Here is a 72,089-nt window from a genome sequence, read left to right as displayed (position 1 = left end):
ACTGGTTTATGGAAGGGAGAAGGCCCAAGACTGAGGGTCGCCCTGGAGTAGAGAAATAACGATCCCTACTCTCTGCTGTTCGGAACCAGAGGAGCGTGGTCTCAGGCTGAAGTATAACCTGCAACTCTCTTTGAAGTTGCGGAAAGCAGACCTGCTTCCCGAGAACCGGTTAGGCAAATTCAATTTTGGTTCTGCGTGACACCAGCGGAGGCTTGCTGAGGCTGCAGATTTCTGGAAGCCTCTTCTTGAACTGCCAAGCACTGGGAAAGGCCCTGTACTACTTGAGAAATTGCCTGGATCTGGTTAGCCAGGACCTGGGCTGGAGACAGATTCGAGTCGCTGTTGTCCATGGCAATATCACTCCAATCTTCACGGCCGGTTATAATGTTAGGAACCCCTCCAGCCGGTACAACAAAGCCCGGAGTCTGCTCTGAGGTCTGGTGTACACTGGTGCCCCTGGTGGTGGGGACAGACTTGGCTGCAGACACACAGAGGGTCGAGAGATGCATACCGGCTAAGGAGAACCCAGGAATAGAGCATGATGATAGAAAGCAGCGTGGGGTCCAGGCCAAAATCAGTGCTGGCAGCAGACAACGTAGCCGGAGAACAAACCAAGACCAGGGGTCGCAGGCACAGGTTCAGAAACCAGGGACAGGCGTAAGATCAGGGTTACTAGCAAAGGTTCAGATTCCAAGTTCAGGCAATAGATCAGGGTCAGAAGCACAGTTTCAGAGTCCAGGAACAGGCAAGGGTCATACACGGGTAATCAGTCTAAACTTGAAACACCAACACAGGAACAAAGCAGCAAGCAGCAGAACTGAAAACAGGCCGCTATAACCGGCAGTGAGGCTCAGATCTCACTGCCTTAAATAGTACTAAGAGCCAATCAGGACAGAGGAGGATAGGGCTGACAATCAGCCTCAGGAGGCAGCTAATTAATTAATAGCTAGAACTAGCATAGGTAATAACATAACCAAGAAGCATGTATAAAAATAAAAGCGAACCAGTTTAAATCATATGAGAGCTCCCCCTGGTGTTGGAGGATGTCCCTACACCCTCCTACATCTATGCCACAAGGATAATAACAGAGCACAGAAACTAAAACACACGTCCGGCTGCTAGTTCATGCCAGGATGCGGTGTACCGCCGTGGCTCGTGACATAAGCTTTACGGAAAGGCAGATGATACAAAACCTTTCGTAATACGCACCATAATCAAGGGATGGGCTAGGGCGGAGTTACTTAGGCCGGATACTCGAGAGCCAGTGACATACGAGAAATTGAAGAGGTTGGTGCAGGTGGCTCCATCGATATGTAGGGATGCGGGAGAGGCCACATTATTAAAGACGGCCTTTATTATGGTATTTAGTGGGGCCTTCAGAATTAGTGAGCTGGTGGCAGAGTCTAGGAAGTCTGTGGGTACGGGCCTGCTACGAAGGAATGTGGTGGTGGCGACTGAGTCAGTGTTATGTAGGATACACAGGTCGAAGACTGATCAGCTTGGTAGGGGAAGGTGGATTCAGCTCAGGAAAAATGCAGATGTTGTGGTGTGTCCTGTGGCGGCGGTTAAGTCCTTGTTGAAGATCAGGCCAGAGTGAGGTGAGGTTTTTCTGGTGCATAGTAATGCATCACCTTTAACAAAGTTCCAATTTGCAGCAGTATTTAAGAAGTGCGTGCGAGCTCTGGGATGGGACGAGAGCAGATTCAGTACGCACTCGTTTCGGATAGGGGCAGCTACATCAGCAGCCGCCGTAGGGAGTTCAGCTGAGGAGATAAAGCGGTTGGGAAGATGGAAATCAAATTGTTTCAAATCATACGTCAGAACATCAACAAATTAAGCATAATGGTTTTTGGGGATGGGGTGTTTTCTGGTGGTGGGGGGTATGTGTTTGCCATGGCCTTTGTTTTATTGTTGTTTTTCTCGCATTCTGATGTACAACCCTCTACTTCCCCCTACTGATTTTGCAGATAGCATCAGGAGAAGAGAAGTGTGGATCGTTGGCCACTCCTATATACATATATTGGGCAGGAAAGAGGGCGGCTGCTCGATCATATGGACAGCAACTGGGTTTTCCGCGCGAAACAGGGAAAGTTACATGGCTGAGCAGGAGAGGTATGAAGTGGGCGGAGTTGAGAGGGGCATTGTTGAAGGCGGAGGAGGTGACAGGGTCCCCTGACGTTATGTTGGTACATCTTGGGGGAAATGACTTGGGGAAGGTGAAGTCCCTGGATTTGATTAGGGAAATTCAGCAGGACCTGAAATGGATGTGGGACCGTTGGGGCCAGGTGGACATTGTGTGGTCAAGTATCATACCACAATTATCATGGCGGGGTGCAAGAGCAGGAAGGGCAATCGATAGGGCAAGAAAGAAAGTGAACTCGGCTGTTGCCAAATTCATTACCATCAATGGCGGCACCTGTATCCAACATAAGCAGATAGGGGTTACATGTGCAGGTTTTTATAGGGGAGATGGGGTGCACCTTTCAGATGTGGCGCTGGATTTGTTTAACAATACCATGTAAGAGGCTCTTGAGTGGTTGTTGTTATAGGAGGTTGTAGCGGTTGGGGGGGCTTCGGTCCCCATGGTCAAGGTCATGAGGACCTTGCGTGGCGGAGAAGCAGTGAGCAAGGCTTAAAAAATGGGGGAGCCAGTAGGGCCAGGTAGTATCACCCTGGGTAGATGGCCACACGCCTGGCTCCAGCTTCAATGGTTGGGCCAATATGGGTGGCGTGCCAGGTTTTCCGCTTGTCTCCGGAGGACGTTGTTGCGGTGCTTGCAGGGTAGGCAGAACACGCCCTATTTATTCTAGATGGAACTAGAATATTTGGTAAATTCTAATAGCCTTGCACGCCACTTGTCTGCCGGATACAGCAATGTTTAATAAAGCTGTGACCGGAATATATTTTGCCAAACAATTGTCTCTGAGTTTTTCTTTGAGCGCTATGAGTGGGACGCCGGTTGGTCAGCCTATACCCCTTACACAAGGCAACAAGCCTCTGACCAACATAGTTGCGTACATATTACATATTTACATATTTGCTAACAGGGACAGAACACCTCAGAACACCTCAATTAAATGTCTTACACCAACTGTATTAATAGTGGACATTGGACGCAGATCTAACACTAGCATAGGACCCAGGGCGTCTGTGATCCGCTTTGCGACTGGGTGACAGGTTTCATTCTTGCTTCCTCTTGCAAAGAATTGTTTAACTGCCAATTATTGGTTCAGGGGATATTGATTATGAAGGTGTTGGGGGGGAAGATTGCAGGTGTTGGGATGTAGATGATAGAAGGGAGGTAAATTATGCTGGACTGCTTGTTGTTATTTTTTTTAACCTAAGTTTATTTGCCAACAGTTTTCCAAGAACTCGCTGAAAAATGACGAAACATGGATGAGGATCCCAGATGGTTAAGGTCCCTACCTCTACTGAGTGTGGCTTTAAAAACGCTAAAAATGGATAGAGAACTCTTGCCAGGATTCGTGTAAAAATAATTCCACACTTAAGAGGTGGATTTTTGGTCTTATGCCCAGGCATGACAATGGCCTTTTTCTTATCACTGGCAAGAACTGCAGCAATTTTTCTTTTCAAGTGTATGAAAATCATATTGTGACATAGGAGGTGGTCAAAATTGAATAAAAAATGACTGAAAACTAGTGTTACTGAGGTTAATAATAATGTAGCTACAAAATAATACATAAATTATGTTATTTTAGCAGCAATAAATGAAATTTTTTTAACAAATTGCAAAACAAAACCAAACAAAACCAAAACCAAAACCAAAACACGCATGGGCAGTTTTGCAAAACCAAAACCAAAACACGACGGTAATCCAGATCCAAAACCGAATAAAAAACCAAAACACGGGGGTCAGTGACCATCTTTAGTTCTTATCCTGTATGTTGCACAGTATCACTTCTCTACGTCTGGATATTTGTCTGATTCTCAGTACTTATAATCTATATAGGATTCTGTGGTAGGAACAATGTGAGATCTGATACAATGATACATAAGTACAGCGATCTGTCACATTGGGGGGTGCAGTATTCTATGTGATATTCCTGCTATGCAAAACCTGACAGCTCTGGGTCTGTTACTTTGCAGATAAAGTGCCAGGTCTACTAATCTGTGCTACATAAACAGCCCATTCTATGTCTCTGTACTTGGAGTAAATGCTGCATTTATCCATTGTTATAATTTGTACATTGATTCATTCCACTCCATTGCTTTAGTGCTGGGGTAATACATATTCCTTCTCCGTGCGTCAGTGCAGGGGTAATACATATTCCTTCTCCGTGCGTCAGTGCTGGGGTAATACATATTCCTTCTCCGTGTGTCAGTGCTGGGGTAATACATATTCCTTCTCCGTGTGTCAGTGCTGGGGTAATACATATTCCTTCTCTGTGTGTCAGTGCTGGGGTAATACATATTCCTTCTCCGTGTGTCAGTGATGGGGTAATACATATTCCTTCTCCGAGTGTCAGTGCTGGGGTAATACATATTCCTTCTCCGTGTGTCAGTGCTGGGGTAATACATATTCCTTCTCCGTGTGTCAGTGCAGGGGTAATACATATTCCTTCTCCGTGTGTCAGTGCTGGGGTAATACATATTCCTTCTCCGTGTGTCAGTGCTGGGGTAATACATATTCCCTCTCCGTGTGTCAGTGCTGGGGTAATACATATTCCTTCTCCGTGTGTCAGTGCTGGGGTAATACATATTCCCTCTCCGTGTGTCAGTGCTGGGGTAATACATATTCCTTCTCCGTGTGTCAGTGCTCGGGTAATACATATTCCTTCTCAGTGTGTCAGTGCTGGGGTAATACATATTCCTTCTCCGTGTGTCAGTGCTGGGTTAATACATATTCCTTCTCCGTGTGTCAGTGCAGGGGTAATACATATTCCTTCTCCGTGTGTCAGTGCAGGGGTAATACATATTCCTTCTCCGTGTGTCAGTGCTGGGGTAATACATATTCCTTCTCCGTGTGTCAGTGCTGGGGTAATACCTATTCCTTCTCCGTGTGTCAGTGCTCGGGTAATACATATTCCTTCTCCGTGTGTCAGTGCTGGGGTAATACATATTCCTTCTCCGTGTGTCAGTGCAGGGGTAATACATATTCCTTCTCCGTGTGTCAGTGCTGGGGTAATACATATTCCTTCTCCGTGTGTCAGTGCTGGGGTAATACATATACCTTCTCCGTGTGTCAGTGCTGGGGTAATACATATTCCCTCTCCGTGTGTCAGTGCTGGGGTAATACATATTCCCTCTCCGTGTGTCAGTGCAGGGGTAATACATATTCCTTCTCCGTGTGTCAGTGCAGGGGTAATACATATTCCTTCTCCGTGTGTCAGTGCTGGGGTAATACATATTCCTTCTCCGTGTGTCAGTGCAGGGGTAATACATATTCCTTCTCCGTGTGTCAGTGCTGGGGTAATACATATTCCTTCTCCGTGTGTCAGTGCTGGGGTAATACATATTCCCTCTCCGTGTGTCAGTGCTGGGGTAATACATATTCCTTCTCCGTGTGTCAGTGCTGGGGTAATACATATTCCTTCTCAGTGTGTCAGTGCTGGGGTAATACATATTCCTTCTCCGTGTGTCAGTGCTGGGTTAATACATATTCCTTCTCCGGGTGTCAGTGCAGGGGTAATACATATTCCTTCTCCGTGTGTCAGTGCAGGGGTAATACATATTCCTTCTCCGTGTGTCAGTGCTGGGGTAATACATATTCCTTCTCCGTGTGTCAGTGCAGGGGTAATACATATTCCCTCTCCGTGTGTCAGTGCTGGGGTAATACATATTCCCTCTCCGTGTGTCAGTGCAGGGGTAATACATATTCCTTCTCCGTGTGTCAGTGCAGGGGTAATACATATTCCTTCTCCGTGTGTCAGTGCTGGGGTAATACATATTCCTTCTCCGTGTGTCAGTGCTGGGGTAATACATATTCCTTCTCCGTGTGTCAGTGCAGGGGTAATACATATTCCTTCTCCGTGTGTCAGTGCTGGGGTAATACAAATTCCTTCTCCGTGTGTCAGTGCAGGGGTAATACATATTCCTTCTCCGTGTGTCAGTGCAGGGGTAATACATATTCCTTCTCCGTGTGTCAGTGCAGGGGTAATACATATTCCTTCTCCGTGTGTCAGTGCTGGGGTAATACATATTCCTTCTCCGTGTGTCAGTGCTGGGGTAATACATATTCCTTCTCCGTGTGTCAGTGCAGGGGTAATACATATTCCTTCTCCGTGTGTCAGTGCTGGGGTAATACATATTCCTTCTCAGTGTGTCAGTGCTGGGGTAATACATATTCCTTCTCCGTGTGTCAGTGCTGGGGTAATACATATTCCCTCTCCGTGTGTCAGTGCTGGGGTAATACATATTCCTTCTCCGTGTGTCAGTGCTCGGGTAATACATATTCCTTCTCAGTGTGTCAGTGCTGGGGTAATACATATTCCTTCTCCGTGTGTCAGTGCTGGGGTAATACATATTCCTTCTCCGTGTGTCAGTGCTGGGGTAATACATATTCCTTCTCCGTGTGTCAGTGCTGGGGTAATACATATTCCTTCTCCGTGTGTCAGTGCAGGGGTAATACATATTCCTTCTCCGTGTGTCAGTGCTGGGGTAATACATATTCCTTCTCCGTGTGTCAGTGCTGGGGTAATACCTATTCCTTCTCCGTGTGTCAGTGCTCGGGTAATACATATTCCTTCTCCGTGTGTCAGTGCTGGGGTAATACATATTCCCTCTCCGTGTGTCAGTGCTGGGGTAATACATATTCCTTCTCCGTGTGTCAGTGCTGGGGTAATACATATTCCTTCTCAGTGTGTCAGTGCTGGGGTAATACATATTCCTTCTCCGTGTGTCAGTGCTGGGGTAATACATATTCCTTCTCCGTGTGTCAGTGCTGGGGTAATACATATTCCTTCTCCGTGTGTCAGTGCTGGGGTAATACATATTCCTTCTCCGTGTGTCAGTGCAGGGGTAATACATATTCCTTCTCCGTGTGTCAGTGCTGGGGTAATACATATTCCTTCTCCGTGTGTCAGTGCTGGGGTAATACCTATTCCTTCTCCGTGTGTCAGTGCTCGGGTAATACATATTCCTTCTCCGTGTGTCAGTGCTGGGGTAATACATATTCCTTCTCCGTGTGTCAGTGCAGGGGTAATACATATTCCTTCTCCGTGTGTCAGTGCTGGGGTAATACATATTCCTTCTCCGTGTGTCAGTGCAGGGGTAATACAAATTCCTTCTCCGTGTGTCAGTGCAGGGGTAATACATATTCCTTCTCCGTGTGTCAGTGCAGGGGTAATACATATTCCTTCTCCGTGTGTCAGTGCAGGGGTAATACATATTCCGTCTCCGTGTGTCAGTGCTGGGGTAATACATATTCCTTCTCCGTGTGTCAGTGCTGGGGTAATACATATTCCTTCTCCGTGTGTCAGTGCTGGGGTAATACATATTCCTTCTCCGTGTGTCAGTGCTGGGGTAATACATATTCCTTCTCCGTGTGTCAGTGCAGGGGTAATACATATTCCTTCTCCGTGTGTCAGTGCAGGGGTAATACATATTCCTTCTCCGTGTGTCAGTGCTGGGGTAATACATATTCCGTCTCCGTGTGTCAGTGCTGGGGTAATACATATTCCTTCTCCGTGTGTCAGTGCTGGTGTAATACATATTCCTTCTCCGTGTGTCAGTGCAGGGGTAATACATATTCCTTCTCCGTGTGTCAGTGCTGGGGTAATACATATTCCTTCTCCGTGTGTCAGTGCTGGGGTAATACATATTCCTTCTCCGTGTGTCAGTGCTGGGGTAATACATATTCCTTCTCCGTGTGTCAGTGCTGGGGTAATACATATTCCTTCTCCGTGTGTCAGTGCTGGGGTAATACATATTCCTTCTCCGTGTGTCAGTGCTGGGGTAATACATATTCCTTCTCCGTGTGTCAGTGCTGGGGTAATACATATTCCTTCTCCGTGTGTCAGTGCTGGGGTAATACATATTCCCTCTCCGTGTGTCAGTGCTGGGGTAATACATATTCCTTCTCCGTGTGTCAGTGCTCGGGTAATACATATTCCTTCTCAGTGTGTCAGTGCTCGGGTAATACATATTCCTTCTCAGTGTGTCAGTGCTGGGGTAATACATATTCCTTCTCAGTGTGTCAGTGCTGGGGTAATACATATTCCTTCTCCGTGTGTCAGTGCTGGGGTAATACATATTCCTTCTCCGTGTGTCAGTGCTGGGGTAATACATATTCCTTCTCCGTGTGTCAGTGCAGGGGTAATACATATTCCTTCTCCGTGTGTCAGTGCTGGGGTAATACATATTCCTTCTCCGTGTGTCAGTGCTGGGGTAATACATATTCCTTCTCCGTGTGTCAGTGCAGGGGTAATACATATTCCTTCTCCGTGTGTCAGTGCTCGGGTAATACATATTCCTTCTCCGTGTGTCAGTGCTGGGGTAATACATATTCCCTCTCCGTGTGTCAGTGCTGGGGTAATACATATTCCTTCTCCGTGTGTCAGTGCTCGGGTAATACATATTCCTTCTCAGTGTGTCAGTGCTGGGGTAATACATATTCCTTCTCCGTGTGTCAGTGCTGGGTTAATACATATTCCTTCTCCGTGTGTCAGTGCTGGGGTAATACATATTCCTTCTCGTGTGTCAGTGCTGGGGTAATACATATTCCTTCTCCGTGTGTCAGTGCAGGGGTAATACATATTCCTTCTACGTGTGTCAGTGCAGGGGTAATACATATTCCTTCTCCGTGTGTCAGTGCTGGGGTAATACCTATTCCTTCTCCGTGTGTCAGTGCTGGGGTAATACCTATTCCTTCTCCGTGTGTCAGTGCTGGGGTAATACATATTCCTTCTCCGTGTGTCAGTGCAGGGGTAATACATATTCCTTCTCCGTGTGTCAGTGCTGGGGTAATACATATTCCTTCTCCGTGTGTCAGTGCAGGGGTAATACAAATTCCTTCTCCGTGTGTCAGTGCAGGTGTAATACATATTCCTTCTCCGTGTGTCAGTGCAGGGGTAATACATATTCCGTCTCCGTGTGTCAGTGCTGGGGTAATACATATTCCTTCTCCGTGTGTCAGTGCTGGGATAATACATATTCCTTCTCCGTGTGTCAGTGCTGGGGTAATACATATTCCTTCTCCGTGTGTCAGTGCTGGGGTAATACATATTCCTTCTCCGTGTGTCAGTGCTGGGGTAATACATATTCCTTCTCCTTGTGTCAGTGCTGGGGTAATACATATTCCTTCTCCGTGTGTCAGTGCAGGGGTAATACAAATTCCTTCTCCGTGTGTCAGTGCAGGGGTAATACATATTCCTTCTCCGTGTGTCAGTGCAGGGGTAATACATATTCCTTCTCCGTGTGTCAGTGCAGGGGTAATACATATTCCGTCTCCGTGTGTCAGTGCTGGGGTAATACATATTCCTTCTCCGTGTGTCAGTGCTGGGGTAATACATATTCCTTCTCCGTGTGTCAGTGCTGGGGTAATACATATTCCTTCTCCGTGTGTCAGTGCTGGGGTAATACATATTCCTTCTCCGTGTGTCAGTGCTGGGGTAATACATATTCCTTCTCCGTGTGTCAGTGCTGGGGTAATACATATTCCGTCTCCGTGTGTCAGTGCTGGGGTAATACATATTCCTTCTCCGTGTGTCAGTGCTGGGGTAATACATATTCCTTCTCCGTGTGTCAGTGCTGGGGTAATACATATTCCTTCTCCGTGTGTCAGTGCTGGGGTAATACATATTCCTTCTCCGTGTGTCAGTGCAGGGGTAATACATATTCCTTCTCCGTGTGTCAGTGCAGGGGTAATACATATTCCTTCTCCGTGTGTCAGTGCTGGGGTAATACATATTCCGTCTCCGTGTGTCAGTGCTGGGGTAATACATATTCCTTCTCCGTGTGTCAGTGCTGGTGTAATACATATTCCTTCTCCGTGTGTCAGTGCAGGGGTAATACATATTCCTTCTCCGTGTGTCAGTGCTGGGGTAATACATATTCCTTCTCCGTGTGTCAGTGCTGGGGTAATACATATTCCTTCTCCGTGTGTCAGTGCTGGGGTAATACATATTCCTTCTCCGTGTGTCAGTGCTGGGGTAATACATATTCCTTCTCCGTGTGTCAGTGCTGGGGTAATACATATTCCTTCTCCGTGTGTCAGTGCTGGGGTAATACATATTCCTTCTCCGTGTGTCAGTGCTGGGGTAATACATATTCCTTCTCCGTGTGTCAGTGCTGGGGTAATACATATTCCCTCTCCGTGTGTCAGTGCTGGGGTAATACATATTCCTTCTCCGTGTGTCAGTGCTCGGGTAATACATATTCCTTCTCAGTGTGTCAGTGCTCGGGTAATACATATTCCTTCTCAGTGTGTCAGTGCTGGGGTAATACATATTCCTTCTCAGTGTGTCAGTGCTGGGGTAATACATATTCCTTCTCCGTGTGTCAGTGCTGGGGTAATACATATTCCTTCTCCGTGTGTCAGTGCTGGGGTAATACATATTCCTTCTCCGTGTGTCAGTGCTGGGGTAATACATATTCCTTCTCCGTGTGTCAGTGCAGGGGTAATACATATTCCTTCTCCGTGTGTCAGTGCTGGGGTAATACATATTCCTTCTCCGTGTGTCAGTGCTGGGGTAATACATATTCCCTCTCCGTGTGTCAGTGCTGGGGTAATACATATTCCTTCTCCGTGTGTCAGTGCTCGGGTAATACATATTCCTTCTCAGTGTGTCAGTGCTGGGGTAATACATATTCCTTCTCCGTGTGTCAGTGCTGGGGTAATACATATTCCTTCTCCGTGTGTCAGTGCTGGGGTAATACATATTCCTTCTCGTGTGTCAGTGCTGGGGTAATACATATTCCTTCTCCGTGTGTCAGTGCAGGGGTAATACATATTCCTTCTACGTGTGTCAGTGCAGGGGTAATACATATTCCTTCTCCGTGTGTCAGTGCTGGGGTAATACCTATTCCTTCTCCGTGTGTCAGTGCTGGGGTAATACCTATTCCTTCTCCGTGTGTCAGTGCTGGGGTAATACATATTCCTTCTCCGTGTGTCAGTGCAGGGGTAATACATATTCCTTCTCCGTGTGTCAGTGCTGGGGTAATACATATTCCTTCTCCGTGTGTCAGTGCAGGGGTAATACAAATTCCTTCTCCGTGTGTCAGTGCAGGTGTAATACATATTCCTTCTCCGTGTGTCAGTGCAGGGGTAATACATATTCCGTCTCCGTGTGTCAGTGCTGGGGTAATACATATTCCTTCTCCGTGTGTCAGTGCTGGGATAATACATATTCCTTCTCCGTGTGTCAGTGCTGGGGTAATACATATTCCTTCTCCGTGTGTCAGTGCTGGGGTAATACATATTCCTTCTCCGTGTGTCAGTGCTGGGGTAATACATATTCCTTCTCCTTGTGTCAGTGCTGGGGTAATACATATTCCTTCTCCGTGTGTCAGTGCAGGGGTAATACAAATTCCTTCTCCGTGTGTCAGTGCAGGGGTAATACATATTCCTTCTCCGTGTGTCAGTGCAGGGGTAATACATATTCCTTCTCCGTGTGTCAGTGCAGGGGTAATACATATTCCGTCTCCGTGTGTCAGTGCTGGGGTAATACATATTCCTTCTCCGTGTGTCAGTGCTGGGGTAATACATATTCCTTCTCCGTGTGTCAGTGCTGGGGTAATACATATTCCTTCTCCGTGTGTCAGTGCTGGGGTAATACATATTCCTTCTCCGTGTGTCAGTGCTGGGGTAATACATATTCCTTCTCCGTGTGTCAGTGCTGGGGTAATACATATTCCTTCTACGTGTGTCAGTGCTGGGGTAATACACACTCTAGGCTAGATTTACTAAGCTGCGGGTTTGAAAAAGTGGGGATGTTGCCTATAGCAACCAATCAGATTCAAGCTTTCATTTATTTAGTGCTTTCTACATAATGACAGCTAGAATCTGATTGGTTGCTATAGGCAACATCCCCACTTTTTCAAACCCGCAGCTTAGTAAATCTAGCCCTCTGTGTATAAGTGTTGGGGTAATGGGAAGTAGTTGAAAAGACGACAGTGATAGGGCCTGATTTATTAAGTAACATAATTGCCGGTTTTGTGTGTATAATTTGCGAGTTTAATCTGTACATGCCTAGAATATAGAAACATAGAATTTGATGACAAATATGAACATCTTGGCCCATCTAGTCTGCCCATTTTATAAAGCTATGGTAATCTCAGACCTATTTGATCCTTAGTTCTTTGTAAGGATATCCTTATGTCTATTCTGAGCATGTTTAAATTGCTCTACTGTATTAGCCTCTACCACCTCTGATGGGAGGCTATTCCACTTATCTACTTCCCTTTTTGTGAAGTAATTTTTTTCTCAAATTTCCTTTGAACCCACTTCCCTCCAGTTTCATTGCATGTCCTTGTGTTCTAATACTTCTCTTCCTCTCTTCATTTTTACATCCTTTACTTTGATAAACCCTTGATTTATTTGAAAGTTTTGATCATATCCCCCAATACCTATTTTCCTCCAAACTATACATATTAAGATATTTTAGTCTTTCCGGGTGAGTTTTGTGACGTGGACCATGTACCATTTTAGTTGCCCCTTTGTACAGACTGTAATATATTTATATCCGTATGGAAATATGGCCTCCAGAACAGACACCATATTCTAGATGAGGCCGTACCAATGACCTTACAGTGGCATTACTTCTTTCTTTATGCTACGGATTCCTCTCCCTATGCAACCAAGCATCTGACTTGCATTTCACATTGACTTGTTACATTGCTTACCTGCCTTTAGGTCACCTGAAATAGTGACTCCTATATCCCATTCCTCTTCAGAAGTTTCCAATATAGTGTGGTTAATACTATATACTTTTGAGACCCAAGTGCATGATTTTGCATTTTTTGCATTAAAATGTAGTTGCCACACTCTTGACCATTCATTTAGTCTACCTAGATCATCAATCACTTGTTTTGCCCCTCCTGGTGTTTCTACCCTGTTGCATATCTTTGTGTAATCTGCAAAATACATACTGTCCCTTCAATACCATTTGCAATGTCACCAATAAAGATATTAAAAAGCACTGGTCCAAGTACAGATCCTTGAGGAACAACACTGGTTACTTTTTCCTCCTGTGAATGCTCTCCATTTATTGCAAATCTCTGTTTTCTATCCTGCAGCAAAGATCTTATCCATTCAACCATCTTAGAATCCAATCCTAAACTTTTAAGTTTATTTAACAGTCTGTAATGTGGGATGAATGGTGTCAAAAGCCTTATAAGCTACATCTATGGCCCCCCGTGATCTATTGCTTTGTAACCCAGTCAAAAGTCAATAAGATTTCTTTGACATGATCTCCCCCCCCCCCCCCTTAGTAAATCCATGCTATTTGGGCTCTTGTAAGTTGCTGGATTTGAGATATTCTGCAGCTCTTTCTTTTAAGAGTGTTTCCATCAATTTCCCTACTACTGATGTAAGGCTCATTGGTCTGTGGTTGCTTGCCTCTTCCTTGCTTCCACTTTTGTGCAGTGGGACTACATTCACTCTTTTCCAGTCCTCTGGAATTACTCCTGTAGCTAGTGACTGGTTAAATAAGTCTGTTAATGGTGTTACCAGCACCCCTTAAAGCTCCTTTAGTATCCTTGGATGTATCCCCATCTGACCCCATTGATTTATCCACTTTCAGTTTGAGAGTTCTGTTAGTACCTTCTCCTCTGTAAATATAATTGTATCTACCTAATTTCTATGAATATACCTGCAAAATAACTGTGGCCCATTCCCCTCTCTTTCTGTAGTGAACACTGAGCAAAAATAATTAAGATGATCTGCAATTTCTTTCTCTCCTCCAACAAGACTCTCCTCTCTGTATTTAGTCCTATTATTCCTCCTTTTGTTTTTCTCCTTTCACTTATGTAACTAAAAAAAAGTATTGCTGCCCTGGGTCATTTTCTCTTCAGGGTGTGTCTTTGCACATCTGATTACCTTCTTAGTATCCTTCTGTCTAACAAGATATACCTCTTTGTCTTCATTTTTGCTGTGATCAATTGCCCTCCCTGGACCCCACCAACAATTTCTTGAACATTTCTGTGCCTGGCTCCACCATTTCTTATCCTCTGACATCCTCACGATCATTATGGTGATTTCAACATCCCCATTAATTATCCTCATTTTACTTGTGCTTCCAAACTTTCCTCTGTATCATCCTCTCTCAGCCTCTCCAAGTGGACTGATTCCTCTATTCATTGCTGCCTCACAGCACTGGGGTCATGAGCTCAATTCCTGACCATGGCCTTATCTGTGTGAAGTTTGTATGTTCTCCCTGTGTTTACGTGGGTTTCCTCTGGGTGCTCCAGATCCCTGCCACACTCCAAAAACTAATAGGTTTATTGGCTGCTATCAAATTGACCCTAGTGTGTGTGTGTGTGTGTGTGTGTGTGTGTGTGTGTTAAGGAATTTAGCTCCAATTGCCCAGGGACTGATGTGAGTGAGTTCACTGTACAGCGTTACGGCATTAGTGGTGCTATATAAATAGATAATGATGATGATGATTGAGATGGTCACTGCTTTGATCTTGTTTACTCTAGACTATGCTCAGTTTCAGATTTCCTTAATTCTCTTTTCTCCCTCTCAAATCATCACCTTATCAGCTACAAGCTCTCCCAGCACTTTTACCTCTCCGCTGTCAAACTGCACCAAGCCTCCTCATACCCGCAGAAATCTTTATTAATTTCAACAGTTTTCCGCCTCTCTCCACCACCTTCTCTTCTCAATGTCTACATTCTCCTCTCCTGATATGACATTCCACAGTTAACCGAAATATTGAGGATTGGTGTTATTTTTAACTAAGGAATCGCAGCAATTAGCACCGATATCTGCTACGGTCCCACTCTGTTCGTTCGCAAAAGCAGTCCCCTTAGTTTTCTATGGGGACTGCATTTATTCATTATTTTACAACTTTTCGGCAATAGCTAACGCCATTTGAATATGACGTTAGCCATTGAAGCCTATGGGGACAGCATTGCGGTAGAGGGATCATCAGATCCCTCAATGCAGCTTACCTGCTCTGCCCTTCGGTCACTATCACAGGTACATGTCTGCGGATGCGCAAAGCAATGTTGATATAGTGACTGGAGAGAATGGAAGTTTTAAGGTAAATAAAATCATTGCCGGGACAGCCTCATATCGGACGCGCTATTCCAGGATGATTTTTTAAAAAAACATTTTTATTAAATGGGGTTGAAAAATCATCTGTCATCACTGCAATGACGGTTGATAATTCATGGGGCAAAACCCCATTAATTAATAAATATGCCCTTCAATCCTTCAGAAACAGATCTAATAATAATCCCACCATCAAACAGAAGTTACCTAGCTGACATTTATATTTCTGTTGATAACATGACAATAAATCCTACCCCACAAGCTTGCTGCCTTGGTGTGATCCTTGATTCAGAAATATTCTTTATTCCCCACATCCAATCTATATTTTCAGTCTGTCACATACATCTAAAAAACATTTCCAGAATATGCACAGATCTCACACAAGAGACTGCAAACATTTTAATTCATGCACTCCTCATCTCCCGCATTGACTATTGCAATACCATCATCCCTGAATTAGACTCTCACCCCTATAATCTATTTTTCACAAAGAGGTTAGATTGATTTTCCTTGCAAATCACTCTTCCATTGCTGCTGCTCCACTTTCAATCCCTATGTGAAGAAGGGCCCTGCAGTTGCTGTGCCCGTGAAGAGGGCGAAGAAGGAAGACAGAAGCTACTCACCGTTCCAGCGGTGAGTATTCTTCCTCTTTTCTTGCAGGTCCCGGTGGCAGTGGGCAAGCGAGCCAATCAGGGCTCACTTCCCGCTGCTGGCCAATCCTGGCTCGCCTCCAGCCTTTTGAACTTTTGCCGCCTTCACGAGCCAATCAGGGCTCGTGGCAACGGCCAATGACGTTGGCGCGGCCGCAGCTTCATAAGCCTCCATCTTGATAGTTCATTCCGGCGGCGGAGCGAGGCGGAGCGAGGCGGAGCGAGGCGGAGCGAGGCGGAGCTGGAGCGGCGGGAGAAGCAGAGAAGACGCCGCAAGGGAAGCACGCCGGAGAGAACAGAGTAGACGCCTGGATCAAGACAAAGAAGAGCTCACAGGCGGGGAGCCCTTGTAAGGCCTACGAACGCCCCTGCCAAGAAGACAACTGGGACACGAGCGCCGAAGAGGAGAAGAGGCGCCGTCGGCTGGAGGGTCTGGAAGACCTGAAGACGGCGAGGCAAGCAGAGTTTCCTGTGCAGAGCAGGTCAGTATAAAAATACTCATTTAGGTCGGTCATAAGGCCTGTGCAACAGTTAGGGGTGGCCACTGTAGGTGTGATTGGGCACAAAGCCCCATGGCTAGGGGGGCACAAGGCCCCATAGCTAGGGAGAGCAGGGCACAAGGCCCTAGCAGTAGATTTTGGGCACAAGGTCCAATAGGCAGTAGTAGCAGGACGCCAGGCCCTTGAGGTTTAGCAGGGCGCCAGGCCCTTGAGTCATGCCCTTGAGGGTAGAGAGGCGCAAGCCTCTGAGTTAAGGGAGAGATAGGCTCCTGCCAGAGTAGCAGGGCAGGTGCACTGTAGTTGTAACAAGGACATTGGTTCCTTGCGGTTAGAGGGACAGAAGGTCCTGGTAGCTTGTAGGGCAGTAGGTCCTTATAGCTGGTAGTGGGCGTTCGGCCCAGGTCTAGCAGGACGCTAGGTCCCTGAGTAGCAAAAGGGGACACTTGGTGTGATCCTTGATTCAGAAATATCCTTTATTCCCCACATCCAATTTATATTTTCAGTCTGTCACATACATCTAAAAAACATTTCCAGAATGTGCATAGATCTCACACAAGAGACTGCAAACATTTTAATTCATGCACTCCTCATCTCCCGCATCGACTTGATAGTAAATGATAAAGTTCTGAGAGTGGCTTATAAAGCTCCTCCATTCATCAGGAAGGGCCCCTGAAGTCCTGAGCCCAGGGCAAAGCGGGCTTAACAGCCGGGGCTCGGGCCGCGGGCGGAGGCTTGCGTAGCGACAGCGTGCCAGTGGACCCGGACGACTGAGGACGGGGAGGGGAAGAATCCCGATCATGGAGGAGAAAGGTACGGTGCGTCCCATAACGGTCCCTCAGGATTGGGTGAGTACCTGGGGCGTTGGTGAAAGGTTTGTTCTGTTTGGCTTTGTCTCCCTTGTTTTTCAGGCATTGACTGTCAGACAAGGTCTTCAGAAGACCCCCGGCGAGTGAGCATCAGGAATAGAGGGAGGCGCAGTCATAGACTCGCGCCCGTGAGTATAGGCTGGTGAGGGCTGTTCACATGGTGCATTCACCTTATGGAGCTGCTCCTCCCATCTTTTCCGCTTTCCCTTACAGCAAAACGAGTGCCCCTGCAGACGAGAATAGGGGCCCTTTTCCCCTTGTTGGTGTTTCGGGCGTTCGGACATCCCCTCTCTTCCCCCAACGGACCTTACACCTACATTGGTTGCCTGTTTGTTTTTTACAGAATCCATTATAATTACTTCTACTAATATACAAGGCATTAATAAAAGTGCACCAACATACATCTATTCATTTGTCTCAAAATATCTCCCAACACTCCATCTCCGTTCTACACAAGATGTGCATATTTCATCCATGCTCATTGCCTGCTCCCATTCCCGGTTACAGTTTTTCTTGGGGGGGGGGTTTGTGCTGCACCCACTTTGTGGAATTCCCTCCCTTGCACAGCAAGACTTTCTTCAAGTCTTCAAACCTGTAAGCGTTCTTGGTGTGAACCCTTTATATAGTTTACACAAGGCAACAACCCTCTGACCAGCATTGTGTGAGTGTGTAGCTGGGTACACACTAGGTTAGTGTAGCTTAGGTTAGTGTAAACTCAGGTTAGTGTAGCTTAGTTGAGATCCCCCTGAACTAAGGTAAGATATCAACTATGCTACACTAATAGGTGAATCTATCGTGCTGCTTCATCTGAACTGGATTTGATCATCAATTTCTCCATTTCTCCCTGGCAGAATAAGATCTTCCGAGGTACTGTGATTTTACCAAGGAGCACTTGCATCCTTCTGGTTTTTTACTTTTCTCTGTAAGAAACTGTCTTTTTCAGATGAAATTATCTTTTTTACTGTTTAAAAAATATATATACATTTTAAAATGATATTATGCCAGATCCTTTTTTCTCTCATTCCTACAAATATGAGGAAATAAAAATCTGAGAAGAGGGGAATATTCTGAGGAGAAATAATAAATTCCCATTAAGGCTGATGAAATCAATAAAATGCACAGTGTGGAAGTTCTTAGTGTTTACCATAATACCTGAATAAACCAATAAAGACACGGACACCAGAATAACGTTGCAATAAAATATATTTATTAAATGGCTAATATGAAACTAAAGGGGCTGAAAGGCTGATGAGGCAGTCAGCAAACACAAAACCAATAACGGTGGAAAGGTCAGACCATTGTACCACCAACCCAGGACAATACCTTATCTATTGGCCGGTGCAAAATATCTGTCCAACGGCAAGACTACACCCCCCTTATAACCGCCAGTAAAATATTCAACAAACTGGCCCAGAGTCCCATTCACTGGACCCAACACACGTGATGACAACACAATCCAAAAGGGGGAGTAGTGACTTATGACGAGATAACCCAAGCACCATATGCAAACTTACCGACTGCACTGCTCTCCCACCCACGCTGCAGAGAGCTATAAATGCGGCCCGCCAACCAAAGCCCTAAACACAACTCTGAGCTTCCATAATAACTGGTCAATAAAAATTATAATACCAACATCGGACAAATGAACCCCATCCGATCTAAATAAATGTTCAAATTTGGCTTTAAGCAATGGATGAGGAATGGAGAAACCCCCGGATTCTCTAAAAAACTTACTGGCCACCTGGTTAACTTTTCTAACCACCGATGCTATGGCCATAGGGGGCAAATCAGACCTCCAACTCCTGCAGGGAACAATGTAAGACCAACATAATTTTATGGATGGCGAACGAATAAAAACTGCAGAAATATCATCACGGATTTTTATAATGAGGTCCAAGGATTTAATTTGACCGACATCATTGCCACCCAAGTGTATAACGAGAATATCAGGAACACCACGCTCCGTAATTTCCCTAGAAAGCACCGACATAAACTCCATCCATCTCATGCCCCGACGGCCTATCCATAAAACTTCCGCATTCACCGGAAACCATGGACACCTCCGGGAAAAAGCGTGTCTGCCAGCCCAGAAGACAAAGGAGTGTCCCAAAAACCAAACTGCCAACTTTCTGATATCCACCCCTAAAAAAAATAACCAGCAGTAACTAAAATAACCAAAAAACACAAATACAAATTGACATAAATACAGAAACTTAATGCAACCTGAAAACTACTTGAATCCTGAGATAAAGAAAAAACTAATGCAAAGAAGGGGTGATTTTACTTCCAACATTAAATAGAACGAGAAAGGAAAGGCAGCGACCCAGGTGAAGGTGAAAACCCGGTGGGAAAAAGCCCTTCACGCACCCGCAAAACGCGGCGAACAGCTAACCCCTGGGTCTACTACCTGAGAAAAGAAAGAGTAGAAAAGGAAGAGCTGCAAAAGGGAAGCAAAACAATATGGTTAAACATCAGGTCTAATGTACTTCTTATAACTACTGGATTTCCATCTACCTAAAGCCTGAATAGCTGTACCAGATGCCCCATCTGCCGCTGCCACTGTCGCTGCGCCAATACGGAATGAGAGTGTGCCAAATTCAGCTGAAGGTAAACCCAGTAGCCCCAAGGCTTTGCACAAAATAGCATGGAATTGAAACCTGGTAACCGGGGAGCTGTCCCTATGCACCAACCAAGCTTCCGCCTGCTGAGGGCGTGCCTCGGCCAACTCGTGGCAAAGCCTAACTGGGCAAATCGTACCATCCAGCTGTTTTGCAAGAGATAGCCAATGACCAACCCCCAATTGGTCTGTTTTAGACCGGGCTATCTTAATTTGAATTGTATCCGTATTTAAAATGACATTTTTAGCTAACATGGCCGACCCTAACTGATTTTTGGACTGAGCCACCAGCTCCCCCACTCTCAAAGCCCTGTAAAAAGCCATGGAGAATGCTGCGCTGAAAAGAGAAGCCTCAAAAACATCCACAGTTATATCTGGCAAAACCCTAATTAACCGGGCCAACAAAAACGTATCTATAGGACGTCTGTGATCTCTGGGTACAGGGTGTAATCTAGACCAACCTTTTAGGGATTTCTTAACTAAGAATGATTTCGTAGGATCCGAGAGCCCCCGAACTTTTGCCATAAATGATATACCTGCTATTGTAGATGACATGGATGCTTTACTAAAGCCCTCCTCATAGCACCTCAACATAAAAACCTCCATGTCCGAGCCATCACCTGGTAACCGCCTGCCAGAAGACAACAAATAACTCTCCCAGTGCTTCCATGCCAACCAGTAAGGCTTCAACGTAGAGGGAGCTAAGGAAGCTTCAGCCAAAAACATTAAGCCGGACCGACCATCTGCCAAATATAAGATGGACAATCTAAACTTTCGGGATTCGCCCCCGGAGCCAAAGATCTAAACCGCCCCCAATCAAATCTGGAAAGGGAATCAGCAATGCAATTTTCTATCCCTGGGACATGCTTGGCACGAAAATTTATGTCATAATCCAAGCAACGAAGCACCAGCACCCACAGCAAGTTCACCGCTAGTCTGGAAGATGTACTCTGGCGATTGATTGCCTGAACTACCCCCAAATTATTGCACCAAAATGACACATTATGACCCCTAAGCTGAGGAGCCCACAACTCCAAGGCCACGACAATGGGAAATAACTCTAAAACCAGCAAATTTCTTATCAAATCACTCTCAACCCATTGCTGCGGCCACAGAGATGCACACCACTCACCCTGAAAGAATGCACCAAAACCCGTGGACCCTGCTGCATCTGTGAACAATTCTAAATTCTTTCGTGGAAATGGGGGGGGGAAGGCCAAATTCTAACACCGTTAAATCTCTTCAAAAACGATGTCCACACCATCAGATCCTGTTTGATCTCATCTTTAACTTTAATGAGCGCATGATGCCTATTCCTACGCGCCGTGGAAAGCTGTAGCTTTCTGCAAAAAATCCTTCCAATAGGAATAACCCTGCATGCAAAATTAAACAGTCCTAAGAGTGCTTGAACCTGTTTCAATTTAAGAAAGCGAGCAGACATAGCATCAGATATCATTCCCCTTAGCTTCACGATTTTTTCTGCTGGCAACCGACCGCATCTCGCCACCGTGTCTATCTCTATCCCCAGGAAGGACAAACACGTGGTCGAACCCTCCGTCTTGTCCCGGGCTGCCGGTACTCCTATGATCGTAAATAAAGCCTGCGCAGAAAACAACGTATCCGCACACAATGTGGATTCGGCCGGACCCACGAACAAAAAATCGTCAAGGTAATGAGCAATGCCCTCGTGTCCTGAACCTGCCTGAACCGCCCAGTAAAGGAAGGAACTGAATGACTCAAAATAAGCACAAGACAAAAAACAGCCCATGGGAAGACATCTGTCTATATAATATTCACCTTTAATTTTAAACCCCATGTATTTGAAAGACCCGGGATGCAGGGGAAGCAATCTAAACGCTGATTCTATATCCAACTTAGCCAAGAGTGCGCCTGCGCCAAATCACCTAACCAACAATAGAGCTTCCTCAAATGACTGATAAGACAACCGAGCTGATGTCCCGATCAATTGCGTCATTGACTGACCCGCCTGCTGGATGGGAAAGATGCTGGATTAAACAAAATTTACCGGGGGCCTTTTTTGGGACTATACCCACTGGGGAAATAACTAAATCCTCAATAGGAGGGGAGCTAAAGGGGCCAATCATACGCCCTAGCCTAATTTCTCCACGAATCTTCTCGTCAAGAACCTTCAGAAAAACATAAGCCGATTTCAGATTTCTAGCGGCCCTGGCGTAAACCCTTGACCCAATCGGAAGCCGGAATCCCTGACGAAAACCCTCGTGGAGAAACGCAGCCTGTTCTGCATCTGGGTACCATCTAAGCCATCGCTCTAACACGTCGTTGCATATAGGGGAAGGGGCCTTAACCAACATTGCCGCCGTTGCCACGCCCTCTGCCGAGACCGGGGGCACTCCTCGGACACTCCTTGGCAGAATGGGGTCCGCGGCAATACGTACAATTATGCCTGTACCGACATGCTTCTCCCCTGCCGCACGAGGAATTATTAAACGCGAAGCATCTGTTTTTCGTAAACTGGGGAGCTCCTCGTCTCCCCCCTTGCTGAAACTGAGTCCCCTGACCTCCTGATCCAAAAACTGCACTAGCCCTATTAAGCTGCATCCAAATTTCCACATCCTTGATTCCAAGCGGCATGTCCACCTGACCTTCCACTTTCTCCCTAAATATTTCGTCATACTTAAGCCAGGTACCTGGGCGATCGTTAAGATACATCTCATTTATGAGGTGCACATATTTCCATACTTTCTCACTCGCTTCCGGTCTTGTCACAATATAGCAAGCAGCAAACGCACAATATCCAATATCCCCACCCGCCCCCGCTGCCCCTCTACTATCGGCGACGGGACTCCGTCCCCGCCGCCCGCCGGATGTAGCTTTACCTCGGAGGGACCTGAAGGAAGGGGAGGCACTGCAAGACCCCCTAGCGGACACACCGCTAACACCGGGGGCCCGCTCAGCAGGAGGAACTGAAAGAGGGGTGGCCGGAAGGGACCTGACACCGGGAGGGGAGACCTTAAATCTTGCTGGCATGTTGCGCACCCGAGCAGGCCGCGACATAATACCCCAGGTAAAAAACACCCCCGGAGGAAGAAAGAAAACTGGAGGAGAGAGAGGAAGGTGGAGGGGGGGATATGGAACCACGGAGCCCCGCGGCTGCACAAGGGAGAAAACGAAGGAAGAGGGGGGGGACACACACAGGGAAAGGAAGAAGGTGAAACAGAGAGAACTAGAGGAAGAGAAATAAACACAAAATAACAGAAAAAGCACAAAAAACAGCAAAATACAATATAGCAAAAGCTAAGGTTCACTACTCAGCCTGCTCCTAGGAAATCCGGAAGCAGAGAGGGGAAAATGGAGGAGAACATTCACCTATATAAAGCTAAACCACTCCCCTACTCTGCCTTCATTGGTTACAAATATAAGAAGCCCATAGGCTAAACACCTAATCACTCACCCACGTGATTTTAGCTATGTTTAGGCTGATGGCCACACTTCCCTAACCTTTGGTAGATTTTCCACCACTAGGGGGCAACATCATTGAAGTCATTTTTGAGTGCTTTACGAAGTGCAAAAGAAAATTAGTTTTTTCATCACTTTATTCAACAATGTTGTTTTTTTTTAAAAGTGATTGGTTGATATGTTTATGAATAACATAATGACACTATGGGGCATATTCAATTAGCTTATGGATTCGCGTAAAAACGCGCCGGAACGGCTGCGAAACGTAATACACGTTACCGCAATAACGTGGATTTTTGTTCGCAGCCCATAGGGTTGCGTACGAAAATCCGCGTTAATGCGGTACCGTAATACCCGCAAGAATGCGCACTTTTCGCGGTAATGCGCGTTACCGCGAATCCAAAAGCTAATTGAATATGCCCCTATATATTTATTGTCCTTCTGTTTTATAGATTTGGACAATATGCTGGAAAGATAAAGAGAATGTACAGAGAGGCCAATAATCCAAACGCATTTCAAATCATGTGTTTTGTGTCTGATATGCACTTACCATTTCGGGGTTAAGTCTTCAGAAGGAACAGTCAGATATCCAGTGGGAGTGTCTGGTACTTTCTATATTAGTAGCTTCAGCAGGGTGTCACTCCCTCTTTTTCTGGATCAGGATACCTTTCCCCCCACCAGGCAATTATGAATTGTGTTTAAAAATAGAACATGTTTTTTCTTTCCATACAGACAAGGCACAGTTTGGTAAGAGCATCGCAATCAGCTTTCAGTTAGCATATGGTACTCGTTTTCTCACTGGTCACTGTTCCCTTCAAAGTTATTGCCTCATAATAGTACCAGCCAATAGATAAGGGATAGCCTGGGTTGGTGGAAATGTGATCTTTCACATTATTGGTTTGTGCAATTTTAGCTGACTACCCTGCTCTCGCCACCACCTCACTTGGTTCACTGATAATTATAAATAAACTGTGACCTTCTTCCAAACTTAAGTTGGTGCCCGTGTCATTATTTGTTTAGAGTTAAATTATGTAGAGTTTAAGGTGAAGTGGTTTGGGTAAATGAATCGAGAAATTAACACTATGCATTTTAGATTTCTTCTAGATCTCACATTATCCAATATAAGTATTTGATTGACTATTTATTTATTATCACTATAATATATGTATCTTAATTATAAGTTAGATTTAGACCACTAACCAGATTATATATGGTTTACTTTGAAAAAACCTCTAGCACTCAAGTACTTCTGAGATTTTTCTCTGTTTGCACTTGTGATTATTTTAAATTGGTGTATGTTTTTTTTGAGAAGTTTATTGAGCTGCACTTAGAGGAGGAACACTATAAAAACACTTAACACAATTTTTAATGTTAATACTCTGAGTGTAATTCCTGGGGGCATCTGAGGACTTGTGAGAACATTGCTCTAGGCTTGCTATAGATGAAGACTTCTTTTATCATCCTGTTCTAAGAGTTTATCTGGGTTCCAGTGGGAGCCATAGCTTATTGGTACAAAAAAGGAATCTCAACACTACAATTATGAAGAAAGATATAAGTTTACTAAACTTCGATTACAGGTTATCAAATCCCAGGCCAAACAATAAGATACTTTGTAACCAAGACATTGAAGAAAAGCCCTTTTTCGTCGTCAGAGTCCATTGGAAAGATGAAAAAGAAATAATTTCCAACACTTTATATAGGATTCAGACGCCATCTGCTTCCAAACAGACAGTAGATATGAACATAGTTCTACCAAAGCATAAAATATGTAATTAACAGTAGATCGCAGCAGCCCTGTATAAATGTTTTCACTTGAAACAGTGTTCTGCTACCATCTTCTTAAGCTCAATATCAGTCTAGATACACCTTTTCCCCACCAAACTCAGCCCAAATACTAGGGGGTATATTTACTAAATTGTGGGTTTAAAAAAGTTAAGATGTTACCTATAGCAACCAATTAGATTCTAGTTATCATTTCATTAGTACATTCTACAAAATGACAGCTACAATCTGATTGGCTGCTATAGGCAACATCTCCACTTTTTCAAGCCCGCAGTTTAGTAAATATACCCCCAGGTGCCTTATCTTGTCCAGTCCTGATATGCAAGGACTTACAAATATCCATGTGAGTCTCTTTTTAGAACCCTCTAAATCTTGGTTAACACCTAAAATCTGTAATAAGAATAGAATATGTTCAACACTTTCAATAGAAATATGTCTGCCCTATCAGGTAGACAGTAATAGCTTTGGTAAAGCTCTGGGTGTTGCGTGTATATATATATATATATATATATATATATATATTATATATATATATATATATATATATATATATATATATATAAAATTAGAGATGCTCACTGACCCCTGTGGACTGGTTTTGGGTCTGGATTAGCTTCGTGTTTTTGTTTTGTTTTTTTGAAAAAAATCCTAAAGTATGCTAAAAATCACATAATTTTGCACTTTTTTTTGTTCCTACATTATTATTAACCTCAATAACACTAATTTCAAGTCATTTGCAGTCAATTTTAAACACCTCACAGACAGGGCCGGATTAACCATAGTGCTAACTGGGCTACAGCCCAGGGGCCTCGGGCATCCAGGGGGCCCTTGAAAGTGCTTAGCAGCATTATTGATTGGTCGTGGGCGGGGACGCCCCCGGCGCGATCAATGCTGCTGAGCACTTTCACTGCGGTCCTTCCCCGGCGCGCTGTAGTCTCCTTACTGAGGAGATCTTGTGAGTCTCCCTCTCAAGAGATCTCCTCAGTAAAGAGCGTACAGCGCGCCGGGGAAGGACTGCAATGCCAGAAGAAGGAGGTAAGTGCCTTGGGGGCGGCTCGGATCACCAGGGGAGGGCGGCTCGGATAAGGGGGGGAGGGGCCCTCATGGGGAATGGAGGCCCCCTTAGCCCAGGGGCCTCCATTCCCTTAATCCGGCCCTGCTCACAGATCACAATATTATTTTCATACACTTTCGGACAAATACTGCAGCAACCTGGCTAGATGGTAAGCGACAGAGCAAAGGACATCTAGGACAAATTGGCACAAAGCAGTAGCAGAAAAGAAAAATGGGGGTCCGCCCTACCTCCCACCCACCATTATGTTGGATCTTAAAAAGGAATCCAAAAATCGCGAGATCCAACGAGTCACGATGACATTTTGCCTCGTTTTTAAATCCGAAAAAGTGCAAAGGTCTCGGTACTCGGATCTGCTAAGTTCGGGTATGTTCGGTTCTCAGGAAACTGAGCCTGAGCTCTAATATATATACACACACTGGGAGGTAAAACAAATGGAATAGGGTGCCACAAAAGGTGTAGTAGTATTATAGCAATAATAATAAACATATTTGTTCAGATAGAAAAGTGTTTCACACATATCATAAGTATATAAATATAAAAATCTCATAGCAGAGACAGTGTGGTTGTGAACACATGAAAGCAGAGTGTGGAAAAAAGCCTTCATGCATATCCCAAAAGCACCATATAATATATATACATATATATATATATATATATATATATATATATATATATATATATATATTATTTTTTTTTTTTCAAACACACAAAGCTTTACCAAAGCTATTACTGTCTACTTGTTCCACAAATATTGCAGTATGTGGAACTAACTTCCCCTGTTTTTAATATAGAAAAGTATTTTAAACAGCAATATTTGTGTATTTGCTGAGTGAAGAATATCCATGTTTTAGGTTTATACAATGTTGGGCACTTCGAATGCTACCCCCCACTTGCATCCCAATTTGTACATGGAGGGTCTCATTACTTTAAAACAATCCGCCTTCCCTCATTACATTAAGACAAACCACCCCCTAGTTACTTTAAGACAAACCTTCTCCCCTCCCTTATTATATTAAGAAAATACATCCCCCCCTTCCCTCACACTTTCCTTCTTTCAGCTGCACTGTGTAGGAGAAGCAGACTCCTGTCATGTGGTGCCCGTCCCATGTGACTTGTCACTCAGAGAAGCACATAGGGAGGGCAGGGAGGACAGACTCTTATACTCACCGGGAGGGCAGGGAGGACGGACCCAGACACACATTGGGTAAGAGAGGGTGGGGGGGAATGGATCACACATCCGTGGCTGCAAGTCTTATGCACACTTGCTCGACAAGGGTAGCAGAGCATGTGTGCAGCTTAAATTAAGTGGGGAAGTTGGGAGAAGAAGTGACGGTATGTCATAATGGCACATACCACCCGACTTCCAGCACCGAGTAGGACAATGATAAGCCAAGCCTAATAAACTTCACACTTACGCACCAGGGAATCACTTATTATTCCTTACTATTAAATAGCTACCAGTGACAAAATAAGATTAATCAGCATATTCTCTAAAGAATGACTGGAGGTCAAAAACATGCTATAGACACACTGGTATGTTCTATGCAGGGATAACGATTTAGCTGTAGCATTAGGGTACTTGATTTCCATGAGCTGGAGGAGTTAAAAAAAAATTCAAAGTATAAACTGGTGCATAATCATCTTTATTTGTGAGAAAGTAAGAACAGAGGCAAATATTAGTATCAGGTCAACAAGAGGCTCTGTATGGTCTCATTTTATTGAAAGGTAACACACAGGTATTTGGCCAGAATGTATTGAGGTTTTATTAATGTTCACAATAAGCTAATTTGAAATCATTGTGGACTTCTGTGATATGTGCTGGTGTATACATTAATTTCTGAAATACGTAATTTCATAAGAACTGTTTATTTTAGAGGATTGTGCTGTTTGAGGATTGTGCTGTTCCTGTATGAAATAAAGAACATTGTTTTATCTGGATTTATCATCATTTATTGACTGCAAAGGAGTTGTCCATTCTTATTATAACCAGTTCCACTCATGTACTGACAGGTACTTGTGGTCAGGAGTACATCATACCAGGACTTGACGGAATGAGTCCTTAAGCATCAGAGATTGGTGTCCTGAGTATAGGTAAGGGAGGTATATTTTTTATGGGGGGTTGTCACGAACACGCTCCCAGCTGCCGTGACTTTGGGTGTTTGCTCTATGAGGTTACACATGATTCCTGCACTCTAGTCTCTCTCTACCTATCACACAGGTTATAGACCTGCTAAATCACCCACAACAGTGCTCTTCAGGTTTTGCCACACACTTCAGGTTTTGCCACCTATTGAATAAAGGCAATAGGACCCCAATATACTGTCCCACACTACTGGCACACAAGGCTTCTGGCTGCCCACAGGCTAGCAAGGCCCACACCAGCAAAAAAAGAGTTACCTCTTCACACCTTCATACTGTTACACAAATATAAATGCAAGCACACACTAAGCTTGTTAATCAAATGTATCAACAAATCACACACCAGCATTCAAAGGGTTAACTTGGTCGAGCTATATTCTTTTTAAGAAGCTAATGGATTTGTTACAGTATCAAGGACGCAACTTACTAAATTTATGGATTTAATATATAATGGTACAAGGCATTCAGCTATAGAACAACAATTAATAAACAATTGACATAACATACACAAGCAAAGCAGTTTAAAATAAAAAGGGTTACATTCAGAGTATCAGTTACATGAGTTGCATAATCTGTGCCATGGAAAATTGGCTAGGAAGATGGACAGCTTATCAATGCGGATTGATTTTCCCAAAAGACTGACAATTTTCCCACTCCCAACACAGGTTTTCTAAGCAAAATGAAATGGGGCCGTCTTCACAGGGGCAATGTTAAATGCTAATAGGGGGGCAGGGATGTCCACTGGGTGTCATTATAGTTTGCTTACAAATATTCCAAAAGGTTGACCTTTGGAAATTCTTCACACATATATTCCAGAGACATAACTCCCCCTTCAATAAACCAGTCATAATCTCCTGCACATTAAATACCAAACATGAAGGAATTATGACAATGCGACATACCTTTTCTTACAGACATGTGATTATAGCTGTTCCCGGATACCGCCAGCACCTGTCATTCACAACCCTGGTGTGATTTCTGCTTCTCAGTATTTAGAGCACCCAGATTTACCAAAATATGAACTGTGATGACATTTTCCTTGGAAGCTCATATTTCTATATACCTGTAGGCCTTCAAATACTGTCTTTGGCTGCAAGGATGTCAAGCTGTGACCGGCCCCACAAAGTCTATTCAGGTGTCCAAAAACTAACTTGTGTCAGGATGTAGCTCACAGCAGGGGCTCTATGAAGCTGCCCCAGGTGACGCTGCTATCTTCTAACATGGGGATGTGCAGAGTCACTGAACAAAAATACAACAGACTTTCTGACTTCACATTTTAAACTTTAGTAGCTCAATTTATCAATGAATTCATTTGAGATAACATTTACACTGCAGTTATGATTTAGGCTTTATTCCCCATAATTATGTGATGGGTTAACCCTTATAAAGAACTGTAAGTGCTCGATGTTCACGACAGGGGCCCTATTTACTAAATGGTGGGGCCAGGATCTATTAAGGAGGGTGCGGATAATTTCCTATAATATCTTTTTACGAACTAGCATTTTGTACCTTTCAGATTATTTTATTTTGTTAGGATAAAATCCGCTAATGCAGTCGGGCAGTAGGAAAGAGGTAGAAAATAGAGTTTAGCATCCCAGCCAGCAGAGTAGCGTGTCTGTGGGTAGACAGCAGTCAGAGCATGCTCTACACAATCTGTGACCAGGTGAAACTTCGTTTTTGACTTTTCAAGGGGTTTAACAAATCTGTTGCAGTCTGTGACAAAGAAGAGTAAATTAGAAACATGGAAATCATAATAGGGTTTAAAAAAGTACCAAGTTGGATGCGTTGTCATACAAGGTGATGATAATATCTAGTTATTTTGTCTATACTCCATAAGTGAGCTGAGCCTATATCAGATCAGGACACGTGCACAAGGTACTACATGCATTTGGCAAAATACAGCTGAAAGCTGAATAACTGAAGAATATGCCCTCCACACACTCAGCATTTATTAAATATACACCCCTACTTTGGTGTAGTAGTTTAAAAGTTACAGTCTGCTGTCTTTGGCTGTAATGATTAAATATCTGAACTGTTTTTGATTGTAGCTGAGAGAAACCACTTCATCTTTTAGACAGTGATGCATATGGGATCTCCCCCATCCCCGGGTGTGTGTCATGCACCTGGCACTACAGAGTTTATAATCCTAGTGCAGCATTATATGTGCAATTTTGAAGTTTAAACTCAATAAATTTCCATTATAAAGATGCAAAACTGTGTCGTCAGCCTAGGACCTAGGTGCTGTTTCATCATTTGCTTGTTTGTGCTATTGCACCCATTCCTATGGATATTACACATGGATTAATGCATCAACATGGTGTTATTTGCTGGGTGCTATACTATACTTTCATTGGGATACCATTTGCACCATTCAGATACAGGTTATATGGGAAGGTGCATATATAGGAGCAAACCTACCAATGTAATAAAAAAGGAGCAAATGTAACATATGAAATGAAGACAGCCCCAATATTCCCTCATTCTCATGGCTTATTTTATTGCTTGTGTGTAGTGTTTTAGGAAAAGTCATACTTAAGAGTGTCCCAAAAGTGATAGCAGGGAGGATTTTAAAATTACATTTTAACTTTTTCTGGTACACACATTGCAATGGGTCCTGCAAAGAGGAGGAAGAAGAGGAAAGTTGGTGTGTACACATGTATGTGTTAAGTAAAGAAGTATACTCTTTTGAGCCAAACTAAATGCGCTAACTATCTGTATACTTTCTGGTGTGTATATGACCTATAATGAAGTAGGTGTAAGACAATGCTGACTTGGGTGACTAAGTTTCCTTCTTAGTAAATTCAATTTCAAAATGAGCATCACCAGGATATACATGTTTAAAGAACACTTACATGCTTCATAGTATTCTTGCCCATAACTCCTGCGAATGTCTTCTGGCACCTTCTCCCAAACTTTTTTTAAATTTCCTACAAATACGTCTGAATTAGTAATTGGTGTTTTGAAGTAGCCAGGTTCCACAACACAGACCTTCACACCAAATGAGGCCATCTCGCGGCTGTAAGATACAGAAATATTTAAAGAATGCAGTGAGATTCATAGCACTAAGAGGGACCTATATCTTCATTAATCGTATATCATAATTTTTCAGTTGACAATAGGATGTGATTAATATTTCAATATCGTAAAATTCACTTAACACTCTTGGTCGATGAAAGAGGAAATTAATTCAATTGAAAATGAAGAGAAATTTCAGAGTTTAAGAGATACCTTTATTAGCTAAGTAAGGTTGATGAGGACAGGAAAAGCAAAATAAGGGACAAAGTCTACTCCTTAAAGGCACTAACTTTAAAAAAAATACATTCTTTTAGTGTACCTGTCATGCAGTTTCGAAAACAATAATAGTACACCAAGTGTACCATACCGTACTGCCACATTAAAAATTAGACTGTAACATGGTCACATGGCATAAGCATGTGAAGCTGTTACAGGTAGTGGACTGAAAAATGTATACATGAATATAAACTCACTAGTGCCGGTACATCCTGCATGCTAAGTGGAAGTGAACGAACCAATTATGAGGTTTTGTGCAAGAGAAAGTCATTCAACTGAATCCTGGTTGATGGTAGTGAAAAATGCTGTCTTAGGCATTGTTCCAGAAATTTCCATAAATGCTTTATTGGGTCAGGTGATTGACAAAACATCAGTGTTATACAGTGTTAGCATTCAGTCTAGGGGGACAGACGCATTGGGGGGACAGACGGGTGTCCAGTTAAACAAAGCAACTGTTAACCATCTTTCATCTTCTGTATCCCCAGGTATGTACATCAACTGCTGCGACTACAATTAAACAACACAACTGCTAACTATATTTCACCCTTTTCTCCTCAGGTATGAACAACAACTGCTGCAACTCTCATCCTCTCCTAATCTGAATCTCATCTCATTAATTTGTACTTCTTATCTGTACAACTGTGCTTTTTTAAAAGTATATATGACAGAATGGACCTCCTATGAAACCATGTCATGTTGCTGAGGACCAGCTGAGCTTGCCTTACCACCGTCCCCTTTCTATATTGCATTTGATCCCCTCTAAACTCAGCAGGAGTGGCTCTGCTGATTCCATTAGCTCCTTTGCTGGCATGGAGAACCGCTTCCTTCTGTATAACTCTCACAGTGTACTTTCTTGCTGGACATCTGGACTACTATCCCTGACCTCTTCCTTCAGATCAGGATTGCTGTGGATGTTTCCCCCTGTGAGCGCTGTTATTAGATGCTGTTTCCCAACCTCAAAACAGCCGGATAACCGATTAGAGTGGTCTAATCTGTTGATCGCAGGATTTACAGCAGGTAAGTAAGCATCAAAAGCAGTGATATTTATTAGCTCAAGACAGTTATAAGACAGTTATGCACTGGTAATAATATAATACATGGTCAAACAGGGCATCTTTTTATACATTTACTGACACACATGTTGGTAGGGGATAACCCAGCCCCCTGATCTTAGCTGGCACCACCACAAAGTCTGAGAAATTAAATCCGATGTTTATCCTCAGGATGTACGTAATATTCTCTAGATTTGGAGACGCCATTTTAAACCTAATAAAATCTACATCAATCTATGATTTCCCAAATCACTTGCTGTTCCATTATTCAGACAGGTTCTAAGACACAGGATGAAAAATTACACAGGATAAAAAGGAAACTATCCCCTGCTAGGCATTCAGGCTAAAAATATGTTGGTCACTTTGAGATGAAAAGACTTAAATAACATGGGAATTTCTTCCTTACAAATACAAGCTTCTTCCAACATGGCATTTTACTTCATAAATCAATACATGAACATAAAAATAAATACATTTACACTCCCAGTGCTGGGACTTCACCCTTTCTGGCACTATGTGCCAGTTACTAACCAGCGCCATAGCACCTTTACATTAAATATATACATTGAAACTAACAAATATACCCTTTAATCCCTTAATGCTGGGTTTAACCAATTCGGCAGAGCAACATCAGGTATTAACCCATTCGATGCTGCAGCAGTCATCTTGTCCATGTGGAAGGTGAAGGGGACCCAACCACAGTATGTAACAGGTATTTGTTATCTATTGCTATTGTCACAATCTGCTTCTGACTGCAGTACATCACCTTCTCCTTGGATGCTGCTTGTCTGTATTATATCCTGTTTGCAAGGGGTTGTCTTCATCATTTGATCTGAATCCTGAGCACCTGTGCCTGACCTTTAATAAGACTGCCTTTTTAATGCCAGTCCATCAATTGTTTGCTGTTCCTGATCTACTTCTGAATTCCTATAATCCATAGCTGATTCATCTCCTTGTATTTGACTCCAGTTTGGCTTATCTTTTTGCTCTTTTTACCATTTTGACCATGACTTTAGCTTCATTGACTTTGATTTTGCTTGCTTTCTGGTATTGTAGGGGATCTTCTGGCTTCTGACCCCGGCTTGCTGGCCTTTCTCCTGTGTACTCCTTCTGTAGAGTCTCCAAATATCACTTTTGCTTATCCAGCCTCTGCCTACAGACAGCATATACATAAGCCTGCAGGCCTTGTCATGTACAGACTGCACCTCTGAACATTTTTGAGATATTCAGTTACTACTAACTGAGAACCTTCCAGTATTCAGCTATCACCTGTGATTACCCAGTTTCTGATGCAGACAATATTCATATATACTTACAGTTCCTGTCATGAATAGACTGTGGCTCTGAACTTTTGAAATATATATTACTACTACTACTATTACTACTACTACTACTACTACTACTACTACTACTACTACTACTACTACTACTGTCAACATCTGCTGCCAATGTATTATCAATTTCATTGAACTCTGCATCTGTTACCTGCTGTTCCTGTGGACTCGTGCTATCTGTATTACCATTGGCTGTATCTAGTTATTACCTATGTGATCCTATTACCACCCTTTACACAGTTCGCACAAGACATCAAACCTTTGACCAACATTTCTGTGTGACTAGATCAAATAGCCCACTAAGAACTTTTTATCTCTGCATTGTGGCTTGACCAATACTCAATATGTACCATTTAACATCAAATATTAAACTCCCATTGTCCCGTAGATTGATAGCCTGCGAGCAGCTCCTTCTTACCTCTCTGTTTGTCTGTATTACCCAGTATTGTTTTATTACTGTGTTTGTTCCCAATTGTAAAGCGCTACGGAATTTGCTGGTGCTATATAAATGGATGATGATGATGCTCATAAAACTATTGGACAAAAACATGTTTTGGATGGGTTTTAATGCTTTGCGGTAAATTTATCAAGCTGCGGGTTTGAAAAAGTGGAGATGTTGCCTTTAGCAACCAATAAAATTCTAGCTATTATTTATTTAGTACATTCTACAAAATGACAGCATCTGATTGGCTGTTAAAGGCAACATCTCCACTTTTTCAAATCCACAGCTTAATAAATTTACCCCTTAGTGTAGTGGAAGCTTATATGCAATGCCGCAGCAGGTAGATAGGAGGCGGTAGCCAAGATAGGAGCTGATGGTTAGGAACAGGCCAGGTCAGGGGTCCATAGCAGGCAGAGTAGGCAAGAACGGGCCAAAGGGTCAGGGCTGGCAGCGGGCAGAGATATTCAAAGAACAAAGCCAATGGTCACAGCAGAGTACAAGCAGGGTCCAGAAACACACCAAGGGTCACAACAGGAGTCAATCAGAAATTCGGTAGATTATCCACAGGAATACATGTCAGCAAATTCACAGCACCAGCGCTATAACCGTCAGGGAAGCTAAGCCCTCTCTGCCTTAAATACAAGAATTGGTCAATTGGGAGTTAGGGGCTTGGTGTGTCATAATTTGCCTCCCATAATGTGTTTAATTAATTAATCCTATTTGCGCCCCGGCTGCCACAGATACTGTGGCAGCTGTGGAGCTCCCCAAAGTGACATCACGGCTATCATGGAAACAGCAGGGATGTCTCTTCCAGGAGCTCCATCCCGGCCAGGAAACTTCTACAATCAGCGCAGCCAGAGAAACCGGCCCAGCACCATTCTGTGGATGAGTAATAACCCTTCCATCAGGAAAGAAATACTGCAATATGGAGTGAAAATAATCGGTCAGTACTACTAAACAAAAATTCACATTGGCCTTGCCTTCTAAGGGAATGACTGGAAACACGCTGTACCAGGAAAAAGTACCCCACATTACAGAACCACCAGAATCCTTCACTGTTGAAAACATGCATATGAATACATGTGTGGGGCTAACCTAAAAAATGTAGCGTTCTTAAGATTGTCCCCACATATGTACTCATCTGTTTGTCAGAATCATGGAGAAGCACAATTCATGAGACCATATCACCTACCTCCACTGCTTGAAAGTCCACTGCATTTGTTCTTTTCACCATTGAACTCACAACCATGTATCATCAGGTGTTATGAGCGATTTATGTACTGCAACCCTAGTATAATATCATTCTCTATGGAGTTCACAGTGGACAGTTCATGGTGAAACTGGCTGCACAGCTTAAATCTTACAGTCAATTGATCTGCAGTTTTGCCTTATAATATAAATTAAACAAGGGATATCACAATGCTGAACACTATTGCCCCTTTGCTGATTATGTTGATTATGTTCCATACTGCCATCACTTAGACACCATAAGTTGCACTGTCTAGGTCTCCAACTATTTGAACCATAATTATATGCAACCACATAAGTCCAGAAATTTTAAACATGTTTGCTTAATAAACACATGAATCACACCTGTGTGGAAGCAATTGCTTTCAATATACTTTGTGTCCTTCATTTATTCAGGTGTTTGTTTGCTTTTTGCTCTTTTTTAGAGTTGTTTTCTTGTGTAAGGTACACATTTCCATACTGCGCATGAGCACAAAAAATGTGTATGTATGTAGTTTTTGTTTTTTTCATTACATACTTGCATTTCTCCTCTTATTATTGTGAACCAGTACAGGTTGTTTATCCTGCCTGCAGCTGGTTTTTACTATAACATGACCATGCTATGCTCATGATCATTCTATTTAGGTGCAATCGGCCCAAGCTATCTAGTGCTAAAGCTGGTTGAAGAATTTGGGCGGCATATTGTCCAATTATATTTATTTATCAAATTATCTCTTTAGTGTATGGAGCTTCTCCTATTCATCTCAATAGGTCATTCATTTCAAATAGGTTTAGACATACATGAAGCATACAGAATGTGCAGGAAACCCTATTGAAATAAGCTCTCCTTGCCATTATGAAAACCAACCCAGGCAGACCTGTGTGAAGTTGGATGTACGTTATTTACATAAAATACGTATGTATGTACTGTGCATGTGCACAAAAAATAGAGATGTTCAGGCTCGATTTTCTGAAAACCGAGTCCACCCGAACTTAGGGTATTCGTTACTTTTGCGCGTCCTCGGATTTAAATCGAGGCAAAACGTCATTGCTGCGATGTCGGATCTCGCGGGTTTTGGATTCCATAAGTACCTCCCTCCTTCCAGCGCCATTGCTCACACAGAAACAGGGCTTGCAATGTTCATGTCACTCTCCATTCTTCAGTGACATTGCTCAGTGCCACTGCTCACACAGAAACAGGGGTAGCAGTGTTCTTGTCACTCTACAGTCTCCACTGCCATTGCTCAGTGCCATTGCTCACACAGAAACAGAGCTAGCAGTGTTCATGTCACTCTCCATTCTCCAGTGACATTGCTCAGTGCCACTGCTCACACAGAAACAGGGGTAGCAGTGTTCTTGTCACTCTACAGTCTCCAGTGCCATTGCTCAGTGCCATTGCTCACACAGAAACAGGGGTAGCAGTGTTCTTGTCACTCTACAGTCTCCAGTGCCATTGCTCAGTGCCATTGCTCACACAGAAACAGGAGGGGTAGCAGTGTTCTTGTCACTTGACAAAAAATGACTGGAAATTATTGGAAATTAATGTTATTGAGGTTAATAATAATGTAGAGATAAAAAAGAGCCGAATTATGGGATTTTAGCAAAAAAAAAATGTAATTTTAGAAAAAAATCGGGAACCAAAACCAAAACACAAAGTTAATCCAGATCCAAAACCAAAGCCAAAACCAAAACATGGGGGTCAGTGAACATCTCTACAAAAAATGTGTATGCATATATATGTATGAAGGTTTTATTGCATCTTGCACTAGCAACCACTTACGGCTGGAGAGGCGAAATGGGGGAGGGAAGTGCCAGGCGAGTGTAGGCCAAGTACAGTAAGGACACGTTCATGTAATTGTGACTGAAGTAGACCTAGATACGGACACATATATATCTGTTGAATGGCACACATCTTATGGATGCTGGAGGGTGGTGCAATGATACAATGATGAATGATCCTGCTGTGAATGACTATCAGCAGCACTATTCAACCGCCTCTTATTGGTTGATTTTGAAGCAAACTCTCCAATTGATAGTACTTAATACATTAGTGTGGCTGCTATATTATCTGAAGTTGCTTATGTAGTGTAGTAAAGCTGGGAGCATCATGACTGAAGAAATGTTCGGAAATGTGGTTCTTCATATGTGCTTTTTTTTCTTGCTAATGTTCGGGTGGAAAAGCATACAACTCTAAGAGGTATATTCACTAAACTGCGGGTTTGAAAATGTGGAGATGCTGCCTATAGCAACCAATCAGATTCTAGTTAGCATTTATTTAGTACATTTTAAAAACATAACAGCTAGAATCTGATTGGATGCTATAGGCAACATCTCCACTTTTTCAAACCCGCAGTTTAGTAAATATACCCCTAAATGTTCACCCAGGTGCGCCTTGTAAATGACCTCTAGAAAATGCTCAACAATGGACCAGTATTGACATTTTGCAAAAGATAAGTGTCTCCAACAAGTTATGATTAATATCAAGTAATATTTTGATTTTTGGGTCTGGCTTCACTTTAAGGCAGTTGTAGGACATGGTGTAAATATGTACAATAACCCCTAGAACCCATACATAAATAATCTAGATTCAATTAGATCTTGTATATTCTGTTATAGAAATAACTATTGCTTACCGGAGACTGTCCGAGAATGATTCTACTCCATGTTTAGAGATGCAGTATCCTCCTCCACAGATCGCTAATCTCCCACAAATGCTTGACATGTTGACCACTCGACCCTGGGCTCTGCGGATCAGGGGCAGCAACTTGAGTGTAACATCTATCGTTCCCAGTAGGTTCACGTTCAATATTTTTATAAAATCCTCTTTGTTCAGCCACTCATTGGGAGCAGTAGGGATAAGTATCCCTGCATTATTCACCACACCCCACAGTCCTGTATAAAAGATAGTAGAGAAATTTTAAATAAAAAGATGAAACAAATCTCTTCTCTTAATTAGAAAACAAAATTCATGAATACTTATGTAAAACAGTTGTCATTTTTAGAAGATATAACTAATTAAATCCCGGAGTAATCAGTTGTCTTAGTCGCATAATGAATTGATTATTTTGTTTTAAACTAAGCTCTCTGATAAAGGTTCAAAGAACATTGAAAGCAAATTCAATAAAAGGATGTGAAAAGCACCAATTAGGGAAAGGATATAAGAAGATATTACAGACTTTTAATCTCTCTGTGTACTGCCATCATGAATAGATGGAGGGAATATGGCACAATTGTGAAATTATCTATAACAGGCCAACCGTCAAAACCGGGTATCCTTGAGAAGGGCACTTATTTGTAGTACACCTTTGACTGACCAAAGCACACCTTTGACCTGATCAGAGGATTTACCAGGAATACCTGCTCCGATGTCCAGGAAAAGGAAAATGAGCCTGTCCTGACATTCGTGTTGCCTTCTGGAAGAATTCCATTCAAGTTCACTGTAGCATCCTCTTCCAGAATTGACATACAGATACAGATACATATGCAGATACAGACATGATACAGATACATGTAGGTTATGATGATATCCCAGATACACCTGGGGTATGCATTGCACCGCTAGGTTCATTTGATCAAGCAGTGCTCCTCGTATGAAGCTTCTGGGTTTGTAGAGTGTCCAAGACAGAACTTTTTGAATTTTAGATTTAATTTACAAAGGTACAGGGCATTTGGATATAGTTACATGCAGAGAACTATTGACCATTAACAAATATACTAGTTAAAAACAAGGGCCTATGACCTGGTGTCGCAGCCCTTCTTCCCTGATTTACTTCCCCATGCTACACAGTAAAATATGCTTTATGGGGAGGGTCACACAGACCCATTTTATCATTAATATTGCCAATACAAATTTACACGTCTGCAGTTACTGAACAGAGATATGAGGTAGGCTGATACAGTTTCTCTCATGCCCTGTGGGATAGACAATATGCTTTGCGGCATGGATCTGGGTTTGAACCCTAGTTAAATTGATGAGAAGTGGTATTTTGGAGCTGGACGTTTCTTGTCTATATGAATTTGGACAGAAACGTCCTTGTAGTCTTGTCAGGAGCCACTGATCACTCCAGTATCAGAATGTAGCTTACCCTCAAGGTCATTTGATTCAGCTCAGTTCACCCTACGGGCGACAATGTTATCTGGTAATCATTGGGTCTGCAATGACATGGTATAAATGTAGCCCGGTATTTCTGGCCTCACATTTTCAGCTTGGGCGCGGGCATTAATCCTGTGAGATTGGGCTTTGCTTGAAGTAAATGGAATTGTACCATAGATTGCGCATTTCATTAATCTTGTAAACAGTATTTGCAATGCAGTCTACTATGGCGCTGCAGTCCCTTATGTTTATGCCTTGCTCACTTCATTTATATTGTTTGGTGCACAGTATTTACACTGTAGTCCCTTATGGTTACGTTTTAGGCATGGTAGACGTGTTAGGAGTTACTCCTTATGTCAGATATTTCCACGCAATGCATATGAGAGTTTTCTGGTTCGTGCTGCCTTTGTGATATTGCACTGTGGGTTTCAGGTAGTGAAGTGATTGCAAGTGGTGCTTGAACACTCCCAGGTCAACTGTACAGTGAGGAGGTTCAAATCAGAGCAGCCGGGGAGAGGACGCTGGGTCACGTTAGCGCCCAGGGTTGGTTTCTCTGTGTGACCGGTTACAATTGTCAGTGAATTTGCCAGCCTTCGGCCGCGGTCCCGTGGCAGGGGAGTGGTGATGGTTCTCCCCTCACCATGTACCCATTCTTGGTGTTTTTTTCAAGCAGACATGGGTTGCACTAGGCTTGGATAGTTGTTCAATTCGGCACCCATTCCTTCAAGACTGGCCACCACGTCCGCAGACATTGCTGGTGCTTCTGTGCAGTATGTTAAAGCAGATGGAAAACTAATGACTACTTGACTTCTCTCCTTGCCTTACTCTCGCTGCTGCCGTGACACAGGGTTCCGGTTGCTTGTTGCCTTTGGAGGCAGGGCGCAAAGGGTTTTGTCCACTTTTTCCTCTAAATAGTGGGCCTGATTGGCACCACAAGGTTTTATTGTTTTACCTTCGCTTGTGTCTCCCTCTTCCCCTTTTCTTTCCTCTTATGCCTCATGAGCATGTACACTTTTGGTATGGAGAGCTGATGGGTGTGAGAGGTTCTCCACTTGTCTCTCTATTCTTTCTTTTTTTTCAGTTTCCTTTTCCCCACTCCTCCTGCTTAAATATGCTAATATCGTGTTTTCTTTCTTTTCTAAAAGACCACCGGACCCCGCTGCAGATTTGGGTGATGGTACACTTAGATATCCAATGGACTGCGTTACATAGGGCAGCTGGCAACACCTTTCCTTTTCCGGGGTCAGTAGTGGTCTATGGGAGCGGTTAAAGGGGTTTACGATGGCCAGGGTTTAGGATTCTCCTGGAGGCTGACATAACTAGACATAGGATGCCCCATATCTTGGTGATACATTCGGGGGAATGATTTGGGCCACTATAAATCCATGGACCTGTTATTGATACAATCAGACTTAGCTTGGTTCCATGCCACCTGGCCTGCCCTTCTCCTATGCTGGTCCGATGTAATACCTAGGAGGGTATGGCGTTTCTTCCATGAAGGGCGTTGGGCAGTTGTGATCCGGAAGATAGTTTGTCCTGTGTTGTCCCGGTTCATATGCTCTTTAGGTGGCTGGCGAACGGAGCACCCGCAAATTGGATTCCCGTGCCCGTTCTTCTATAGGCCGGTTGGAGTTAGCTTGAGTGATGAGGGCACTGGCTTTGTTTGTAGAAGATATATAGGAGTTCAGCATAGGTAGGTGTAGGTATAATGGCGGGCCACAGCTCTTAGAGATCCCGGGCGTGGCCGGAAAATGTAGTACAGTCGACGGCCAGTGCTTGAGGAGCACATTACGGTAGTGGGCAGGCTGAACCTGCCTCTCTTCGAGTGAATTGACTCTAGTCTTGGTACAGGTACCGCCCCTGTGGTTGCTTACCATCTAGCCCAGAAGATAGCCGGGTTCTGTAAGCCCGGGACACAGTGTCCCACTAAGGTTGATATGTGCGCCCAGGGTGTGATTGGTTGCCCCCCACTTGAACCCGGGATTTGATTGATTGTCCCCCAGTTGATGAGATCCCATGATTAATGCTGGGATAGTTGGGTTTTGCCTGGCGGACGTCGGACTGACTGCTCTCTTCTCCACCACCATATTTAAAGAAACTATTTAAATTTGCCAAACTCAGATCTTGTGTCAGTTATTTAAGGTTATAGTTAAATAAGAGTAAGATATTGGCTGTTAAGCCTTTTAAAGGAACTCACTGGTGTCTGACCCCCACAAGTTACTACAAGGTCATTGTGATTGATTATTAAGAAGGGAAGATCTATTGCTCCCAGGGCAGTCTGCAGTGGTGAGAAGTAAAACACCTGTTTATATTTTTTATTCACATATTTGCACTTCACCTCAGCTGTGACCAGCCCCTATTCTACATGGTACAGACAGACCAGAGAACAAGTAAGGAAACTGTGTAAAGCAAGTCCCATGTGTGCATCATGGGCATCTTTACACACAGCGCTGTAACATCCTTATCTGTGTAAAGAAAGTGGAAAAGACCAACAACTTCTATCCTATACTTCCCAGACAGCAAGGGCCCCAACATGCCCATTAAACAGTTAAGATAAATTGGGTTATATAGAGATATTTAGCTATAGGTTTGTGTGTAACATTGCAACAGGAACTCTGACTAAAGACTCAGCATTACTGCCTAGGTAATACATTTCCAGCGAGATGTTCAGAGTAAAGATGTTCACTGACCCCCATGTTCTGGTTTTGGATCTGGATTAACTTTGTGTTTTGGTTTTGGCAAAACCGCCCTTGCGTGTTTTGGTTTAATTTTGGATCCCTATTTTTTTTTTATAAAATCCCTATTTATTTATTTTTGCTTAAATCACATAGTTTTGCTTGTTTTCCCCCCTACATTATTATTAACCTCAATAACACTAATTTCAAGTCATTTGCAGTCAATTTTGACTACCTCACAGGTTACAATATTATTTTCATACACTTTCAAACAATGATTGCAGCAGTTCTTGACAGTGATAAGAAGAAGGCCATTTTCATTCCTGGGCATAAGACCAAGAAATCCACCTCATGTTTGGAATTATTTTTACCCAAATCCTGACAACAGTTGTCTAGTCATTTGTAGCATTGTAAAGCCACAGTCAGTAGAGGTAGGGAACTTAACCATCTAGGAACTTCATCCATGTTACGCCATTTGAAGTGAGTTCATGGAAAGCTTTTGTGAAAATCAGAAACTTATGCTAAAAAATAACAACAAGCAGTCAAGCATGAGCTACCTCCCTTCCTCAGCTAGATCCCAGCACCTGCAATCTACACCCCCAACACCTTCATCAACAACATCCTCACAATTGATCAGAGTTAGTCCTGCATCCAAGTTTCTAAGGCGAGATGACTCCTCCCCTATCCAGGACTCCTCAGAAGAATCATTGAGCCTTAGGCTCACTGCTGCTGTTGCTCCTGCTGCTGGATGTTCAACCCAGAAGCAGACCAAGAAGAAGACTGCTAGTAGTTTACAACAATTGACTGTTAAACAATCCATTTCAAGAGGAAGCAAGTATGAAAGCTTTCACCAAGTCGCAAAGCGGGTCACAGACACCATGGCAATTATGCTAGTATTAAATCTGCGTCCAATATCCACTTTTGATGCAGCTGGTTTTAGACAGTTACTTGAGGTCTTCTGTCCCCATTACCAAATTCCATCACGATACCATTTTACTAGAAAAGCTACTCCTCACCTCTACCAGAAGGTTCGTAAAAATGTAATTATTGGGCTGCAAAATGCCATTCTATCCACTGTACACTTAACCACAGATATGTGTACAAGCGGAACTGGGCAGTCTAAAGATTATATGATTGTGAGTCCACTGGGTTGGTGATTCGCCTTCACCAGCAGGGACAGCAGCATGTACCGAAGAATGTCGCATTTTTCAGAGGCAGGCTACTCTGTGTATCATCTGCTTCATTAAGAGGCATATTATTATTATTATTATTATTATTATCGTAGATTTGTAAGGCACCACAGTGCTCCAAAGCGCCGTACAATAGGGAATAATGTGTCTGGGGGGATAGCGGGATGTGGCTGGGAGGGCGTGATAAATGTAATGTTTTATTATAATGTATGTAACAATGCCCCATGTTGGCCACACCCACAACACAGTGTGGCCATGCACATTTCGGCACAGCTGCGAGGCAGCACACGGTTTCTTTTCTGCGGGAACTGAGATGGGCCTGTGTACTTTAAATGCCAGGGCTGATTTTTAGTCCCAGTTCGGCCCTGCTCATAGGTACCACTCCAAAGCAGAGAAGAAGTAACAAGGAGGGTTTATCACTTGACTTACGTGCCACCATACACATGTCAGCAATGAACAAGAGAGGCACATGCAATATGACTCCAAGATGACCATGCATATGCAACAGCAACTAAGACATACAGTAACTATCAAAATTATGGATGTCTACACTTAACCAGAAGTAGACAGATAAAAATGTTACACTAGCCCAGCAACATTTGAACATTTCTGAATCATTTGCAATGCTTTGTATGTATCATGACATTATTAATTAATAATTTGCTTCATTTCTGTAAAATGTAAAAACATGTTTGTGTATACATATACATATATCTAACCTTTATCATGAACAATATCATTGACCCACTCTGCAGCAGAGCTTACACTCTGACTGTCAGTGACATCCAGGATTACTATCTGCAGTCTGCTTGATGCGCCCTTCCTCAATTCATCAGCCCCTGTCTCCGTCAGACAAGCAGCCAGAACCTTCATTCCACGTCTGTCCAGATTCCTCGCCACCATATTCCCAAATCCATAATCACATCCGGTGATGAAAACATATTTATCTGTGAGATTCTCCAGTATCTGACTCCGTCTGTACCATCTGTACAGCAGGATCAAACCAAACACCACCAGCAGAGGGAGCCACATGATGAAGATTCCTACAGCAATGCAAATACAGATAAAAAAAATATTTTAACAGACAACTTAACATTTGAATTAGAGATGTTCACTAAACCCTGTGTTTTGGTTTTGCTTTGGAACTGTATTAACTTTGTGTTTTGGTTTGGCAAAACCGCCCTCACGTGTTTTGTTTTTGTTTTTGGATTTGTATTTTTTTAAAAATTGCTGAAATATGTTAAAATCACTTAATTTGGCTCTTTTTTTGTTCTCACGTTATTATTAACCTCAATAACACTAATTTCCAGTAAGTTACAGTCAATTTTGACCACCTCACAGGACACAATATCATTTTCATCCACATTCGACCAAAGACTGCAGCAAGCTGGCTAGATACTAAGCGACAGAGCAATGGCACCAACACATGGCAGTTTATAGCACATCTAGGAAACATAGCCACACAGCAGGGCCAGAAAAGAAAAGTGAAACAAGATGGAATTGTCCTTTGGCCTTTCCACCCATATGTTAAAAGATTTAACAAAATCACACAGAAGCAGGAGGGGTAGCAGGTACAGTTGAACAAACCAAGCATATCAGCAACAAGGAGTGCCACTTTTGTGGCTGAAGTGCTTGGTTTGTTTGGGCCCCAACAAAACAAGCTAACAGAGATAGCTAAGATAACAGTGCTGTCAATGAACTCTACAATGGCAAGATGTTGTCATCATCCTCAGTCTCATCCTCACCCTCATCAGTGTGTACATCATTATCACACAATATTAATTCATCCCCATTAGAATCCACCATTACAGAATTTCCACATTATTAGGAAGTAGCCTCCTAAGCCAATCGCTGACAAGGTTCCCATCTGTTCTGTAAACTCTCTGAGTACACACTGGAGGGTGGGAAGCTTAGGTATTGGAAAGCAAGTTGGTACATGGGTCTAAAATTTGCCTTTTTTTTCCTCCCAGTATGTAAAGGGACTGTATGACTTGTCTATTTGTATGCTGTCGTTAAAATAATCCTTCACCATTCTTTGAATGTTGATAGTAGGATCAGTGTAGTAACAGCAGAGGTGTCCCGATTTTCTTTTAGACCAGACCAGATGTCAAAATATTGTGCTGACTCATCTGCTTGGAAAAGCTAAGTTTTTACTTAGCAGCAGTTGCCTGAGAAATTGAAGGAGGAGACACCATTGTGTCGCGAACCACTTGAGTTGTCAATCTGCTCACCAGGGGCCTGATTCATTAAGGATCTTAAATGAAGAGGATTCTCATTTCAGTCTCCTGGACAAAACCATGTTACATTGCAAGGGGTGCAAATGTGTGTTCTGTTTTGCATATAAGTAAAATACTGACTGTTTTTTTATGTAACACACAAATACTTGATAGCTTATTTGTACACTGAAATTTAAAGTTGATATTTGTGTGATACATGAAAAAACAGTCAGTATTTTACTTATATGCAAAACAGAACACACATTTGCACCCCTTGCAATGTAACATGGTTTTGTCCAAGAGACTGAAATGAGAATCCTCCTCATTTAAGAACCTTAATGAATCAGGCCCCAGGAGCTCATTGCATCTTTTGAGATCTGGGTCAGTTGGAAAGAAAGAGAAGACATAGCTCTTAAACCTAGGATCAAGCACAGTTGCCAAAATGTAGTGATCAGATTTTAAGAAGTTGATAACTCTTGTGTCCTGGTGAAGCGAATAAAGTTCTTGATCTACAAGTCCGACATACTTAGCATTATTGCTTTGTTTCATCTCCTCCTTCAATTTCTTGAGCTGCTTTTTCAAAAGTCTAATTAAGAGAATCAATTGAATCAAGCTAACAGTGTCTGAACTCACTTCACAGTTGACTACTTTGAATGGTTTCAGTACCTTGCACAACACAGAAAGTATTCTCAATTGCGCTGGACTAAAGTACATTCCCCCTCCTTTCCCAATGTCTTGGCTTGTTGAGTAAGCGTGGATGGTTTTTGCTGTTCCTCCATCCTCAGAAGCATATAAAGGGTGGAATTCCATCTTGTTACCACCTCTTTTCTGTTGGTGGCAGGGCAAATTAAATTGTTCTTGCAGCTGTTGCAGAATGTCGAAAAACGTCGTAAAATTTTTCGGGCCACAGACAGAATCTCTTACATGTCCCTGTCATTTTTCAAAAAGCTCTGTACCACCGAGTTGATTGTGTTTGCAAAATAGGGAATGTGATGGCATTCATCCAACTGTAATGCTCTCACATTATTGGTGGCATTATCAGAAATCACGTATGCTGAGGAGAATCCAAGCGGTTCAAGCCATGTTGCAATGACATCCCTTAGTTTTTGTAACAGGTTGTCAGCGTAATGCCTCTTAGTGAAGCTGGTGATACACAGAGTAGCCTGCCTCTGAAAAATCTGGCATTGTTTGGTAGATGCTGCTGTTGTTCCTGCTGCTGAAGGCGATTCATCAACCCAGTTGGCTGTCACAGTCATATAATCTTTAGTTTGCCGTGTTCCGCTTGTCCACATATCTGGGGTTATATGTACAATGGGTACAATGGCATTTTATAGCCCAATAAATACATTGTTTTAAAAACCTTCTGGTACAGGTGAGGAATTGCTTGTCTAGTAAAATGGTGTTGAGATGGAATTTGGTAACGGGGACACAGGACCTCAATTGACTGTCTAAAACTAGCTGCATTATATGTAGATATTGGACGCAGATCTAATACTAGCATAATTGCCATGGTGCCTGTGAGCCGCTGTGCGACTGGGTGACAGCTGTCACACTTGCTTCCTCTTGCAAAAAATTGTTTAACAGTCAATTGTTGCAAACTACTAGTAGTGTTCCTCTTGGTCCGATTATGGGATGAAGATCCACTCCCAGCAACAGCAGCAGCAGCAACAGTAGCGGGCCTAATGCCTAAAAATTCTTCAGAGGAATTCTGGATAGGGGAGGAGTCACCTAGCCTTAGCAGCTTGGATGCAGGGCTAACTTAGATCACTAGTGAGGATATTAATGAGGAAGTTGTTGTCAGTATAGATTGCAGGTGTCGAGATCTAGCTGAAAGAAGGGACCTAGCTGATGCTGGACTGCTTGTTGTTATTTGTTTAGCATAAGTTTCTGATTTTTTCAAAAGCGTGCCATGAACTATTTTCAAATGGCGTAACAAGGATGAGGTTCCTAGATGGTTAATGTCCCTACCTCTACTGACCATGGCTTTACAAATGCTACAAATAGCTACAAACTGTTGTCAGAATTTGGGTAAAAATAATTCCATACATAAGAGTTGGATTTTTAGGTCTTATGCCCAAGCATGACAATGGCCTTTTTCTTATCACTGCAAGAACTGCTTCCACTGGTGCAGGACTTACACAAACAACATCATCATCATCATCATCAACATCCTCATTAGTGCCCTCATCAGCTACACAAATATCCCCATCATCCTGTTGCAATTCCAAAGTGGCATCCTCAATTTCTATATCACCAGCTAAACTTGGGCTGCTCATCCACACATTTGCAGAAATGATGAAAGGAGGCTTCTTTATGAGTACAGTATCAGAAAGGGCAGGCACAGACATAGCCTTGTGGATAATCTCTCCTCAGGGATTTGTGTAATTTCCAAACATACCGTTTCTTCTAATGCCTTACAGTTTATCAGATGCCTCACTGACAGCTGCATAAGTAGCATTCCTTTATAAAGGCGAAAGTTTGATTCTTTTCCTTGCCACTGCGAGTGTAGAATGGCATGTTGGCATATTTATGTTTTTCTACAGTTAACTTTCCCTTTATTACAGTTGTTTTTTTCATTACCAATGTAAAAGCTTGTTTTTTGGATTTCAGTTTCCCTGACTTAAACCCACTATGCACTTGAGCATAGGCTTTAGTAGATGCCGTAGACTATTACTATTATCATGACTGGTGCCAGCAGTGGCTTGGAACTCCTGCTCTTCTGTCGACTGGTCATAATCCATATTGATGCCAATGAGCAATGGCACTGGAGACTGGAGAGTGACAAGAACACTGCTACCCCTGTTTCTGTGTGAGCAATGGCACTCAACAATGTCACTGGAGAATGAAAGGAACACTGCTACCCCTGTTTCTGTGTGAACAATGGCACTCAGCTATGTCACTGGAGAATGAAAGGAACACTGCTACCCCTGTTTCTGTGTGAGCAATGGCACTCAGCTATGTCACTGGAGATTAGAGAGTAGAGATTTTCGGGCTCGGTTTTCGGAAAAATTAGCCCCCCCGAACATTGCAGATCCGAGTACCGAGCCGAACTGGCTCAATACTTTTATGTGTCCCCAGAACTGAAAATGAGGTAAAACGTCATTGTTGTCTCATCGTTTCTTGCGAACTTTGGATTCTATAAGTACTGTCCTCCACGGAGATCCAGCACTATTCACAGACAGACACAGAAGGGCAGAACCCAGTACAGTTGGCCAGCTTCACTGCTCAAGCACAAACAACAGGGATTGCACTGTTTTTATCAGTCTACAGTGTCCTCAGGGCCATAGCTTACATAGAAACAGGAGGGGTGGCAGTGTTCTTGTCAGTCTCCAGTGCCATAGCTCAGCGCAGTTGATATGGCAACCAGCTGCTGGCACCAGTCTTGATAATACTAGTCATTCTACGTCGTCTTCTAAAGCCTATACTCAAGGGCATAGTGGGTTTAGGTCAGGGAAACTGAAATCCAGAAAACAAGCTTTTACATACGTAAAGAAAAAAAACACCTCTCTAATAAAGGGAAAGTTTACTGTAGAAAAGCATAAAACTGCCAACATGCCATTCTACCCAAAATATTAACAAGCATACAAGCATCAGCTAGCTCCCTTCTCTCAGCTAGATCTCAGCACCTGCAATCTACACTGTCATCATCCTCACACAATACTAATTCATCCTGCTGGAATCCACCATTACAGAAGTCTCTGTACTTTGATGTAATTGCCGGTAATTGCCTTCCTCGTGGAATTTGTGGTTCATTTTACAGCAGAGCTGTCACGATTTTTGGCCAATTCTTTTAGACCAGACCAAATGTCAAAATGTTATGTTGACTTATCTGCATCACCACTGCGTGTCTTGAGAAAGCTATGCATTATTTATAGCAGTAGTTGCCAGAGAAACTGAAAGAGGAGACGTTGTTGTGTCATGTACCACTTGAGCTGCCAGCTTGCTGACCAGGAGCTCATTGCATCTGTTGAGATCTGGGTCAGTTGGAAAGAAAGAGAAAACATAGCTCTTAAACCTAGGATCAAGTACAGTTGCCAAAATGTAGTGATCCCATTTCAAGATGTTGACAACTCCTGGCGAAGCGAATAAAGTACATGATCTACAAGTCTGACATAGTTAGTGTAACTGCTGTGTTTCATCTCCTCCTTCAATTTCTCAAGCTGCTTTTCCAAAAGCCTAATTAGAGGAATCACTTGACGAAAGCTAACGTTGTTTGAACTCACTTCACAGTTGACAGCTTTGAATGGTTTCAGCACCTTGCACAACACATAAAGTATTCTCCACTACGCTGGAGTAAAGTACATTCCCCCTCAAATTCTATTCATCTTGCAGCTGCTGCAATCTCCTACATGCTGTTGCAGAATGCCGAAAATTATCCGAAATATTTCTGGACACAGACAGCATCTCCTGCATATCACTGTCATTTTTCAAAAAGCTCGTTACTACCAAGTTGGTTGTGTGGCAAAACAGGAAATGTGATGGAATGCTCCCCGCTGTTATGTTCTAACATATTGGTGGGGTTATCAGAAATCACATATCTTTAGGAGAGTCCAAGAGGGATAAGCCATGACATTCCTTTGACTGCAGAATTACACCAACTCTGTCAGCACTAGTATTTGTATTTTTCTGCAATGAGAATTAGCAATGGAGCTCTCCTGAATGTCACTGTAGACTTTGTTGAACACTGCTACCCCCTCCTCTTTCAATTCTATCTATTTGGCTGACCAACTGCTCTACACAGTGCGCTACCCTTTCTGTGTCTCTTTCAAATGGAGCTAGATCGCCGTGGAGGGTGGTATTTATAGATTTCGAAACTCCCGAGGTCCGACGACATAACAATGACGTTTTGCCTCGTTTTTGATACCTAAAAAGTGCGAAAGTACAGAGCCGGCTCAGCTCGGTACTCGGATCCCCTAAGTTCGGGAGTGTTCAGTTCTCGAGGAACCGAGCCTGAGCATCTCTACTAATTATGTCTATTAATGTTGCATCTCTAAGGGGCGTGCTTTGATTATATCTATACGACTTTACAGCAATGAACTTATGATCGCCTCAGTTCTGCCTCTCCATTCATAAGGGGACGCACATTTACATCACATACAAATCTAGACATGAATTAATTTTGTAGTACATAAGCAGGATGGGCAGGAGTATATTCATGCCACCAAAATGGACGTATGCCTAACTCTAATTGAGGCCATTTATTCTGAATGTTAAAACTTCATTGTGACAACTAACCAATACGAGAACCACTTTAAAAAAAATGTAAGCATCATTACCGATGACCATATATTTTTTTAATTCATTATATAAAATAGCAATATGGAAAGAATAAAAGTAGTGAAGGCCACTCCCAAATTGGAAAACAGTTGGATGGTTAACGCTACCTAGCGAGAGGCACTGACTGCTATGTCTACTTCAGTCATTCTCTCTTAGTGTTTACCTTTATTTGTTTTGTTAATTATTGATTAATTATCAGTATTTACTTCCAACTCATGCTGGGATTTCAGCAAGCACATAACTCTAAAAAAAACAATACACAGTGTACTATGGGCTGGCAGAAAGTTATATTGCTATACCTAAATGGTATTACTTTTTATTGTGAGCCTGTGGGGTGTTGCTAATACACCATGGGATATTTAATAGTGCTTGTCTTTGAGGTAAAAGTCTTGATCTGAGCACCCAAAAAAGAATTGATCATTGGCATTTCTCCCCGTAATTTCAGGTTAATGTAAACTTTTGAGGGATTACTTTAGTAACATGGACCATTTACTAATGTTTGTTTCCGAGGCTAATTCTGGCCATACATGGGCTGATCCTGTTACTCGACCCACATGCTTTTTGGGTGGCCAAAACGAAACAAAAAAATAGCCATTGTTTACTCAGCTAGAGCAGCTGTACTACATGGGAGATTGTTAGTATGATCATCAGATGATGACACGCACAGGCTGAGAATTTTCATCTGCTGATTGTATTTTCCTGACAGAACTGAAAATGTTCCAGCCAAGTTAAATTAGATCAAGCTGCAGCACCCCGTGGGAGTAGGTGGGAGTAACTCTTTGTACTACTATTACTAAACATTGGGCTGCTGAGAGAGACTGCCATGTCTCTCCTAACCAGGGGTTTGCATTTAGCAAAACACTGCTAGTGGACCAGTAGCCAGGAACTACTCCACTTGATTAAGGTCCATTTCCCTGTCTGGCACAGTTCCTGCACAGTCTGAATCACACTTTTTACCTAGAGGGTAGTAAAGACTTAACACCAGGAACATTATTTTTCTGTGTACATGTACTGCTTTACTGCTCAATTAAATACTGGGTCACAGTCATCAATGCATCATTGGTACCACCTTATTTGAACTCTCTATTGCAATTGTAATTATGTACTATCTGTGTTAGTTTATGAATGTTTGTCACTTTATTTTGAGGACGTGAGTTACCAGTAGAGCATGTGTGGTGTGAGAGTGAGAACACAGTAGCTAGCGAGTCACAGGCATAGGTGTGCACACACGGTGTGCGGAATGTGCCCAGGCACTCCTTAATGCCTAATGCACAGACAAATTAAAGGTTGCGCACAGGCACGGTCCATTTACAATAGGGATGTGCACCGGCGACTTTTGGTGTATCGTGTTTTGTGTTTTGGATTCGGATTTTCGCGATGTTTTGGGTTCGGATTTGTTTCGCAAAACACCTGCCGAAAGGTTTTGGTTCGGATTTAAGGTTTTGGATGCAGATTTTTTTTTAAAAAAAGCATAAAAAGTTCAAAAATCAAGTTTTTAGGCTTATTTTAACTCCTACGCTATTATTAACCTCAATAACATTCAATAACAATCATTTACACTAATTTACAGTGCATTCTGAACACCTCACAATATAGTTATTAGTCCAAAACGTTGCAACGAGGTATCTTTCTGGACTGCGTAGTGGAGTGGTCCCCACAATATAATAAGAAAACCATCAACTGGTCTTAATCGCACCAAAAAATGTACCTGGACTGCGTAGAGGAGTGGTCACCACAATATAAATTAAAAACCCTGAAGTTGTATGAATCGCACCAAAAAATGTACCTGGACCGCGTAGAGGAGTGGTCACCACAATATAATTTAAAAACCCTAAAGTTGTATGAATCGCACCAAAAAATGTACCTGGACTGCGTAGAGGAGTGGTCACCACAATATAATTTAAAAACCCTGAACTTGTATGAATCGCACCCAAAAAATGTACCTGGACTGCGTAGAGAAGTGGTCACCACAATATAATTTAAAAACCCTGAAGTTGTATGATTCGCACTGAATAATGTACCTGGACTGCGTAGAGGAGTGGTCACCACAATATAAATTAAAAACCCTGAACTTGTATGATTCGCACCGAATAATGTACCTGGACTGCGTAGAGGAGTGGTCACCACAATATAAATTAAAAACCCTGAACTTGTATGATTCGCACCGAATAATGTACCTGGACTGCGTAGAGGAGTGGTCACCACAATATAAATTAAAAACCCTGAACTTGTATGATTCGCACCAATAAATGTATCTGGACTGCGTAGAGGAGTGGTCACCACAATATAAATTAAAAACCCTGAACTTGTATGATTCGCACCGAATAATGTACCTGGACTGCGTAGAGGAGTGGTCACCACAATATAATAAGAAAACCATCAACTGGTCTGAATCGCACCGAATAATGTACCTGGACTGCGTAGAGGAGTGGTCACCACAATATAAATTAAAAACCCTGAACTTGTATGATTCGCACCAATAAATGTATCTGGACTGCGTAGAGGGGTGGCCCCGGTACCCAATTTGATACCGGGGCCACAATAAAATAAATACACCCTCAACTGGTCAGAATTCCACCAAACAAGTATCTGGACTGTGTAGTGGGGTGGCCCCGGTACCCAATTTGATACCGGGGCCACAATAAAATACATACACCCTCAACTGGTCAGAATTCCACCAAACAAGTATCTGGACTGCGTAGTGGGGTGGCCCCGGTACCCAATTTGATACCGGGGCCACAATAAAATAAATACACCCTCAACTGGTCAGAATTCCACCAAACAAGTATCTGGACTGCGTAGTGCGGTGGCCCCGGTACCCTATTTGATACCGGGGCCACAATACCTCCTCCAAGTTCCAAGTCTAGTGTTTATAACATCTTAACACTACACTAATTCTAGCACGTCAAAACCTCTTGTTTTAAATAATGACAGGGCATTTAACTTTTGATTTAATTTATTGAATTTGTTGGCATTTTCTTTTACTTTTTGAACATGGCAAACGACTGTTGAATGGTCACATAATGCCAAAAAAATAGTTGCAGGATGGAATTGTCCTTGGGCCCTCCGACCCACCCTTATGTTGTTGAAATAGGACATGCCCACTTTAACAAACCAATCATTTCAGCGACAGGGTCTACCAAACAACTGTGGCTGAAATGATTGGTTTGTTTGGGCCCCCACACCAAAAAAACAATTCATCCCTCCCTGTACAAGCTAAACAGGCTCTACTTAGGAAAGATGTCGTCCTCATCCTCAACCTCTGATTCCTCTCCCCCTACAGTGTGTACTTCCTCCTCCTCACACATCATCAATTCGTCCCCGCTGGACTCCACAACCACAGGTCCCTCTGTACTATCTGGAGGGCAGTGCTGTACTTCATTGAGGAATTGATTATTCATTTTTATAAACATCATTTTTTCAACGTTGTGAGGAAGCAACCTCCTTCGCCGCTCACTGACCAGGTTCCCCGCTGCACTGAAAACTCTTTCCGAGTACACACTGGAGGGGGGACAACTCAGGTAAAATAGAGCCAGTTTGTACAGGGGCTTCCAAACTGCCTTTTTTTCCTGCCAGTAACAATATGGACTGTCTGACATGTCTACTTGAATGGTGTCGGCAAAGTAATCCTCCACCAATTTTTCAATTGTGACAGCATCCAATGCAGCGACAGTAGACATGTCTGCAATGGTTGCCAGGTCCTTCAGTCCAGACCAGATGTTATCAGCATCCCCACCAGCGCCTCTTTTAGGAAAACTGAGCTTTTTCCTCGCAGCCATAGATGTGGAAGAAAATGAGGGTTTTCTATGTCGTAGGTGGCTGTGTAGGCTTGAATGGCCTTTTGATGCTCCTCCATCCTCTGCAGCATATAGAGGGTGGAGTTCTAGCACGTCACTACCTCTTGTTAATTTAGATTGCAAGGCTTGTAAATACTTTGGAAAAAAAAAAAAGCAGGCTGCACAGACTGTGGAGCTAGAAAGTTAAATTAAATAGACCACGTTTTTTTGGTGGCTAGTATCTATGCCCCCCCCCCGCCCTACAATTGTAGTTGAATATAAAAAAAGCAGCCTGCATAGACTGTAGAACTAGAAATTCAAATATACAAAGAAATGGACAAAGGCAGTTTGGTATCTGTCTGCATCAGATCCCCTCTCCACTAGGAGTAAAATAGAAAACTATTCAGCCGTTACATAATCTAGAATATAAATAGAAATTGAGAAAGGCAATTTGGTATCTGTCTGCATCATAATCATCAACATCCTCCTCACCGCCAGCTACTTCAATATCCTCCTCCCGGTGTACAACATTCACACCTTCATTAGCCAAATCTGTAACTGGACTGTGGGTGATCCTTCCAGCATATGCAGAGGGCGTGCTGCAAATGGTGGAAGGAGCCACCTCTTCCCGTACAGTGATGGGAAGGTCAGGCTTTACAACCACCAACACCCTTGGACTCGCCTTGGGGATTTGTGATAATTTCTTTTAGAAGGCAGAGTTGTTTGCTGTTTTGTTGCTGACAGCATAACTCTCTTCAATTTTTTGTAGGGGGGGGAGGAGGAGGAGGGCTAAGATCCTTGGGTGAAGCTGAACCACTAGTCATGAACACAGGCCAGGGCCTAAGCCGTTCCTTGTCACTCCGTGTCGTAAATGGCATATTGGCAACTTTACGTTTCTCCGCAGATGATTTTAAGTTTCTCTTTTTGCTACTTTTACTTAACTTGGGCTTTTTGGATTTTACATGCCCTGTACTAGGAGATTGGGCATTGGAAGATGACGTGGATGGCATTTCATCGTCTATGTCATGACTAGTGGCAGCAGCTTCAGCATTAGGAGGAAGTGGGTCTGGATCTTTCCCTACTTTATCCTCCAAATTTTTGGTCTCCATTATATGTAGCACAAGATACTGCAGAATGTGTGAACTTGGTAATATTGCAGACAGTACCAATGGACTTATACTGCTGGATTGGTTTTGCAAATTTAGTTATAATTATTTTTTTAAATTTTTTTTTTAGTGTGTTTTTATAACTTTTTTTTTAATTTTTTAACAACTTGGGAATAATGGGTAAATAACTATGCCCTTAGCAGCACAGAGCACAGGACACAGAACAGGACCCAGCAGCACCACTGAACTCGGCAGGACAGAGCACAGGACACAGCACCACTGGATTGATACTGCAGAATGTGTGAACTTTGTAATATTGCAGTACCACTGGACTTTTACTGCTGAATGTGTGAACTTGGTAATATTGCAGTACCAATTGGCTTATACTGCAGGAATGGTTGTGCAAATTTTGTTGTAATTAATTTTTTTTAAAATTAGTTTTTTGTATTTTTTTTAATAACTTTTTTTTATTTTTTTAAACACTTGGGAATAATGGGGAAATAACTATGCCCTTAGAAGCACAGAGCACAGGACACAGGACCACTGGTGCACTGGACTGAATAGGACACAGCACAGGACCTAGCAGCACCACTGAACTCAAAATTGACAGAGCACAGCACACAGCGCCACTGGACTTTTACTGCTGAATGTGTGAACTTGGTAATATTGCAGTACCAATGGGCTTATACTGCAGGATTGGTTTTGCAAATTTGGTTGTAATTAAAAAAAATAATAATATTTTTTTGTATTTTTTTTTATATTTTTTTTTTATTTTTTAATACACTTGGGAATAATGGGGAAATAACTATGCCCTTAGAAGCACAGAGCACAGGACACAGCACCACTGGACTGAACAGAACACAGCACAGGACCCAGCAGCACCACTGAACTAAGAAGGACAGAGCACAGGACACAGCACCACTGGACTGAACAGGACACAGCACAGGACCCAGCAGCACCACTGAACTCAGAAGGACAGAGCACAGGACACAGCACTACTGGACTGAACAGGACACAGCACAGGACCCAGCAGCACCACTGAACTCAGAAGGACAGAGCACAGGACACAGCACCACTGGACTGAACAGGACACAGCACAGGACCCAGCAGCACCACTGAACTCAGAAGGACAGAGCACAGGACACAGCACCACTGGACTGAGCAGAACACAGAGCAGAACACAGAGCACAGCACAGCACAGCACAGAACTGAACAGCACGAGATATAGTAGGACAGAGGACCATCTAACACACCCTCCCTCTAACCTGATCAATGCCCGAGTGAAGATGGTGGCGACTAGCGGGGAATTTATAGGATCTGAGTATCGCGAGATCCGACAGCAGGATTATGACTCAGAGCCTCGGTTTCAAGTTTTCATTTGGCGCCAATACCCGGATCTGTCTCGGATCCGACTCGGATCGGAAAGGTTCGGGTGGGCTCGGATTCACAAAATCCGAGTCGCTCATCTCTCATTTACAACAGCATATGTTTTATTAATATATGTGTTTAATGATGCTTATTTGTACACTGAAATACAAAGTGGATCTAGGACATGCCCTACCTCAAATATAAATCTGTCCCCACATATTACATTTACATCCCCCTCCAATACAACATGGTTTTGCCAGGGTGCAAAGTTACCCTTTTGTTTTGGTGTATTTTCCAATTTGAATGAGGCCCAATGTGTATGTCTATATGTGCAGGTGGGCATAATATGAACTCAGGGGACTACTGTGTGGCATAATATGAACTGGGGGCACTATGGTGTGGCATAATATCATCAACATCATTATCAACATTTATTTATATAGCGCCAGCAAATTCCATAGTGCTTTACAATTGGGAACAAACACTACTTGGGAATAAAACAATACTGTAACCCTGTTCGTAAGCTTACAATCTATGGATTTAATTGGGGTCACTACTGTGTGGCATAATATGAACTCAGGGCATGACTATGTGGCATAATATGATCCGGAGGCACTTCTAGACACCCTTCTCGCTGGGCGGTGCTAGACATGCACCTCCTGCGGCAAGCTGTGGTGAAGAGTATCTCTTTCTAGGTTTCCCTTGGGCAAACTCTATTGAAATGTGATGTGTACGCCTAAGGCCACAGGCTTGGATATGTGGGGCATAACACCTTGGGTTTCTAGGGAAAACTATTGTCACATCATTGTTAAGAATGTGTATTTCTTGCTTAAATTGTGTTCCGCTCAGCAATCTGTTAACTCAGTAGTATAGTAATACTGCTGCCAGTATCCATACCCCGTATCACTCAATCAAAGTCTCTTCTTGCAGCTAAGCTAATCATTATAAGTATTTCTGTACATAATGATAGGAATGCTGGTATGTCATATGTGTAGTTATCATGCATGTTTGTATACTTATATTGTAGTATACAATATAAGTATACAAACATGCATGATTGTATACTTATATTGTATACTACAATATAAGTATACAAACATATTGTAGTATACAATATAAGTATACAAACATGCATGTTCACTCAATCAAAGTCTCTTCTTGCAGCTAAGCTAATCATTATAAGAATTTCTGTACATAATGATAGGAATGCTGGTATGTTATATGTGTAGTTATCATGCATGTTTGTATACTTATATTGTAGTATTTTATATAGGTAAAAACAAATTTAATAACAACCACCATGTACTGCACATTCTGCTTTAAACTATAGAATGAGTCATGCAATAGACTTATAATTTGGAATATGGTTGTCAAATGGTAAAGAGACATGTTTGGGGGGGGGGTGTAAAAGTACAATAGCCCACATCAACTAATCTGCGCTATTCTTTCAACATCTAATTAGTTAAAATTGCACAAAGAAAAGCTTTTGGTCGCCACTAGTTATAAAAGATTCTACAGAAAATGGGGAGAGGACTACAGAAAGTTTGGGAGGGGAGAGGGGGCTACAGAAAATGTGGAGAGGTGGCTGGAGAAAATGGAGGGGCAGAGGGGGCTAAAGAAAATGGGGAGAGGGGGATAAAGAAAGTGAAGGTTTAGAGTGGGGCAGCAGAAAATGTTGAGAGGGGGCTGCATAAAATGTGGGGGGAGGGCTACAGAAAATGTGGAGAGGTGGCTGCACAAAATGGAGGAGCAGGACTACAGAAAATGCGGGAGAGGAAGGGCTGGAGACAATAGGGGGAGAGATGGCTGGAGAAAATAGGATGAGAGGGGACTAGAGAAAATAGGAGGGGAGGGGTTAGAGAAAACGGGTTGGGAGATATGGCAATACGCTGGTTATTTATTGAAATCTTGTGGGCAAGAGGGCATGTGAGAAAAAAGCTGTTTGGCATGTTTGAGAAAAGCTGGTGGGCAGGGAGGCCATTTGAAAGAAAAGCTTTTGGGGAGTGAGGGCATGTGTGAAAAAAGCTGGCTAGGGTGTATATGGAGAAATGCTAGTGGGCAAGTGAGAAAACCTTGTGGAATAGATGGGACATGTGTGGCAGAAGCTGATGGGTATGGGTGGCATGACTAAGAGTAACTGGTGGGCAAGGGGTGTGTGTGAGTAAAGGTGGTGGGCAGTGGGGCACATATCAGTATGTGACAGGTGTGTAATGTCAAGTTTTCTTTGCTTAGTTCTGAAATCTAACAATTGGTGCCACCCCTCTGGAAATCCTGAAAGCAGCAATGAAGCCTGGACCGCATTCTACGACAGACATCAGTACATCTGGACATCAGTGTATCTGGACTGCAGACTTACTAGCCAGTCATTATTTTATAATTGCCAAGTGTGTGTGGGGCTAGGAAGTGGGAATTGGGGGAAGGAGGGGCGGTAGAATGAAGCTTTGCTTAGGGCGCAAAGAAACCTTGCATCAGCTCTCTGGATAATCAGTGGCCATATTCTTATAAGTATAATTGATATAGCAAGCTAAAATAATTTCCACCAGCACACCAACAAAGCGACAACAACTTGTTCTATGATGTAAGCATGGCTTGAATGGATCTTTCCTTACCTCTGTGTTGACAGCAGTGCTCAGACAATACCAAATCTGGGCTCAGAATATATTTAAGTCTTCACTCAGTCATTCCCTCTGCACAATACATGAATGCTGCTGCATGCACTTTCTCCAGTTAAAGCTGCCAGTACCTCCCAAGCAATAACAGAACGTAATAAAAGGGGAGGAACGTAATCTGCAGAAAATCAGACTAAAGGAAAACAGAAACACTAACATGAAGCAGTTTGCTTACTTGATACATTGTCTCACGTGGCATGTGCAATATAGGCATACTCCACAAAACAGGTCAGGAATCGAAGTCATGACCCCACTGATGAGAACTGTATCAGCTAACCACTAAGGCACTGTGCACATTGAGCATTACATTCATTATGTAGAATGACAACCAGCATGAGTTAAAGTCCTATTCGATAAAATATCGGTGAGTGCAAAAACCAGAAACCAAGCTAATGGTGCTCCTAAAGATCATACAACACAACAATGGCACTACTGACGACATGAAGATTTAATGATAGACAATAATGAATTACACGCACATTCTGTTGTTCTCCGATATGAACAATAAGGCATCCTGAATTAAGTATAAATGTGGATGCGCATTTCACAGCTAATAAAGCGCAATGATAAATATACATACCAAAACATATACTAACGTACTCTTCTCTACATGACACATCGGACAATACTCACAGAAATATGGGGAAATGTAAAGTCCACACAGATACGCTCATCACTCAGGATTCAAACCCAATACCCTTCTGTTGGCGGGTGGAATGGCTAACCACCACAGTAACATCCAGATTGAAAAATACATACATTATATAGTCTACACCAACCAAATAGATCATACAACATGTCTGCAATTGAGAGAATTGATTAATTTCACATAAGGAACACCTAAGCATCGTAAAAATTATCAAAATAACTGAACACACACACTTACTCCAACCTCATTCTCTGTTATCTGAATCTAAAATATGCATTTGGTACTCTTCTGAAAACAAGCAAACTGTGCTTTCATCCCGCACCTGCATCTGTCTGCATCTGATCCGCGGCAGCGTGTACACTTGCAGACACTGCTTTAATTATGCTTCACTTTAAAACAGCATTTGCTGCACTTGTTTTTTGTTTGGAGTTTAGGCATTTCGTTGTCGACGAAAGAGTGCATGGTAGAGAGAGGTATTTAGAGAAATATCTTTCACAAATGCCAATTTGTTTTCAAAAGTATTTGTTACAATTCCAAATTGCTTTGGGAAGCATTTTTATTGTTAATATAACAAAACACATCTCTCCATTTCTAAGTAATGTCTTTACATTTGACTTTTTTAAAAAAAATTGGGAAGTGGGAGTAAAGTATTGTAAACTATATGGGATTGTTTAATTTTTTACCCCCTTTCCTTTTCTCTCTTTCTTACCTGCCTCCCCTTCCCCCAACAGATTGGCAAATTGCCTTGTGTCCCAGAGAGGATTATTTTCTTTTGGTTTTTGGAAGGGGCCCTATTTGTTTTGCTGTGTGGTAAGTATCCAGTCCCACCAACTCTTCTGTCTGTTGTGTTTCTCCTTCTGTATCTTGATGGTGAGGTTGTTTCTGATGTGGTGGCTTTGCACTTTCACTATGGTCTGAGAATTGACTTCATTTTTTTTTATTTCCTCCCTTTTCGTGTCTCTTTTACTTACCTGCTCCCCCTCCCCCCAAACAGATTAGCAGATTGCCTTGTGTCTCGGAGAGGATTATTTTCTTAGGTTTTTGGAAGGTGCCCTATGTGTTTTTGTCACGTAATTGTGGGGAATAAGGCCTAAATCATAACTGCAGTGTAAAGATGGTTTATTAATGGAATCCATTGATAAGTTGAGCTACTAAAGTGTAAAATGTGAAGTCAGAAAGTCTGTTGTATGTATATTTGATGGCTCTGCACATCCCAGTGTGAGAAGATAGCAGTGTCACCTGTGGCAGCTTCAAAAAGCCCCTGCTGTGAAATATACCCTGACATAAGTTAGTTTTAGGACACCAAAATAGACTTTTAGTAACCGCTCAGCAGGGTGTCTGGCTCAAAGAGGCCATGTGCTGAATTGGCTATAATTTTATATAGACAAAAGAAGTCAGTTTTAAAAAATGCCACTTAAAATCAATAAAATTAGTGATCAACCACATATTTCTCAATAGAATGATGAAGGGCAGCTCATATGCCAAATTAAGCATTCTGCCACACAGAGAAGTTAAGAAAATGAGGGTAAGCTCTACTAAGACACTGTAGTAGGCCTGTTAGGTATCAAAAGATGGACAAATTCATAGGAAATGTTTTAATAATAAAGATAGCATGCAAATGGTGACTGAAAAAAATCACAAACCACAACCCCCGGGAGGTGGGAAAAGTGTAAAGGTGTCTTTAAAAAGTTGAGACCAGTTACAAAAAATTGTCAGTCTTTTGGAAAAATCAATCCACATTGATAAGCTGTCCATCTTCCTAGCCAATTTCCCATGGCGCAGATTATACAACTCATGTAAGTGATACTCTGAATGTAACCCTTTTTATTTTAAACTGTTTTGCTTGTGTATGTTATGTCAATTGTTATTGTTTTTTTTATATCTGAATGCCATGTACCTTTGTATATTAAATCTATAAATTTAGTAAGTTGCATCCTTGATGCTCTAACGAATCCATTAGCCTGTTAAGAAGAATATAGCTCGACCAAGTTATCCCTTTGAATGCCGGTGTGTGATTTGTTGATACATTTGATTAACAAGCTTAATATGTGCTTGCATTTACATTTGTGTAACAATCTGGGTGTGTGAAGATTTAACCCTTTGTTTGCTGGTGTGGGCCTTGTTAGCCTGTGGGTAGCTAGAAGCCTTGTGTGCCAGTGTGAGACAGTATATTGGGGTCCTATTGCCCGTATTCAATAGGTGGTGGCAAACATGAAGTGTCTGGGGGTTTGAGCGCTGTTTGGGGTTGATTCAGCAGGTCTATAACCTGTGTGATAGGTAGAGAGAGACTGCGGGCTTCAACCTCATACAGCAAACACCCAAAGTTCACGACAGTTGGGAGCATGTTCCTGACAAATTGGTGGCATAGTGGTGGTATTATTTAATTTCTTACAGTATTAAGTGCATGGTTTTAGCAATTAACCCTTGCAATTATAAACTGATTGTAACTTTGCAAGGAATACAATAGTTTAACAAGGACAAAACTCAGGGCTTATTATTATTTTTGAAGACATACATGCAAAGCAACCAACAAAACAGTCACCTGGCGCTAAGAAAGTTTCATTTAAAAATTAGAAAACACTCAGTGGAATCAGATAACGCAGCTGTACAAGGATGGTGTCACATCCCAAAACAGAGGATATCAAATAAATAAAAAATAAAACAGCGCTGAAAAATGATTCCAGAGTAGTGAATCTCCCTCGATGATTTATCTGAGTGATAAGTAAATAACTATCCAGGGCAATATGGAATACAGTACAACGTTTTATTACACAATAAAAAAATCACATTCTTTAATAAAAAGGTGTATAAAACTTCAGAAATGAACAATAGAGAGATGTATGTATTAATTGAGAACCATTATTCGTTACATCAAGTGCAACGCCAATAGAAATATTAAGGTTGTAAGGACCATCAATCCCATTAGCAATTGACCACTAATGAAAATCGGTAGTGGGAGTAAAGTAAAACTCTTTGGGGCATATTCAATTAGCTTTTGGATTCGCGGTAACGCGCCGGAACAGCCGCGAAACGTAATACACGGTACCGCAATAACGTGGATTTTCGTTCGCAGCCCATAGGGTTGCGAACGAAAATCCGCGTTAATGCGGTACCGTAATACCCGCAAGAACGCGCACTTTTCGCGGCAACGCGCGTTACCGCGAATCAAAAAGCTAATTGAATATGCCCTATGTGTCTAATGAAATATACACGTAGCCATCCAGACAAATAAAACTACTGAAGCCACGGAGATTTGCCAGTAATTGAGATGGATCGGGAGAATTTAGCAAAATATGCACTCACAGTCTCTCTGTTGTCGCTCCACGCAGACCACAAACTCACGCTGGCTCTCCGCTGGCTCTCCGATTCACGTTTGGCTATAATGAGCTCCTAATGGTGTTGCAGGTGCGCACCTGTATAAATTCCATGTAGCAGAAAAACGGCTGAAAAAAGTTCCTGTTGTAAATCGTCTAGTTCATTCAAAAGACAATCAATAAGTGTAGATAGGTGTAGAATCAGATGAATTGTAGGCAACGCGTTTCGTCCACCACATGTGGACTTTCTCAAGCCTCTTAAAATTCCATGTCTCTGATTCCTTAAATGTATCTCTGATTCCAATCTCATTGGATACCGCACATTCATTGCCTAATTAGGCTTAATGATAGCACTCCCCTTCAGTGAATATCATGATGGGGTAATCTCTATTCATTTTTGTTGTTTATTTTTTATTATTTGTATTTTTTATCTTTTGTATTTTATATTTATATAGAGTTTTAATCTTCTCATCTCTTTCTATAATAAACAATATACATAAACACAACATGCATATATGTATCTCCAAAGAAATAATAATAAAAAAAAAAATTATAATAATAATACTAAAAAAAAAATATATAAAATCAATATATAAATTCATAAATTCCTCATGAGGGAATTCTCGTAATCTATTGCCCTGGATGTTAGGATAAATACCTAAAAAGTACATTCAATAATACAATGAAACCATACATATGCATATATAGTATAAACTAAAATAAAAATTAAAATAAAATAATACCAATTCTCGTACATTCTTTTTAACAGTGCCAATCATTAAATTCAATCGTCTCATTGAGGCCTTCAGGATACATATTTTGTAGTCTAAAAATCCACATAGCCTCACTCCGGCACAGTTTGCTATATCTATCACCCCCCCTAAAAGTACACTCTATTTTCTCTAATCCTATAAGAGTGATATGGGATGGATCACTATTATGTTTCTCAGCGAAGTGTTTAGAAACCCCATGTGTCAAAACTCCTTTCATGATGTTTAAACGATGCTTTCTAAATCTATTTTTTAATGGGCGAGTGGTCCTTCCCACGTATTGAAGCCCACACAGGCACTTCAACACGTAAACCACATAAACTGTTTCACAGTTAATGAATTGGGTGATTTTATATTCTGTCTTGTTAGTGGTGGATATAACTTCTTTTGCCCCATTGACAATATGTTTGCACGTAAGGCAAACTTTCTTATTACATCTGAAGCAACCTCCAGGTTTTGATGGTATCCAGGATGGTTCTATGTTTAACTTCATTTCAGGTTTAAAGAAACTAGGAGCCAAAAAGTTCTTTAGATTACGATTCTTTCTAAATACAATATTAGGTCTCTCTCCTATCAAGTCCCGCAGGATATTATCTTGCTTTAGAAACCTGAAATTATCCCCGATGATTTTCTTAATAGTCATGGATTTACTATTAAATTTTGAGACAAAACATAATGAATTATTCTGTCCCCAAATTCTCCCCTTATCTTTCTTTTCTATTTTTGGGATTAGAAGATCTTCTCTATTTTTACTAAAAGCAGATTTCTTCACTTCTTCAACCAATGCTATTGGATACCCTCTATCTGTAAAGTTTTGTTGTAATATGTTTGCTTGAGTTTCAAAATCTTCCAACCTGGTACAATTTCTACGGATTCTACTCATTTGTCCTTTGGGGATATTATTCACCCAAGGGCGGTGATGGCCACTGGTGTAGTGCAGATATGAGTTAGAATCCACCGGTTTACTATAGTTATTGGATATAATTCTATCATCCTCCAAAGAGAAGGTCACATCCAAGAAATTCATTTCTACCGGGCTGAACTGATGGGTAAATTTTAAATTATAATCATTGGAATTTAAATAGTTAACAAACTGCAAAGCCAAATCATAACCCCCCTCCCAAATTATAAATAAATCATCAATATAGCGGCCATAGAGCACCAAGTTCGCTCCGAACGGGCCCCCCCACAGGTGACATTCTTCAAATGCCCCCATGTAAAGATTGGCATAGCTCGGGGCAAACCTGGTGCAAATGGCCGTCCCCAAGGTCTGTAAATATAAAACCGAATCAAATGAGAAATAATTATGGGTCAATATAAATTCTATGGCATCTAGAAGAAAATCACTGCACTCTGTTGAGATGCCCTGATCTCCTCTTAAGACCTCTTTAATAACTTTTAACCCTTTGTCATGGGGAATATGTGTATAGAGGGCCTGCACATCTAAGGTTAGAAATGCCAGACCTGGTTTCCATTTTATGTGTCTTATTAATTCAAGAATATGCATAGTATCCCTAATATATGATTTTAATACAGTAACATATTTCTGAAGATGATGATCAACATAACAGGAAAGGTTAGATGTAAGGGAACCTATTCCGGAAATAATCGGTCTTCCGGGGGGTTGAGTAAGGGACTTATGTATTTTCGGTAAATAATAAAAAATGGGAATAACAGGATATGCAAAGCAGTTCCCTTCCCTTCTCTCTGCTTTTTCTTTCCTATCTTTTATTTTGCAACGTAACTGAGAAGATGGCTGCGGCATATTAATGCATGACAAAGGAGGCGCTGATTTCACAATGTGAGGATGGAGGAATTTCCACTAGTGGCAAAAGCAAGGAGCAATTGATTGAAGCTCTCGTGCAGAGAGATCAGCACCAAGCCGTAGATGTGTCCCAGGAAGGGCACAGTATCAAAGTAACATAGGGATGTGGTCGCACACAGGTGGGACTCGTTATCTATTTATTTATGGCAAAATTAATCCGAAGATAGATATGGTGCACTCTCAATAATTTTAAGCATAGAGCATATATATATCTTTTTCCTGTACTGTTGTCGGGTGTCTTTGTTTTAACACAATCCATACACACAATTTACCATTTTAATATTTCGCATTTTAAATAAATAAAATAAAAGTCAAGCTTTATATCTATACACGGAATTTATCTATAAGGGACTGGAGTGCCTCTTGTGTTTTTTCTTTTCTCTCTCTCTATATGCTCCAGGAAGGGCACAGTCAGGATTCAGAAGCGGACCTGACTTTGGATATTGCTCAAAACCGTGGACTGTTAATTTCGGATGATTCTATTAGTTCATGTGTGGGCACTGCTATACACGCTTATTTGCAAACTGCCCTAAAACATTTGGTCCCAGCAGAGATTACAACCAATATGCAGCTTATACAGCAGTTCTAGGAGAAGGAAGCTGCCAACTGTCAGGAGAGGCGTGCTGCTATGGAGGCAGCAGAGAGGCATGGTGCTATGAAGGCAGCAGAGAGCGCCAGGCAGCAAGAGAAGCTGCTGAGCGAGAGGCAGAGAGGAGATATGAGCTGGAGCTTGCCAAGCTCCAATGCCAGCCGGAAGCCAGAGAGGCTGGTATCAGCAGACCCCATCCAGAGAATTTCCCTGTATTGGAAAAAGAAGGGGATTTGGATGCTTTTTTGCAAGGATTTAAAAAGACGTGCCGACAGTATGGACTGGCCATAGATCAGTGGGTGCAATATTTAACCCCAGGTTTGCGAGGGAAAGCATTAGAGGCCTTTGCAGACCTTCCACCTGAGATGGACAGAGATTATGAGGCTATCAAAAGTGCCCTGTTGCAGCGTTTTAATATCACGCCGGAGGTGCACCGACAAATGTTCCGGGATTTAACACGCAGTGCCTTTGACACTTATTCAGCACTTGTGGCCCAAATGTCTGCTTCTTTCAAATAGTGGATTGGAGAGTTAAATATCACCACCTTTGATGCTCTGAAAGATTTGATGATTCAGGAGCAGTTTCTCACTTTGTGCCCAGCTGATGTGAAGGAATGGGTAGTGGATCGGGACCCTGAATCATCTGCGGAAACAGCTAGACTGGCTGACAAGTGTGCTGTCACCCAGGCACCTGCAGCTAAAAGAGGGACTTTTTCGCCAGGGCAGTCTGACTGAAAAGGAGGACGGCCAGGAGGTCAACGTCATCCCCCCTCAATGCCATCACCCACTGTTTCCTCATCTTTTTGGAGGGTGGGGGCAAAGCCTGTTTTGGGAGACACCCGCCGGTGTTTTTTGTGCAACCAGGTGGGGCACATCAGTACCGCCTGTCCAGAAAGGCAAAGCGCTTCACCCTCCTCTAGGGGGGGGGGGGGGTACCTCTGTGAGCTATACCCTAACACAAGTTAGTTTTTGGACATCGGAATAGACTTTTAGGAACCGCTCAGCAGGGTGTCTGGCTCAAAGAGGTCATGTGCTGACTTGGCTATAATTTTATATAGACAAAAACAATCAGTTTTAAAATATGCCACTTACAATCAATAAAAGTAGCGATCAACCACATATTCCTCAATAGCATAATGAAGGGAAGCTCATATTCCAAATTAAGCATTCTGCCACAAAGAGAAGTTACGGAAATGAGGGTAAGCTCTACTAAGACACTGTATCTAGGTCTGTTTTTGGTATCAAACAGGTCACGGCAGCTGGGAGCTTGTTCGTGACAGTTTTGCTATGTGGTAAGTATCCAGTCCCATCAACTCTTCTGTCTGTTGTGTTTCTCTTTCTGTATTTTGATGGTGAGGTTGCTTCTGATGTGGTGGCTTTGCACTTTTACTACGGTCTGAGTATTGACTCCAGCTTTGTTTTTTGTTTTTTTTCCTCCTTTTTTTGTCTCTCTTTCTTACCTACCCCCTAAAACAGATTGGCAGATTGCCTTGTGTCCCGAGAGGATTATTTTCTTTAGGTCTTTGGAAGGTGACAGGATGGACCACCTTTGCCACCCTGTCTGTTACTGCTGGGAACCGGCTGGACTTACTTTGCCACCGTTCCCTTTCAGTATCCCAAACAAACCCTCTCACCGCAATAGGAGGGGCTTACAAATGCTGCCACCACTGAACTCCTTTACTGGCATCCAGTACCGGGTTTCTTCAGGGTAACTAACTCGGCGAGTGTACCCCGTTACTGGTGTACCTTGGCTGGTACTCCTGAACCCATCCTATGGATCAGGGTTGCTGAGGATGAATCCCCCTGGCCTATCAAACTGGCCAGAGCTGCTGGGTAGCATAGAGTGGTGGTACTGGATGCTGAGTCCAAACCTCAGAAACAGCTGGGAATGGATTAGAGTTGTGTCTATTCTGTAGGTCACATGAATCAGTATAGAGAAGTTTCCAGGTCTTTGAAGCAAGTGATGTTTATTTGTTCACACTGGTTTAAGGTATCAGTGATCAGGTCAGATGAAAGAAGAAGAACAATTTTCAAAACAATACACTGCTTATTATACAGATTTGAACACAGCCTCACTGGGTAAGCCAGCCCACTGAGGTCTGAACTATTTTTAGAATTAGGATGCAATTTGTTTACCCAAACATGGATTACATGCAATTGAAAGCTAGCAATATTACTCTTATCTCTGATATTCTAAAACTTTGCTGTGATTTCCTGCATCTCATTTTTAAATGCAGGAAATCTAACAGCAGTCTAATTAAACATTCCTGTGCCTTCAGGTGCTAGCCTTTACACATCAAAAGGTCTAATTAACATGAGATTAACATGGGTCATTTCTTCAGACAGTCGCAGAATACACATTCCTAAAGAAAGGTTCAAAACCCCAAACAAGTCATTTCCCCACATCACGACACAAAAGACTTCCTTCACAAAGGCTTATTGTATCAGATATATACCTCAGAAATGCATGTCCTCTAGCGAGGTTAAAACAAACAAATTTCTTTCCCTGGTCTCAGAAATAAAGATATCTTTGCATTTGCAATTATATAAATAAGCTCCCTGCGCTATTTCCTTTAAATAAATGTATACCATAAGTTATTTATAAATGATCCAGTCACAGATGGTGCCCTCTTTTGTTTTGCTGTGTGGTAAATATCCAGTTCCAATAACTCTTCTGCCTGTCGTGTTTCTCTTTCTGTATCTAGATGATGAGGTTGTTTCTGATGTGGTGTCTTTTCACTTTCACTATGGTCTGAGTATTAACTCAAGCTTTGTTTTTGTTTTTTCTTATTCCTGACTGTACTTGCAAAAACCAAGATTGAAGATGATGCGCGATTTTGTTATAAGTTTGATTTGCATGTTTGGAATCTACATTGGAAATGCAAAGCTGTAAAGGCCTTAGCTAATGTTTTGTTTGTAAACTCATTCTTCTGTCACACATACAGCTGATCCTGGAGTTGGATCAGAATCTAGTTCTCGAGGCGGCTGATCCTTCACACCGTCCAAACCAGCAACTGGTACAACATCGCCATCCTAGGGAGCTTGTCTTCAGGCAACGTGTCAGCCTTTTTGGGATGTCAGATGCTGAGGTTGTCATCTTAGACACCCTGCACATTGTTCAGAGTGACCCTGAGCCAATGTGCCACATCCCGACTGCAGTACTGACATTGACCAAACTGTTGGCGGTATTGCATTTCTGTGCATCTGGCTTGTTCCAGACTACAGTGGGGGTTGTGGCAGGTATGTCCCAGGCCACCTTCAGTCATGTGCTGAAGGTTGTGCTCAGGGCATTCCTGTCATGGCTCTCCCAGTTTATACATCTGCCACTCGATGAGAAGCCCCTTGTGCGGGTTAAGCGGCAGTTTACCACCAAAGCCGGATTTCCGCCCGTCGAGTGGGGATGCATCTCTGTATTTGAACAGGAAGCATTTCCACTTAATAAATGTCCAGGCTATATGTTACCTGTCTCTCCAGATTCGAGACCTGGTTGCCAAATGGGGTGGGATTACCCATGACTCCTTTGTGTTTAAGCAATCGGGGACATGGCACAGATTGCAAGAAAGGCAAGGGGGTGCAAGGCCACATGGATACGCGTGGCTTCTTGGTAATTATAATAATGTATTAGCTCAATTTATTGCTAACTTTTTATCCACAATCATTATCTTACTGTTCTCTGAATGTGTTTTTGGATGTCATGTTTCAACATTGTGTCATATAGTGCATGTGCCTTTGTTTTTAAGTTGTAACAAAACAGTTGCTTGGTTTGCTTGACCACGTTTCTAAATGCTACTCTTAATGTAGCCAGATTTACTACACATATCAGTCACATCTAAGGGTACATGATGTATTGAAATTTGCAATTTGGCAACACAATGTAAATATCAAAAACTAGACATGCCCATATGCCTAAGTCAAGTTGTTTTCAAATTATTGTCTTTTCAAATTGTTTAATGCAACCTTATTGCCTTAAATTGTTGAAGAGGTGGTTAGTTTAAAAGTATTCACTACATGTAAGATAGATATTGCCCATGCCATCATTAAACAATCACGTAGAAGACACATTGTACGAAGCCTTCAGCCACCTATGCTTTGTGGTTTAGTTTACAATGTGTTGTTTATTTCAAATATTATTCCACACTTAGCTGCCATTTTGCCTTTACTATAATGTACTTGTAACCTTTTTGAATGTCAGCATTTTTGACACGATCTGCCTACAGCTTATGCATTACATGCTGCTTTGCATGGCAGCTCCTGCCTTTTTGTCCTTATTATTATTATATTTGTATTGGCAGTACCTCCATTCACCAGAGGTGCTGCTATTGTGCCTTATTGTGTGCATTAGGGGTTAACCTTCATGTTCACCAATTATCCCATGCACCTGGGTGTGGTTTTCCCTTTATATACCTGTCACTCCCAGCACACATGGCTGGTTATTGTTGTCCTATTCTGATGTCATATCCAGTGTTACCTGTGGATTCTTCCTCCTGCCTTGCTCCTCTGGTTCATGCTGCCTGGAATCTGTTCATACCCCTGCTTCCCTGCATTAGCTGTGTACCTGCTTGTTTCTGGACATTTATATTATTTCCTGCATCAGCCTGCACCTGGTAAATACCACTACTCCTGACTACCTGTTATTTATACTTGTCTGCAAATAAACACAGAGGGCTAGATTTACTAAGCTGCATGTTTGAAAAAGTGGAGATGTTGCCTATAGCAACCAATCAGATTCTAGCTGTCATTTTGTAGAAGGTACTAAATAAATGAAAGCTAGAATCTGATTGGTTGCTATAGGCAACATCCCCACTTTTTCAAACCCGCAGCTTAGTAAATCTAGCCCAGAGTGTCTTCACCATATTCGTGACTCCTAGCTGTACTTCTGTTTGTAACCGTGACAGTATAACCAGCCCACAAAACAGCTTTGGAGTCAGGTGAAAGTTTTATTTCTGGGACCCTTTTCTGCAATTAAGTTTTCATTTGTGTTTTGC

General features: G+C 42.4%; 1 protein-coding gene across 1 annotated transcript; it reads right to left on the bottom strand.

Moving 5' to 3' along the window:
• Positions 1-27,625: 27,625 nt before the first annotated feature.
• LOC142141212 (retinol dehydrogenase 16-like) lies at positions 27,626-60,027 on the bottom strand. The gene is made up of 5 exons (XM_075199434.1): positions 59,899-60,027; positions 44,266-44,589; positions 38,222-38,480; positions 31,095-31,258; positions 27,626-29,955 (listed from the first exon to the last, which is right to left on the bottom strand). Exons 2-5 carry the CDS (start codon positions 44,576-44,578, stop codon positions 29,765-29,767), a joined length of 927 nt encoding a protein of 308 aa, XP_075055535.1. The 5' UTR covers positions 44,579-44,589; positions 59,899-60,027; the 3' UTR covers positions 27,626-29,764.
• Between the last annotated feature and the right edge of the window lie 12,062 nt (positions 60,028-72,089).

Source organism: Mixophyes fleayi, chromosome 2 (genome assembly GCF_038048845.1).
Source record: "Mixophyes fleayi isolate aMixFle1 chromosome 2, aMixFle1.hap1, whole genome shotgun sequence".
Classification (NCBI taxonomy): domain Eukaryota; kingdom Metazoa; phylum Chordata; class Amphibia; order Anura; family Limnodynastidae; genus Mixophyes; species Mixophyes fleayi.
Note: the sequence above shows the minus strand (reverse complement) of the source record. Positions and strands in the feature narration are given on the sequence as shown.

Excerpts from the sequence above, each read along its gene's own strand:
- LOC142141212 (XM_075199434.1), bottom strand. The coding sequence starts at position 44,578 with ATGTGGCTCCCTCTGCTGGTGGTGTTTGGTTTGATCCTGCTGTACAGA. Across the intron at positions 31,259-38,221 it reads TCATTCTCGGACAGTCTCCG|CCGCGAGATGGCCTCATTTG; the intron begins GTAAGCAATAGT and ends TGTATCTTACAG. Across the intron at positions 29,956-31,094 it reads GCAAGAATACTATGAAGCAT|ACTGCAACAGATTTGTTAAA; the intron begins GTAAGTGTTCTT and ends TCTTTGTCACAG.